This window comes from Mesocricetus auratus, unplaced genomic scaffold (genome assembly GCF_017639785.1).
Source record: "Mesocricetus auratus isolate SY011 unplaced genomic scaffold, BCM_Maur_2.0 Super-Scaffold_100015, whole genome shotgun sequence".
Classification (NCBI taxonomy): Eukaryota; Metazoa; Chordata; class Mammalia; order Rodentia; family Cricetidae; genus Mesocricetus; species Mesocricetus auratus.
The window spans coordinates 64,129,437-64,199,593 of record NW_024429198.1 but is presented as its reverse complement, the minus strand read 5'-3'; the positions used below and the strand labels follow the sequence as shown (position 1 = coordinate 64,199,593).

General features: G+C 44.9%; 3 protein-coding genes, 1 long non-coding RNA gene and 2 other non-coding genes across 7 annotated transcripts; 4 read left to right on the top strand and 2 right to left on the bottom strand.

The window, feature by feature from the left end:
• Positions 1–17,114: 17,114 nt before the first annotated feature.
• On the bottom strand, positions 17,115–17,553 carry LOC121144269 (40S ribosomal protein S26-like). Its single transcript, XM_040757648.1, has one exon. It carries the CDS (start codon positions 17,515–17,517, stop codon positions 17,170–17,172), a length of 348 nt encoding a protein of 115 aa, XP_040613582.1. The 5' UTR covers positions 17,518–17,553; the 3' UTR covers positions 17,115–17,169.
• A 3,664-nt stretch (positions 17,554–21,217) lies between these two features.
• Hspa9 (heat shock protein family A (Hsp70) member 9) lies at positions 21,218–38,619 on the top strand. Its single transcript, XM_040758091.1, has 17 exons — positions 21,218–21,420; positions 22,771–22,829; positions 23,039–23,126; positions 24,072–24,253; positions 26,427–26,551; positions 27,004–27,077; positions 27,164–27,270; positions 28,391–28,553; positions 29,372–29,464; positions 32,478–32,687; positions 34,106–34,333; positions 34,927–35,031; positions 35,722–35,839; positions 36,795–36,889; positions 37,281–37,373; positions 37,545–37,685; positions 37,883–38,619. The coding sequence occupies exons 1-17, from the start codon at positions 21,340–21,342 to the stop codon at positions 37,958–37,960; spliced, it is 2,040 nt and encodes a 679-aa protein (XP_040614025.1). The 5' UTR covers positions 21,218–21,339; the 3' UTR covers positions 37,961–38,619.
• Positions 33,290–33,362, top strand: LOC121144437. Its single transcript, XR_005881789.1, has one exon. It is a non-coding gene; the product is annotated as a small nucleolar RNA SNORD63 (small nucleolar RNA).
• On the top strand, positions 34,415–34,483 carry LOC121144438. Its single transcript, XR_005881790.1, has one exon. It is a non-coding gene; the product is annotated as a small nucleolar RNA SNORD63 (small nucleolar RNA).
• A 4,284-nt stretch (positions 38,620–42,903) lies between the features above and the next one.
• Etf1 (eukaryotic translation termination factor 1) lies at positions 42,904–68,790 on the top strand. Of its 2 annotated transcripts, NM_001281670.1 has the most exon segments (11): positions 42,904–43,028; positions 43,223–43,326; positions 58,517–58,692; positions 58,947–59,086; positions 61,768–61,906; positions 62,083–62,273; positions 62,743–62,872; positions 63,940–64,095; positions 64,452–64,516; positions 65,572–65,719; positions 66,510–67,428. In NM_001281670.1, coding segments are annotated over 10 exon segments (1,314 nt in total). In that variant the 5' UTR covers positions 42,904–43,028; positions 43,223–43,240; the 3' UTR covers positions 66,593–67,428.
• On the bottom strand, positions 52,604–55,602 carry LOC121144391. The gene is made up of 2 exons (XR_005881749.1): positions 55,378–55,602; positions 52,604–52,973 (listed from the first exon to the last, which is right to left on the bottom strand). It is a non-coding gene; the product is annotated as an uncharacterized LOC121144391 (long non-coding RNA).
• Positions 68,791–70,157: the final 1,367 nt, after the last annotated feature.

Genomic DNA, 70,157 nt, shown 5'->3' with positions numbered 1-70,157 from the left:
GACGAGGGAAAACCAGCAGGCAGAGAGATTAGTCGGGAGGCTGTTTTGACAGCCCAGATGTGATGTGTAAAGGGTCTAGACGAGAGCGGTGGCAGAGGAAATGCAGGAAAAGAAATAAACCACCCAATTTGGTTGGATGGCTTCTTCCTGCAGCCTAGAAACATCAGCTGCTGCCTAGCCCAGGTTAATTAGTACTCTGTGGCTGTCAGCTGAGCTGACTGGTCACCCAGTTCTGTGCTCTACAGAAATCCTCACTGCCAGCTAAGCTGTTGCCGCTGCTTATAGGGACTGGGTGGGGCTGGTGGGGTGTCTGGAGAGCCCGGGGAAGCATTTCCCACAGTCCTAAGGTTCACTGTTTTATGAGTAGATGTGTTCAGATAACTTTGGGAAATTCCACATTGAAACTAAGAAAAAACAGCGTCTTTACTAGAATATGACAAGGAGGGGAGGGGGCATGTGTTTGTCAACTTTCGATGGAAGCTGGAGTCTTTTCATGCCACACCCTAAAAGAGCACTCACAAAACAGCTGGAGGATCCCGGAATCAGGTCTGTTTGCCTTCCTTCCTGCAGGATGCATCTGGACGGCATATGCTGAGCTCACTGCCTGCACACCCTCTATCCCTTCTTAGAGCAGCAGCATCACCCACAGCTCTGCCTCAGCAGCAGCAGAGACGCTCCTTACAGGCTCTGGCTCGGGAGCATCTGCCTACAATAGAATCCTGCGTCTACCAACTCATAGCTGCCTTTCAGTTCATGTCTGTACATGGCAGAGCCCACTTTTGGAGGGGGGGGGTGGATAGTTACACTAGGGAATTAAGCCATCGAAAACGCTTTGTACTGTGCCTGGCACGTAGGGATCCCTCAGCAGTTGTCAGCTGTCTGTTGTTGTTTGCTTGTTTTGCTTGTTTTGTCTCTTGGTCATGTACTCTATGATAAGAGCCCAATCCCCTGCAACTATAGCTCTGAACCGGGCAGCCTGGTGAGGTGTGGACATCAGAGAAGAATTAGATTCTCTTTGAAGACTTGGGGATGTATTCTGGGGCCAGATGGCTAGTGGCGGGGGTGACGCTGAAGGCGTGGAGAATCACAGCCAGCAACCTGAGCTAAAATCTTCTCCTTGCTCTTCATGCCCAGAGTTTTGGCTATCCCTGTGCCTTAGTCCTTCTTTTTTTTTTTTTTATTGCTATGAAAGCATGTTTAAAGGTCTGAAGAGATGTTAAAAGCACACGCTGTCCTCGCAGAAGATCTGAGTTCAGTTCCCAGGCACCCATGTTAGGTAGCCCATGGCTGCCTGTAACTCCAGATCCAGGGGGATCTGGGATCTGACACCTCTGGCTTCCACAGGCACCGGCACTCGACATAGCTACACAAACACATAGCTAAAAAAAAATCATTCTCTAAAGCATCCTCGAGAATAATATATATTTCAAAAATTATTATTTTGGGCCAGGAATGGTGGTCTACACCTCTACGTGGGAGGCAGAGGCAGGTATATTTCTGTGGATTTGAGGTTAGCCAGGGCTATATAGTAAGACTCTGTCTCAAAAACAAAACAAAACAAGGAACCTCCAGAGATTTAGTTTTATAATTCCGAGACTCAGAAGTCTAAGATTAGGGGTCTGACATCTACTGAAAGCCTCCCGGTCCTTCCTCTCCTCGCCCTCCTCTTCCTCTGCTTCCATCCACACATCTACTGTTGCTGTTGTGTTTGTTGAACGTGGTCTCATCCTGCACCCCAGGCTAAGCCCTGAACTCTTTGTTCTTGTTTCTGTGTTTTTGTTTTTCAAGACAGGGTTTCTCTGTGTAGCCCTGGCTGTCCTGGAACTCACTCTGTAGACCAGGCTGGCTTCTCGAACTCACAGAGATCCACCTGCCCTGCCTCCCGAGTGCTGGGATTAAAGGCGTGCGCCACCAACGCCCTGCCACCCGACCTCTTAGTAACTATCGGTATTGGAGAGATGAAATACCCTAAAGTGTTGAGAACTCAGCAATAGCTCAAGTTCACGTGGCTGCAGGGGACACAATCAGAACCTGAACTCAATACTTTTCTTCTCTCAGTCAAGGGTCTGCCCAGTATACTGTGTGCTGTGGTCTCTCTCAAACCCAGACTTCGCAGACTTCTAGGAACTCGTATCTGAGTAGCCTATATCAGTTTTGTGGCTTTGTGGGTAGGCAGCACCCCCAAACAACTAGCATAGATTTTGAAAGTGACTTTCGAGAGTAGGAACTGGTAGAGGCGTTCGGGTATGCCAAGAGCAAAGCCTTGGATCAGAGCTTTTGTTTTTGCCTGCTTCGTCTCTGGGGAAATCCCCAGCCGCTGGGATATGGTAGGGTTCAATATTCTGCCCTAATGTGGTTTGACAGCAGCTAAAAGGCTGGAATGGGGAGATGCTGAAGCTGGAAAATCCCCTGGTGGAGATGTGGTTTTTTTTGTTACTACCTTGCACAGTGTTCTTTATGTGCCAGGGAATGGCCACGTCTCCCACCCCACGGTGATCTGATACCTTGAGTGTCAGGCATTAGCCACTGTAGAGAGGCGACTCTGTCTCTTTCTTTTCCTTCCCGCTCTCCAGAGGGGGCCTGAACCTAAGTACTCCCTGGCAGACAAGGTGCCTGCCTGGTTTGTCCCCATCTCTCTCCTCTACCTCACACCCCTGCGCCAGCGTCCTGGACTGCCCTTCTCTCCTCTGCCCCTCCTCCCTGACAGAGTCTCTCTGAAGAATCCCAAGGGTCCTGTTTTTTTTTTTTTCTTTGCCATGCTGGGTTTTGAACCCAGGACCTCACAGCTGCTGGGCGAGCACCTGTCACTGAGCTATTCTCCGCTACTCCACCCCCCCATGTTTACTTTACATTACAGAACTAACAATTTCTCCTCAGTTGCCGAAGCCAGTGATGGCATGCAGTGTGAGGAACCTGTAAAATTTCCTCTGGAAATCAAAACAACAACAACAACAAAAGGTGAATCTACAGATTTAGAATTGTAAAATAGAGACTCCAAGGAAACGCAAAGGGATGCTCCTATTTTTATTTCCTTGCTTATGTTTCTTTGAGACAGGGTCTCATATAACCCAGCTTGCTTCAGACTGTCAGCTTAGCCAATGACAAGCAGACCCTTCTGCCTTCACCTCCAGAGTGCTGGGGTTATAGTCACGTGCCCCACAAGTGGCGAGGTGACCCATTTCAGTCCCCCCACCCACTCCGCCATGCACTCACCCACTCCAACCCTCTCAAGGGAATCTATGAGAGAGGACAGTGGAATCTCATGTTTAGACCTAAAAGTAAAAAAGAAAAAGAATTTGGGACTGCTCTTAACCATTTTCATAACACTTCTGGCACTATATTCTATGGAAAGAATAAAACAGCAGTAGCTCAACATAAATTATAAATAGCACTTTCTAGACTCAGATCAAGATTGTGAATAGCATAAAAAGCACTAATCACACCAGCTATTCAGAGAACCCTGACAATCATAGTGTCCAGAGGAAGTAGCTGGGAGTGTTGGAAAAACGTGAGATCCCAGATCTCTTGGGAACAAAGGTCAGGAGCGAGTCTTATTGCAGAAACGTGAGTAAATTTAAGCACGCGCAAGAAAGAGTAGGGATATTTGAGAAGGACCCTAAACCTTTAAGAAGCACGCTGATAAACCGGGCGTTGGTGGCGCACGCCTTTAATCCCAGCACTCGGGAGGCAGAGGCAGGCGGATCTCTGTGAGTTCGAGACCAGCCTGGACTACCAAGCGAGTTCCAGGACAGCCTCCAAAGCCACAGAGAAACCCTGTCTCGAAAAACCAAAAAAAAAAAAAAAAAAAAAAAAAAAGAAGCACGCTGATGATCACCCGCTGTCCCCTTTCATAGGTTCCCGAGGGCCACTGTCCTCACCGCTTTAGTGAAGAGTGCCTTCCTGCATATTAGTGCGCTGAAGTTAAGCTGTCAGAGACGACCAGAAGCAATAAGGATTAGTGTGTAGGGGGTTTTATAGAATAAAAATCCACTTTTAACTCACCCACACACAAGAAAACTTCGGTCTACAATCTGATCTGCCTGCAAAATATTCTAGGGCAACGGTGAGAAGGCCCACTGCAGAAGATGGAACCCATACCTAACCCCACTTGGGTGACCAAGAATCAGAAACTAGACAGCCCAGAGACCTTGGGTAAAACAAAATACTACCAATGTAAAAAAGATACAAAGTGGCTCCTAATGATACTCTGCTGTACTCATAGATCGGTGCCCCATTCAGCCTTCCTGCAGCAGATGGGAACAAATACAGAGACCCACAGCCAGTCAGTATCCACGGAGAGACTTTGGAACACATAGTTCCAAGTGGGATGTCTCCATCAAATCCCTCCCCTCGGGGAACCCTGCAGAAGAGGATGAGGAAGAAGGAGTGGGGGGAGACGGAGGACATGGAGGACGCCAGGAGAAGGACAAGGTCCTCTGACGCAACTGAGCAAAGCTCGCATGAACTCACAGAGACTGAAGCAACAATCACGGGGCCTGCACAGGTCTGCACCAGATCCTACGCATTCAGTTTAGTGCCGTTACGGGACTCCCGAATATGCAAATGAGTACGCATCTTCTCTTGGTGCTCTTTTAGTTTTCTGTTGGTTTGGCTTGTCCAACTTGACATAATAGTTTTTGTCTTATATTTTATTTTGTTGTTTGTTTGGTTTTTTTTTGTTTTCTTTGTTGTGTTCTTTAAAAAGATTATGTATACAGTATTCTGCCTGCATGTATACCTGTGGGCCAGAAGAGGGCACCAGATCTCATTACAGATGGTTGTGAGCCGCCATGTGGGTGCTGGGAATTGAACTCAGGACCTCTGGAAGAGCAGCCAGTGCTCTTAACCACTGAGCCATCCCTCCAGTCCTATTTCGTAATGTTTTGTTGTTATTGCTTAGAAGCCTGCTTTTGCATTTGTTTTTCTTATTGAGAGACAGAAAGGGAGTGGGTCCAGATGGGAGAGGAGGTGGGAAGAAACTCGAAGAAGAGGGAGGGAAAACTGTATTTCAGATTATATTGCATGAGAAAGTATTCTATCTTTAATAATAGGAGGGTAAAATAATTCACTCATTCATCCCAGATGGAGTCAGACCCAGATCTCACAGAGATTAATAATGATACCAGAGAAGAAAGAAGGGAATTTTTTACATTTTGTTTTTGTTTTTTCACGACAGGGTTTCTCTGTTTTGTTTTGGAGGCTGTCCTGGAACTCCATCTGTAGACCAGGCTGGCCTTGAACTCACAGAGATCCTCCTGCCTCTGCCTCTCAAGTGCTGGGACTAAAGGCGTGCACCACCAATGCCAGGCACATTTTTTTATTTAAAAATATTTAAGATTATTTTGGTAGCTAGAGACATGGCTCAGAGGTCCTGAGTTCAATTCCCAGCATCATCAAGGCATCCCACAGACATTTATACCTCTAGTTTTATGGGACCTGGCACCTTGTCTGGGCTCTGCATGCACCAGGAATGCACATATGAAATAAAAATGAAAAAAAGTCTACTTAAAATTTTTTATGTACCCGGGTGTTGCCTACATGTATGTCTGTGTGAGGCCAGAAGAGGGCATGGGACCCTCTGGACCAGGAACTACTGTGCAGGTAGTGGGGGGGTGGGGTGAGTGCAGAGCGTCAGCCTGAAACTCTGGCTGTAGTGGAACTCATTCTTCGGACCAGCATGGCCTTGAACTCAAAGAGACACTCCTGCTCTTGCTTCTGCCTTCTGAGTGTTATGACTGAAGGCATTCATCACTACACCTAGCAGGCCCTACTTCTTGATCCAGGAAAATCAGGATGCGATTATTTGCAAGCTTAGTCTTTGTCAAGTGCGCTGTGGGTGACAGCTGATGTGAGTATGTGTGCTCCTACCCAGCTCAAGTTTTGAAGCGTGGGAGCAGAGCCATTCTTTCCTTGCTCAGACAGCTCCCTTCAACCCTTGCTGTTCTCATTTTCTTTCCTTCTGACTTCTTCATCAAGAGCAGCAGCTTTCGTGTTCCCAGAACCTTTCTTCTCGGCAAAGAGCTCCAGGCCTGTAGCAAGAGACTTGCCAGACGACTCTGGATTCCCAATGAAGAGACTGCACCAGCTGCTGTGCAGCTGAGATTCCAAGCCCTCACCGTGCCCTACAGACTAAAGTGCAGGCTGAGCAAGGACCAGCCAAGGTGCCTGAGAGGTGACCTTCTTTCTGGCTTGCAGGACAGTCTACCATGGTTAGGCCTTGGGTTGTGGGAGTGCTTCTGTTGAGTCCCACAGCTTACCCCTACTTCTGGGTTTAGGGTTTTTTGTTTCATTTGGTTTTGTTTTCCAGACAGGGTTTCTTTGTGTAACAGACCTGGCTATCCTGGAACCTACTTTGTGAACCAGGCTGGCCTCGAACTCACAGAGATTCTGAGTGCTGGGATTAAAGACATGTCCCACCACTGCCTGGCAATTCTTGTTTTATTTTGTTTTGTTTCCTAAGGTCAGTTTTCTTAAGCAGTCTGTAGATTTTAATAATGTCTGTAATTCAGGGAGGTGCAACTTTGGTAAATGCAAACTCAGCTTTACTGTCCAAACTTTTCCCTTTGATATGTAGTGACGGGGATGTCCTTCTGTATGTATGTTTCTCTGATTTGTTGATGAATAAAATACTGATTGGCCAATAGTCAGGCAGGAAGATAGGTGAGACTAGGAGACAAGGACAGCCTTTAAAACAATACAGAGAAACCCTGTCTCAAAAAACAAAAAAGAAAAAGAAAGAGCTAGCCAGTAAGAAGCCCTAGCCATTGGCTAACAGTTTAATAAATAATATGTCTCTGTGTGCTTGTTTGGGGCTGAAGGATGGTGGGACCTTGTAGAACAGGAACCTCCATCAGTGTAGCAGTTTCCTCCAAGGTTAAAAGCTTTCATCGTGGAGGAAGTTTCATGAAGATATAGGATGCGAAACAGGAAATGAAACAACAGAACATTTTAGGACTCGATATTCACAAGGCGTGAGATAATAGGATATTCTAAGAGGGGTGATACACTCCATCAGTCGGGGAAGCAGGTTAAGACAGGAAATAAACAACTCCACAGCTCAGGAAGTTCATGAAACTGATCAAGTTTCATTAGGTTTCTCCACCCCACTCCCAAGAGTATATTAACTATAGAGATTGCTGAGAGTCATGCTCAGACGAGCTGAACTGTTTAGTAGAGGCATAAACCAAACAGCTTGGAAGAAGTGGAGAGAAGCTGAGCTGCCTGTAAAAAGCTCAGAACGACTGAGGCACCTGGAAAGGACACTCTCCAACCTGTGGAGCTACCTGCGGGCTGTGCAGTGAGCTCCAGGTTTCCTGCTTTTGTGGGCTGTCACCCATGCTGGGGTGGATTTTGGTGGTGCAGCTGTCTCTGCTCCTGTAAGTAATCCCTCATCCATATTATGGTAAGGAACCCTAATAAAATTCCTTAGTTCAGGCTGGAGAGATGGCTCAGGTGTTAAGAGCACTTGTTGCTCTTGCAGAGGACCTGGGTTACATTTCCAGCACCTACATGTTGGCTCACAGGCTTCCATAATTTCAGGAGATCCAATAGGCTTGCATGTGATACAAAATCATCTATGCAGACAAAGCATTTATATGAACAAAGCAAAAATAAATGTAAAAACAAAACAAAAACCTCAGTGTTAACCAAGTTAGATTCCCTATCTGGTGTGGGTAGATACTTGTTCACATGCCCCCAGGAATAGTGTCACACAAAACCCCTCTCATACTAAAAGTCACTAGATTTATATCTGAGTACTCCTCAGTTTTTCCAGGTATGAAAGGGTCAGGCCAAGTCCTCTGCTGCCCAGGTCTCAGTTCTTTCATTTCTACACTTTCCCCTCTCTTGTGGCTACAGTCACTTCAGGCAAACAAGCACTCGCTTCTTACAACTGCTTCTGTAGTAACTCCAGAGAGCCACATGAAGACAGCTTCCCCAGGATCGTATATTAGCAAAGTCCCCTGAAAACAGGACAACAGTCAATGGCAATGTGATGCAATCATTTTTTATTCATTGCCTTGTTCCCTCTGGCCAGAGCAGGACCTTACATCACCAATAATACCAGCCCAAGTGGGCCAAAGACATACAAAGAGCTGCTGCTCCATCTGCTGGCTTGGACAGCAGCTCTAGGTGAGAGTATTAATTCCTTGTAAGGCAGCCTCCGGCTCTGAACCTAGAGACCAAACTGTCCGTGTATGATGATAAAGACATCAACTCATTTCATCAAAGGTGATGATATCTACGCCTCCCACCTCAAACTTACAGAGACCCAAGTACAACTATATCTCTAAGAATATCTGGGTAATGAACCATTCAGGCAAGGATTGCTTTGTGACTATAATACAGATTTGCCTAAATTCTATAGACAGTAACTCTGACCATGGTAAGGAAGAGAATGGTTAAGAGTGACATTTAGAATGCTACTGACAAAATTAGCTTTTCCTTCTTTTCATCAAGCCTTTCATAACTACCTGTCACTTTTATTCGTGAGAGGCCTCCTGTGCTGGTTAATTATTGCCTAGGGTCTGTGGCTCATCCAGAGTCATATTAGTTCTCACAATTGCTATTTATCTGCTCTGACTAAGGTAAATAGAGGATACAGGTGCATTTTTCAGATAAAGACAATTATAATTCTTCAACAGAAAGGAGAACAATGTTATTGCCTATTATTCTTACTCAGAAATTATGTGCTTCCTTCAATCCGGCTACAGTAACTACCCTGTAGTTACTTTGTTTCAGTAAAACCAACCAACCTTGTTGTTTGGAGATGTCATTCTGTAAAAATGTGTCTGATTGGTTTGAATAAAGCACTGTTGGCCAATAGGGAAGCAAGATAGGTGGGACTAGGAGTCGAGGAGGATTCTGGGAAAGAGAGACACAGAGAGACACGATGTAGCTGCCATAGGAGTAAGAGGTTTGGACCTTTTTCTCCTGTAAGAGAAATACTTAGATTAACAATTATAGGTTAAATACTTAAGTCAGAGCTGGCCAGTAAGAAGCCAACAGCTTCATAATTAATATAGCGTCCTGTGTGTTATTTGGGGACTGCAACTGTGGCAGAGCCCAGGTAGATGGCGGGAAAGGCTACACTCTACACCCTGTAGTTACTTTGTTTCAGTATTATTTGTTTTAGCCGAGATTCCAATTTATAGTATGTAGGTCTAACAAAGTGAAGTACAAGCAAAAAAGGAAATTTATTGTTGTTATTGTTTAGACAGGATCTCATACAGTCAACCAGCCTTTAACTATGTATGCTATGTACACTATGTAGTCAAAAATGACCTTGAACTCCTGATCCTCTAAGTATAATCCAGTGCCTTCTCCTGTCCTCCAGAGGCATATGCACCCCCATTCCATAGACACATAATTAAAGATAAAATCTTTTTTTTTTCTTTTTCTTTTTGGTTTTTCAAACAGGGTTTCTCTGTGGCTTTGGAGACTGTCCTGGAACTCGCTTTGTGGACAAGGCTGGTCTCAAACTCACAGAGATCCAACTGCCTCTGCTTCCCAAGTGCTGGGATTAAAGGTGTGTGCCTGGTTTAGATAAATCTTAAAACAGTAACAACAAACAAAAAACAAAACAGGGCTAGAGGCATGGGTTCAGTGGTTAAGAGCACATACTACCTTAATCCCAGCACTTGGGAGGCAGAGACAGGCGGATCTCTGTGAGTTCGAGGCCAGCCTGGTCTACAAGAGCTAGCTCCAGGACAGCCTCCAAAGCCACAGAGAAACCCTGTCTCGAAAAACCAAAAAAAAAAAAAAATACTAATCAGAGCCGGGAGTTGGTGGCACACACCTTTGATCCCAGCACTTGGGAGGCAGAAACAGGTGGATCTCTATGAGTTCAAGACCAGCCTGATCTACAGAGAGAGAGTGCCAGGATAGGCTCCAAAGCTACACAGAGAAACCCTATCTCAAAAAAACAAAACAAACAAACAAAACATACTAATCAGATGGAATCTGACCATATGATTAGAGTTTGTTTTTATTTGGGAATATAGCAGAAGGGTGTGGTGGCCCACCCTTTAATTCTAGTATTCAGGAGGAAGAGGCAGGCAGATCTCTGAGAGTTTGAGGCCAGCCTGATCTACAGAGCAAGTTCCAGGACAGCCAGGACTACACAGTGAAACCCTGTCTCGAAAAACATATATACGTCCTACACAAATGAATGTAAAAGCTGAACCAGACCTACTATAATTACTATAGTGCAAGTGTGAAAAAAATGAGTTTGACTGAATGCAATGAGAATGTAGGTCATAAAAACTCTAGTGATATATGCAGAAATAAAGATCAAGACTCCACCTTGTTCAGAATCTACAGAAAGCTCCCAGGACACCTTGAGGATGCAGAAAGTTTCTTCTTGTCTGTTGCTTTCTACCCATAGGCATGCCTACAGGGTATTCTAGTAAATGCTATGAGTCAGTCTTAGCATGTATAAGTTAGGATGAAATACAAGTTTAAAAATTCTTGTCCTCTCCCAGGGCAATATGCTAGTGCTCACGTGGGCAGGCTCATATTAATAAAACAGATTTGGGGCTAAGTTTTTACTTGTGTTATATATATTGAGTACTAATAATATTGGGGTTACTAAAACTGTTTTTACCTTTGAGGTATTGGAAGGGATGATATGTTAACAGATAGCTACATCCTCTGTGGTATGTCAGGACAAAATGTGTAAATGCTCTAGAAACACTAAGATTCAAGTGACAAACTTTGTCTCAGGAAGCCAGAAAAGGTCTTCCAGAGAAGGTGAGATTTAAGTTTTATAGGATGAGAAGAAGGTTGACATTCGGATAAGAAAGGCAAAGTTCTAGAAAATGGAAAAAGGGTACATAAAGAAGAGACATAAATAAATTAATTTTCATATTTATTTTTTACTCATGTGTTTACATGTGAGTATATGCTGCAGGTGTGATGTACCCATGGAGGTCATCAGAACCCTTCTAAGGTCAGCGCCCCTTTGGCCCAATCACCTCCTGCTAGGCTAACCGTTTAATACTACCACCACATTGAGGACCAAGCTTCCAACACATGAAACTTTGGAAGGACAAACCACATCTAAACCATAGCCCAAAGCCCAGGTGAAAACTTGATTGCACTCAGTGAAAAATGTTGTTCTGACTAGAACTGGCCCCTATAATAGTCAACGATGTAATGAACATGGTCACCTCCAAAGGACTCCTGAGGAAGACCAGAGAGAAGTCACACATCATAGGTTCTATGGCCCTGTGCTGGCAGCCAAACCTTGAAAAACTTAATCATCTCTGCCAAAACCATTTTTCTGTTTCCTCATTAAGAGCTTTCCACCAAAAGCACTAGCAGTTTTTCTACCTCGATTAGTGAAACAAAGCTTTCTTCATCTACCAAAGGAGGAACGTTTAGAAGATAACAAAACAATCACTTTAGTTCTTGGGTAGTCTGGAACTTAGAGGGGCAATGCTACACACTTTTACTATGCTGTCCTGAAGACAGCTTCTCTTTAGGCCTGTCCCCTTCCATGCCGTATGCTATGGAAGAGGGCTATACTTGCCTAAGTACAGTAACTTTAATTCAAGGCAACTTCATGGAAAGCATAGAAGAAAGTAACCCCCAACTCCAAAGAGGTTTTTTTTTTTCTTCCCCTAAAAGTGAGCAAGATTTATTGACAAGTCTAAATCTCATCTTCAGCACATTAAAGATCTGGATTGCAAATGTATAGGTGATGTATTTGTGATATATTTTTGGTAGAATTCAGGGATGGGGAAGAAAAGGTACCGTTACTGATAGATACTTTGACAGTGAGAGCAGAGTCTCAGAAAACTAACTTTAGCTTTAAAAAGATCATTTGGTCTCAATTTTGAAACAGAAAGGGTATTTGAGTTTGAAAAACAATCATAGGGACCCACATATTTTGTGTTTAACAGCTACCTTGAATTTGGTCGGCCTCAGATGACAGCAAGATTCTGAGCTACCTCAGCATGAATGATTTATGATATTCATGAACTTGGAAACCACATCAGCTTTTCTAAACCTGGCAGCTAACACCACCTGCATGGTAATTGAGGATTTATGACTTATAAAACTCATCTCATTATGCAGAGGTACACGAATTGTCTTCTATGTATAGTCTATAATTCCCAAGACAGATAAGACAGCCATGTCATAGAATTTATAGCTCCTTTCTTCTGAAGCTGAAGTTTTAGAGAAAAACTAAGGAAATAACTGGCCTTTTGCAGAAAAACAGCTTTAACCATTACCTTCAAATGGTGAAATGACTGTAGCCCATTACTATATCTCATGAACAAGCAGGCCAACCGCAAACGTCATTTCAGTCACAGCCCTGAACTGTATGTTCTGAACAACGCAATAGCAGACAAACCCCAGTGACTCCTTGGAAATATCAAATACTCTGTCAGTTTACTTTTTTTCCCCCTTGGTGTAGTCTGAGGCTTCTTGCTGGGATTTCTCAAGTGGCCCAGCCAGATCCCCTTGACTTTAGAGAAGACAATTCAGTGCCATGTATCCAGTGGCTTCCTGTGCACACCCTCAAAAGGAAGAAACTGAAATGGAACCTGTTTCCAGAAATATTTTAGGAATACAGCATCTCTTTCCCTGTATCCATGCAAAAAGAAAAAAAAATTGTGGTAACATAGGGGACTCAGTAAAATAAAAAGTACCTCAAGAAATAATATAACTATACAGATAATCATTAAAAATGACAAGTATATAGGACCAGGTTGACATACAGAAAACTTTCGATTATGCCAAGCAGGAAAAAGGAGAACACAAAGTGATAAAAAAAAATGTTTCTGGCTTAGGCATTCAACAATAAACACAATGAGCTGTTGGGGGAAGTCCTGTGCATTTGTCAATAAAGTACTGTTGAGCCTATAGGGAACCAAGATAGGAGGGACTAGGAGTCCAGGAGAACTCTGGGAAGGAGAAACACAGAGAGTTCGAGATGTAACGCCATGGGGTAGGATCCCGGAACTATTCTCCGGTAAGAGACATACTTAGATTAACAATTATGGGGTAATTACTTAAGTCAGAGCTAGCCAGTAAGAAACAAGCAAGGCCAACAGCTTCATAATTAATATAGCCTCCTGTGTGTTTATTTGGGACTGATGTGGATCTGGAACCAGGCGGGCGGGAAGGCTCCTCTCAAGGAAAGTTTCTCTTAACAATGAGCAGGGGGGAAAAACAAGTGAAAAAAAGGAACTCCATGTCATTTAGTATTTTTAATCCCAATCAATCAGGAAATAAGTGACATAGACATGACTGCTAACTGTCTTGAATTCAAGTTCCCTGTTCCTCCTTGTACTGCAAAGCTCTGCAAACAGTGATCTTTCCTTGAGGCCTTCAAGAATATACAGGCTGAGACTGAGTGCTGTGACAGACGCCTTTGATCCCAGCACTCGGGAGGCAGAGGCAGGCGGACCTCTGTGAGCTCGAGGCCAGCCTGGTCTACAGAGCGAGTTCCAGGACAGCCAGGGCTACAGAGAGAGACCCTGTCTCAAAACCAAAACAAACAGCAGCAAAGACTACATTGGATGGAGCGATGGCACAGTGGTAAGCAGCACTCGCTGCCCTTGCAGAGGACCTGGGGTTTGATTCTTAGCACCAACATGGTGACTCACAATCATCTGTGTGTAACTCCAGTTCTAGAGGAGCTGGCATCTACTTTTGACCTCCCCAGGCACCAGGCACCTATGTGGTACACAGCTATACACGCAGGCAAAATACTCACACATGAAAAAAGAAAAGAATATACACACCCACTAGCATTCAAAGGACACAGAAAAACTAAAGCTGAAAATTAAGAGGCCTTCAACTAGGGGTCGGAAAATTACTTGAACAAGATGATGGTAGTGCCTGAGGTTGTGACTCAATACTAGATTATTTTTTTTGCTCAGAATGTATAAGGCCTTAGCTTCAATTCCTAGTACATGCACACACATATGCACACACAATCCACCTCCAAATTTATTAACAAAAATCTACATTTTAGGAAGATTGTTCCATTGGTATTAACTTTTTTTTTTTTCAAGATAGGGTTTCTCTGTGGCTTTGGAGGCTGTCCTGGAACTCACTTTGTAGACCAGGCTGGCCTGGAACTCACAGAGATCCACCTGCCTCTGCCTCCCGAGTGCTGGGATTAAAGGCGTGCGCCACCAACACCCGGCCCATTGGTATTTACTTAATCACAAACATATCTACACAACCATAACCAGGGTAAATCAGAGTTCCTTTTTGCAATCGACGCTAAGTTGCAGTTTACAGGCAGGGTAGCCGTACCTACAACCTCTATGGACCTGTGCACTTTAGCAAGCATAGAAATATTTCATTAGCTGGGCTCAGTGGCAAATGCTACATCTCATGTAGCCTAGGACAGTATCAAACTCATTAGATGGCCTCCAACTCTTAATCTGCTGTCTCCACCTCCAAAATGCTGAGACCGCAGGTATGAACCACCTATAGGGATCTTAAGAGCAAATCTCTGGTTTGGTCAACCCTACCATTCCCAGAATTAGTCCTCCTGTGAGTCCTTCTTCTGTTTTATAACTGTTCCACATCTGAAGGAAAATCCACAGCAGGACTGCCTTCTACCTGTGCGGTGCTACAGTGTAACAGCATTATCCCTGGAATGTAGCTGTCAAAGCCAATCAAAGGAACATTTTGTTTTGGTGTTTTGGAGTTCTTTTTGTCTTATCAGAAGACAGCCAAGGGCTGGAGAGATGGCTCAGAGGTTAAGAGCACTGACTGCTCTTCCAGAGGTCCTGAGTTCAATTCCCAGCAACCACATGGTGGCTCACAACCATCTGTAATGAGATCTGGTGCCCTTGTCTGATGTGTAGACGTACATGGAGGCAGGGTGTTATTGTGTTCATAATAAATAAATAAATCTTAAAAAAAAAAAGACAGCCAAGCCGGAGGGTTAGTAGGCATATCATAGAACAAAACCTCCTAGTTTAATACTTCCTGTGTCTCAGCAGAAGGCATGGGCTGTGGATAATACCAAAAGACAAGCGTTCAAACTGACTCCTGAAATCTGTTACAGGGACATAAAAAACTGCAAGAACAACCAAGGTGACGAATTCCCACAGTACACCACATTTTTTATTTCCTGAAGATGGAAGATGCCACCACATGACATTTATCTTTGAGGGAACTGAATAAAACACCATCTCAGCCACTAAAGAGACATTGCCCTAGAATCGTAAAAGTAGTCATGGACGGTGGTGAACATTTGTAGTACAAGCACCTGGGAGGCTGAGGCAAGATGATTTCCAGTTTAGGGCCAGCTTGGGCTGCATAACATGACCCTGTTTCAAGAAAATTTTTACAGTTCTTACAGTCCACAAGTTGTAGTATAAATCCTATGGATTATATCACAGGTTAAATTTTCTTTCAACCTTTTTTAAATGTTCTGCAGGGCTGGTGGGTAAGCCCAAAGGTCTCCGAGTTACCTACATATCAAGCCCTGAATTTCAGTGTGGTTATCTTACAATATTTAGACATTTTTGACTACTTCATCCATATCCCCCACCCTGTTTGGAGATGTCATTCTGTAAAAATGTTTGGACCCTTTCTCCCTTAAGAGAAATACTTAGATTAACAATTATGGGTTAAATACTTAAGTCAGAGCTAGCCAGTAAGAAACAAGCAAACGGTCAACAGCTTCATAACTAACATAGCGTCCGTCCTGTGTGTTATTTGGGGACTACAACTGTGGCAGAGCCCAGGTGGCTGGCAAGAAAGGCTGCACTCTACACCCTGCCCCCTGAAGTTACTGCTGCTAACAGTGGAGCAGGCCAGTGTATGTGAACACAGAGGTAAAGGTCAGATTGGGTTCTGGTATGTGACGCGGGTTCGGAAACCACGTAAAAAGCATACTACTGGAGAGCATAAAGAATTCCTGGGGCACTTAATATTTAATAGCTATTATTACTATTCTAATGACAATTCCTATTAGTAGATGGCAGCTAAGTACTTAAGTTGGAACTACTTGCCAATGCCAAAGTGTCAATCACGGGGCCAGTGAGATGGTATTTGCCATCAAGCCCGGGACACACATGGTAGGAGGAGCCAACTCCCGCAAGTTGTCCTCTGACCTCCACGTGTGTGCCGTAAAGCTCCTCCCCTACACAGATGAGTAAATGGCGTTTACAAAATCTTAACGCCATACCTACTAGAATACGATTTATTTATTTTATAGGTTAATGGGATTCAGTCCAGGGTTTTGTGTGCATTAAGTACACACTTCACCATTAAGATACATCCCCCAGATCCCTGAATATTAAAAATATAAGTTAGGATATTACTTCCTAGGGATCACTCCCACTCCCGGGAGTTTTTATTCACTTTTCCTTAGACTGCAGGTTGGTAAATATATAGTCACTTTGCTAAATGCGTTCATGTGCTAAACACACCAGATAAAGTAAATCCAAGGTCAGACTGCACAGCATAGATCCTGTCCAAAAAACTAAAAAGGTGTGTGGTGGTGCACACCTTTAATGCCGACACTAGCCAGGCAGATCTGTTCCTTTGAGTCTAGCCTGATCTATGCAGCAAATTAGAGGTCAGCCAGGGGGACATAGTGGGACCCTGTACTAAACAAACAAGAAAGCAGATAAATAAATGCCACCCATCTGTATTGCACACAGGCACTATACTGTCACTTGTTTTGTTTGGTAAACATTTATCCTCATGCAAATTAGGCACCAGTTCTTTCCATTTCGGTCGATACTGAAACGCCGACAGAGAAATCAAATACACTACGTAATGATCAGTGCCACTGGGCTATGGGTCCCACTGTCTAGTTACTTGAACCCTTTCTTCTTAGATTTAATTTATTCCTTCCAGCCTTCAGGCTGTGAATGTTTATTTGCAAGGCAGTTTAGAAGGCTGTCCTTCATACTGGTAAATATTAAAAGCTCCTATTATTAGGTTCATGCTTTGAACATTTAGCTGCCACATCCCCCTTGTGGTCATAAAGAATATTTCTGAGGGGCCCGAAGAAACCATAAGAAAATTCAGTCATATGTATATGCCCATAAAACTGTGGTTACCTTTCAGGTAAAACCATCTGGGCTAAGGGTATAGCTCAGTTGGCAGTTTTTATTTTTTATTTATTTTACATAAAGCACTGTTTTATTTTTCCAAGGTGTTTGTCTTCATGAAGCCATCTCTTTACATGGGCTTTGGTGGAGGTCGTGGTGCAGCACCAGCGGGTCTAAACCGTGGTGGGGGTGTTCGGTCCTTCCGGGCTTCACGAGATCGATTCCTGACTACTTTGCTGTGAATGGCACAGCTCACACTGTAGTGCAGCTTGACATAGAGCTTGGGAAGCACATAAGCGTCGAAGACGCTCGCTTCGGATATGTCCCTGACAGCAGCGGCCTCCACTATGTTCCGAATGACGAACTTCTTAATGGCCTTGTCCTTGGGCACGCACCGGGCGCAGTTCGTACAGCGAATGGGCTGCACGTGGCCGCGGCCCTTTTTGGCGCGCCCGTTGTTTCGTCTTTTTTTGGTCATCTTGGAGCCAAGACCCAAAAGAGCTGGCAGTTTTTATTTAGCATGCATAAAACCTTGGGTTGGGGCCGGGCGTTGGTGGCGCACGCCTTTAATCCCAGCACTCGGGAGGCAGAGGCAGGCGGATCTCTGTGAGTTCGAGGCCAGCCTGGTCTACAAGAGCTAGATCCAGGACAGCCTCCAAAGCCACAGAGAAACCCTGTCTCGAAAAACCAAAAAAAATAAAAAATAAAAAAAAAAAATAAAACCTTGGGTTGGAATACCTCAAATAAATTTGTTGAATTTGAGGCCAGCCGGGGATATGAAATGGATAAAATACATAACATTTGATTCCAGGACTCACTCTTTTAGATGTGTGGAACAAGAAGAAAAGCAAACATTTAACTCTGTTGTTGATTCTGGACTTTTTGAGACAAGGTCTTGCTATATAGACCTGCTCATTCTAGAACTCACTGTACAGACCTGGCTGGTCTCAAACTATTGGCACTGCTAGGCAAACTTGATTAAAAATGTTTATTTAATTATGTATATAGGTGCTTTTGTCTGAATGTATATCTGCACACCAGAAGATAGCACTGGAATTCATGAAACTACAGGTGCTCTTAAGGACTGAGCCATCTCTCTAACCCACAACTTTATTTTTTAATACAGGGTCTTGCCATGTAGCCCTGGCTGTCCTTGAACTCCTGCTTCAGTCTCAAAGACAGATGACATCATACCAATTTTCAGAGAATACAATGACTTCAATTATTTTCACTTGGCTTACTCAATGCTTGTCATATTCAATGTAAGATGTAATGGTTTCAACTTTTGTTTGGCATTTGCCATTCCTATGTTTGTGTGTGTGTGTGTGTGCGTGCGCTCGCGCACAGTTTTGTTTCTCTGTGTAGCTCTGGTTGTCCTGGAACTCACTCTGTAGATCAGGCTGACCTCAAACTCACAGATTCACCTGCTTCTGCCTCCTGAGTGCCGGGATTAAAGACACACCACCACCCCTTCCTGTTTTTTTTTTTTTTGATTTTTCGAGACAGGGTTTCTCTGTGGCTTTGGAGGCTGTCCTGGAACTCACTTGGTAGTCCAGGCTGGTCTTGAACTCACAGAGATCCGCCTGCCTCTGCCTCCCAAGTGCTGGGATTAAAGGCGTGCACCACCAACGCCCGGCTCCTATCTGTTCTTATATCAGGAAATCATTGCAGATTTCTCAGGGGTTAACATATAACATGGATGGAGTTGGCAAAAGTAACTTTTGAGGGCATTTGTAATGACAGTGTAATTCAATGAAGGGTGTGAAGCTCCTTTTGATTTGAGGCAGTTTTCTGTCTAGTCTGGTACTGGCAATATAGCCCCCGGCTAGTCTTGAATCTACAATGCTGGTCCTGCTTCCGTCTCCTGAGTGCTGGGATGAAGTCACACCACACTTGACTAGGGGGTTGATGAGGACTGAACCACTACTTCAGCACATTTCTAGACCAGCACTCCACCAAACAGTCCTTTTACTTGAAACAGGGTCTTACTATGTAGCTGTGTTGAACTCAGATCGGACTTTAGCCTCCATACTGCTGGGATAGACTACGAGCGTGCGTCAGTCACCACACCAGGCCTTTACAGTCCTCAACCTGGCTTCCGATCATTTACACAGCCAAGAATGACCTTGACACTCAAGCGGCTGCCTCCCTCCACTCAAGCGCTGGAGGATAAAGCGCCAGGCCCAGCGATTCTCACCTCCACTTCCATCCTTTTCTGTACCTCCTAATTTACCCACACTTTCTTCACAATTTGTCACATTGATGACTGAAAGGAAAAGTATTGGCTCAGGACTTCCAAGACCCCCCAAGTTCTCTGCACAAAGATTTTCCCCGCAGGAACAGAGGGCAGGGAATGAGAGACAAACACAGCAGATGAGAGCATGAGGGAGAAGGGGAAGGGAACACGGGGAAGGGGTCCCAGAGGGACAAAGGAATGCCTCTGGACAGAGAGACAGATGTGGCACACAGGAAAATGGCAGTTTACAAAGGTACAAGGGGAAGCCTCATGTTAGGTCGAGGTGTTTAATTTGAATTGGTCGTGTTAATTAGGTGACCCAAGGGGTGGGGGTCGATTGCTGGACTTCAGTGCTTTGACAGGTGGACCTTGGTAGTCAGCTTTGCAGGAGAGGACGGGAGGATTGGCCAAAAACGGGGATGGCCATTGGTGGCTAGATTCAGAAGTGTAATCTGACACCTTTTAGCAAGGTAGAGGGAATTGGGGAGAAGGGCAAGGGCTGCCAGAACCATGCCCACCACGCTCGAGCTGGCTAGAGTCCCTCCATTGACCACTTTCATTTCTTTTTCTCTGAGAGTCTAATGTAGCTCTTGCTGGCCTGGAACTGGCGAAGTCAAGGATGACCGTCTTACCCTACCTACTTTTCATTTCCCAAATGCTGGAATCACAGGTCACTTTCCACCCAACTGTTCTCTATCGACCTCCAAAACCAAGTTCAGCCTCGCTGTCTTTAGGTCATTTACCACCACTGAGAAAACCCGAGACAAGATGTATGCGGTTATCCCCCCCCAAAAAAAAGTCTGGCCAGAAACACCTCACGTCTGTGTAATCCAGGCATTTGGGAAGAGTCACGCAGCACAGCCTTGAGTTTGGGGGACAGCGGAGGGTACAAAGCCACTACCTAGCTTAGGCTTAGTTTAAGACGCTGGGGTTGGGTGTGGGGAGGCCCAAGTCTTTTAGTTCCAGCAGCACCGCAGGCAGAGACCGGGGGATCTCTGCAAGTTCAAGGCCACCGAGTCCACGCAGCGAGCGACGGGACATCGGGGGCCACACGGACCCGATCCTTCCCTCGCCCCCTCTGCTGTCGACCCCGTCTCAAAGACACACGGTCGTTAAACTGACACCCGGGCAGCCAGCGCAGGGTTGACAAGGTACAGGAGGCCCCCTCCGGCCCCGCACACCCGGCGGGAAGCGCAGCAGCTCCCGCGGTTTTTCTCCTCGTTCGAAGCTGCCCTGGAGCCTGGGAACCAAGCGCCGGCTCTAGCGATTGCGCTGCACGCGTCTTGCTTAAGAAAGCCCACGTCCGGGGAGGAGGAGTGGTGGTGGTGGTGCGCACTTCCGGTTACGAGCAAGATGGCGCCGGCGCCAGACGAGGCCTGAGGACAGACCCTGCGGGCGCGCGGGCTCGCGCCCCGCCCGACCCCGAGGACTCCCGGGCAAACTGGCGTGCCTTGCGGGCAGCCAATGGAGGCTACGGTTAAGCCCCGCACCCGTCTCCTCCACGCCCCTCGCGCATGCGCCGCCGGGCCTCCGTCAGGCGCCAAGGGTTACCCGGGCGCAGGCGCGGGCGCGGGCGCGGGAGGCTCCTCCTCCCCCTCCTGCGCAACTGACGCAAGGAGACCGTAATCTTTCCCTCACTTATCCCGTGTGACCTTGAGTCTTTCCTGCCGCCGAGGACCGGGGCTGTCTGAGCCATTGCCTGTGCGTGCCCCTCCTCCTCCTCCCCGTCTCCTGGCTTCCACAGCGGCGGGAGCCGTGACGAGAGTTCAGGGACTCGTCGTCGGTCCTGCCGAAGGGCGTGCTGGAGGCGGGCGGCGGTCCCGGGAGCTGTGAAGTCGTGCGGCCTCCGCTCAGGCACCACGCGGGGCGCCTCCGCGGAAGAGGGGGGCCTCGGAGCGGGCGGCGGCCAGTCCCCGCCCCCTAGCCCACGTGGTCCGAGGGTTCCCGAAGCGCAGCCGCCGCCGCTGCCGTGCCGTGCCGTGCGCGTAGCTGCTCCGGGCCCCGTGCGCCGCGTCTTCTCTGCCCTCGTCCTCCTCCTCTTCCTCCTCCTCCGGCCCCGACGCCATGATTAGCGCCAGCAGAGCCGCGGCCGCGCGTCTCGTGGGCACCGCGGCCTCCCGGAGCCCCGCGGCCGCCCGCCCCCAGGTGAGGAAGGGGCTCCGGGCGGGCCCCGGCTTGAGTGAAGTGGGGCAGGCCTTGCCCTTCGGGGGTCAGACTCGAGGAGAGAGACCCGGCGCGGAGGAAGAGGACGGGCCTTCACCCCGAGCTTTGCTGAGTCACAATCCCTGGCGTTCCGGAGGCTCGCCCCGCCGATTCCCGGGGTGGCGGCCCTGACCTCACGTGGCTCGTCCGATGTGCTCGGTCTCAGGCCGTGGGTGTCCTCTATGGGGGAGGGGGCAGGACTAGACGTTAGCTTCTGTTTCCCTGAGAGCCATTATTTTATTTTTTTATTTCGGTGGCAGGGTCTCTGTAGACCTGCTCGCCGGGGAACTGAAGAGAGCCAGTCTCCCGTCTCTGCCTCCCCCTTCACCCCCGGTGCTGATGGCATCGAAAAGTGTGCACTACCACGCCTGACTCTAACCTTAGGGACCTTTTTTTCAACGCCTTTGACTTACTCCTGGGTTAAATAGAGCAGGAAAGAAAGAGGTGGTGGATACGAAGTAACGTCTCTGGAGGACGAGACCTGTAGCTCTCCCAAGTAGTTACGGGCTGGGCAACTAAGTGTCCCGCTGTACACACGGCCGTGGGTTTTGTGTGCTTTGAGACGGGGTCTTCCTACGTAGCCTTTTGCTGTCCTGGGAGTTACCGAGACCAGGCCTGCCTCTGGCTTTCAAAGGTTGAGATGAAAGGGGGTTGCCGCCAGATCTGGCAACTGTGAAATAATTTATTGAGTAATGACTCCTTCATCACATCTCCAGCAGGAGTTGTTCCCCCACCCAGGGAGAGTTTTGGCGGGGGGGAGCACGTAGGCCTGCTTCCAGGTTGTCGTGACTGTCAGGGACACCTAACTTACAGGCATCTTGTTAAAGGTCAGGGTTGCTCCTAAGCATTCCACACTTAGCTTGTCGCAGCAAATATTGGTGTAAGATCAATATTGTCAAAGTGGGAAATCTAGTGCAATGTAGTCTTTTTTAATTCTAGCTTATTTGGTTTGCTTGAGACAAGGTTTCTCTGTGTAGCTCTGGCTGTCCTGGAATCTATTGTGTATGTGTATGTAAATCAGGCTGGCCTTGAACTCAGAGATCTGCCCACCGTGACTTCCTGGCTGTTTTTGTTTGTTTTCATAATTTAAGACGATTTTGCTTTATTTTTTTTGTAATTTAAGACAATTTGCTTATTTTTATTCGACAGTCTGGAAGCCTGTAGGTATGTGGTAGATATTTAGAAACATATCCCCGTATGTCTTACATACTGAGGACTTTCCATTGTGTTCTTTATATAGGTGCAAGTTTGCTTGTGTAGTTCCTGGCTGATGCAATTTTTTTCCCCCCTCAGGATGGCTGGAATGGCCTTAGTCATGAGGCTTTTAGATTCGTTTCAAGAAGGGATTATGCGTAAGTATAACTTAAGTTTCTTTGAGAGAAAACAAATTAATCGAATCATGTGGCTGTGATCTGTATGTTTGGTAAATAACTTCCCTCTATAACTATGTATTTGTAGTTTATGAAACATGCCACTGTTGATGTTAAAATAAAACACAGTTCTTCCTTTTGTGTTGGAGACTGCCGTTAAAGATAACCATGGTATTTTACATTTCCTACAGATCAGAGGCAATTAAGGGCGCAGTTGTTGGTATTGATTTGGGTACTACCAACTCGTGTGTGGCAGTTATGGAGGGCAAACAAGCAAAGGTGAGAATGCTTGGAAGCCTGGGTCTCTTAGCTGTCCAGTCTGGTTAGGTGCTTAGGAGTGCTGAATCTGAGCTGAATGCCTCTAGGAAGGGGATCTCATAGCCAGCCTAGGCTATAAAGAGAACCCCTGTCTCAAAAAAAAATCTGAATCCATTTTGGTTCTGGTTTTTCTTTAGAGACACTGTAATTCTAGGCTATCCTTAAATGTGGGTTATTCAGTGCTAACATAACAGGCATTAGCTACTATTCAGGTTCCTAATTTGCATTTTGAAGCTGCATTTATTTATTGGCTTAGGGATTAGCCTTTGGATATTGATAATTGAATCAACACAACTTTCCAGGATAGGATTTAAATGTGTTCTCTAGAGGTAAAGGTGACAATGCCAGTAGAGGACTTGAAGTGGCTTCTCTAGAGTCCAGCAGACATTGTCCACAGACCTTTTCCTTTGTCAAGACTTAGAGCACCTGGGATTCTACACTTGTGTCTGTTGGTTTTTGTTTTTTAATGAGCATTGGTTGGTGTTTTGCCTGCATGCATGTCGTTGTGGGGTGTCAGGTTCCCTGGAGTTCCAGAGGGTTGTGAGTTGCTGTGCGGGTGTTGGGAACTGACCCCTGGTCCACTGAAAGAGCGTCCAACGCTGTTGACCAGTGGAGAGAAGCCCTTCCTTAGTCCTGATTAATCCTTCCCCTATTTTCTTCTGAAGCATGAGCTGCCGCACACACTCCTCGAGGGAGGTCAGTCATATTCGTGGTGGTGTGGCCATAGACTTCTGCATATTTGAAGTGGTATTGTGTAGGATTCCCAGCACTTAAACAAGGCAGTTTACTGTGTTATCCTTTCACATTTGTTTTATGGTGTAAGCTGTGGTTGTGTCTTAAATCGATGCTATGAAGACGCCGGTAATGAATAGTATCTTAATCATTCATTATTTTGGGGAATTTTAGGTCCTGGAGAATGCTGAAGGTGCCAGAACTACCCCTTCTGTTGTTGCCTTTACAGCAGATGGAGAACGACTTGTTGGCATGCCCGCAAAGCGACAGGCTGTCACCAACCCAAACAATACATTCTATGCTACAAAGCGTCTAATTGGACGTCGCTATGATGACCCTGAAGTACAGAAAGACACGTGAGTTAATAGGGAAAACACCAGAGAGTGCTTTGAATGAGATCCTTGGAACATCTTAATCACTTTTCATTATTCTGGGAGAAATTCACATCTCCATCAAAAAAGTAAACAGTTTTTAAAAGCCCCTTTGTGCTTTCACAAAGTTTTAGTTTGATTCATGTAACGGGTGATACATGTTCAGATACATTAAGGTTTGAGGCATTATCATTAGTTGTGTAAGGCTGTAATAGCATATGTTATATCCTGTGTCCTTATGTTATATACATGTGGATATGCACTGTCCTTTGCTTATTACTATTACCATTATTTAAGACAGGGTTTCTCTGTGTAGCCCTGACTGTCCTGGAACTCAGATTTGCCTGCCTCTGCCTCCTCAGTGGTGCTGGGATTAAAGGTGCGCGCCACCATGCCTGGCTAAGCTTTTATTTATTAACATTTTGTTTGTGGATGTGTTCATCCTCCCTTACATGAGTGGGGGTCAGAGTACACCTTGCAGGATTCTGTTCTGTTCTTCTACCATGTGAGTCCTGGGCATGGAAGACAAGGGCGATATGACCCTTCACTTGCTAAGCCATCTCTCTGGTCCAGGTTGTTTGTTTTTTTATCTATTTGTTTATTTTGGATTTTTGAGACAGGGTTTCTCTTTGTGATCTGACTGTTCTGGAACTTGCTCTGTCGACCAGGCTGGCCACAAACTCACAGAGATCCACCTGCCTCTGTCTCCTGAGTGCTAGGATCAAAGGCCTGTGCCACCCCTGCCCAGATAGTTTTTCTTTTTTTTTTTCTTTTCTTTTTTTTTTTTGAGGTTTAAAAAAAAAGAATAGAGGGCTCGAGAGATGGCTCAGGTTACGAGCACTTCCAGGGGTCCTGAGTTCAATTCCCAGCAACCACATGGTGGCTCACAACCATCTGCAATTCAATCTGTCTAGTGTCCTCTTCTGGTATGTAGGCAGAACACTGTATATGTAATAAATAAATCTTAAAAAAAAATAGAGGCTGGGGATGCTAAGCAGTACAGAGCACTGACTTCTTCCAGAGGATCTGGGTTTGATTCCTAGCACCCATATGGTGGCTTACAAGCATCTGTAACTCCCAGTTCCAGAGGGTATGACCCCTTCTGGCCAAGCGTGTACAAACTAAACATTCACATACATAAAATACCTTTTTAAAAATGTAGGAACTTACCTACGGTTTGCTATTATGTAAATTTTTCTTGGGAACCTTCTTTGTTAAGCTCTGGATGGAATATGAATCTTATGGAGTTAGGTGTAGACGTGGTTGGCTTCTTCAAGTTACTGTGTAATTCAGTGTTCATCCATCTTGTGTCTTACATCAGTACTTTTTGTGGCCAAGCAATATTTTATCTGCTCATTAAATGGGCATTTGGGCTACTTTCACTTTGTTGGATTGAGTAATACTATCCTAATTTTTGTTTTATTTGAGGCAGGATCTCACTGTGGGGCCCTGGCTGCCCTGGAACTCATTATGTAGACCAGGCTGGCCTCAAACTCTGCTTCTGCCTTTTGAGTGCTGGGATTAAAGGTGTGCACTACCAAGTCTGACTATGTTTAGGTTTTTATGTGAACATGCCTTCCTTTTTGTATGTCTGCCTTTTTTTTGTTTTGTTTTTGAGACAGGGTTTCTCTGTAGCTTTGGAGCCTGTCCTGGAGCCCACTCTGTAGACCAGGCTGGCTTCGAACTCATGGAGATCCTGCCTGCCTCTGCCTCCCGAGTGCTGGGATTAAAGGCTTGCACCACCAACACCTGGCTTCCTTTTGTATGTCATGTGAATACTTTGTATCATTGTATTGTAACTACTAAAGACAATTTTTGAAACAATAAGAAAAGTCATCAGGTTAATAGTTTTACATCATAGTAATTATTATAGATTTTTAATGAAAGGGTCTTCAGAAACTATCATTTGTTGGCCATTGGTCTATTTTTATGATTTGAAATGGATGGATATGTGATGACCTTGCCAATCTTGTCTTCCCTCCCCAACTTATACAGGGTTTCTCTGTTTAACAGCCCTGGCTGTCCTGAAACTCATTCTGTTAGACCAGGCTGACCTCAGGCTCAGAAACTGCCTGCTTCTGTCCCCAGAACGATGGGAGAGCAAAGGCATATGCCACCACCGTCCAGCCAATTTTCTTACATAATTCTTGTCTTTCAGTAAGAATGTTCCCTTTAAAATTGTCCGTGCCTCTAATGGTGATGCCTGGGTTGAAGCTCATGGGAAACTGTATTCGCCAAGTCAGATAGGAGCATTTGTGTTGATGAAGATGAAAGAGACTGCAGGTGAGTAGATTTAGTTCATTCTGGGAAAATTAGAAGAACCGGTGGCTCCTTCTGAGTTTATAGATTCATGATCTGTAAATTATGGGGTTGGAACCTCTTTGCACAGAAAATTTAGAAATGCCAAACTTTGGGACTCTTCATACTTAATCTGCAGTTTAATTTTCCTAGTGGTACCTGCTGTTGCTTTTTCAGTAGGGGGCAGTGTAGTGTTTGTGCTAAAACCCAGAAAGCTACACATTAAACTTCAGTGTAAATAAAGGTCATTCGATGTTGCTAAGTCTCAACTGAAATGCTAAAGGTAATTTGGAATTTCCAGCCAATACCACCTCTGCTGCTGTTTTGCCACTAGAGGGTGAGAGGTGGAATATTAGTAATTCATTAGTAGTTTTCATGGTTTTCTTTTCTTCCAACATAGTACTACAGTTGAATTTTATTCTCTAATTCTTTTCCAGAAAATTACTTGGGTCACACAGCAAAAAATGCTGTGATCACAGTCCCTGCTTATTTCAATGACTCACAGCGACAGGTAAAGTTTATTACATCTCTTATTTGCCTGGGGGGTAATGTGCCAGATTTAAAGGATGGGAAGATACTTATTTCTATTTTCTCTAGGCTACTAAGGATGCTGGGCAGATATCTGGGCTAAATGTGCTTCGAGTGATTAATGAACCTACAGCTGCTGCCCTGGCCTATGGTCTGGACAAATCTGAAGATAAAGTGTAAGTTGATAAATAAATATTCTCGCCTGAATTAGGTTTGATGTATCTATTACATTTTTAAACTTTGTGCGTGCATGTGTTGAGGGTATATTTATGCCCATGTGGAGATTAGAAGGCAAAATGTGTGAGCTAGCTTTCTTTTTCACCCAAAATGGGTCTTGGGTCAGGTTGTCTGTCTTGGCAGCAGGTACCCTCATCCTTAAGGCCCTTACTTTCAACTACAAATACATTTGTGTAAGGGGTATATATGTGTTACTACAGATATCTTCAGAGATTCCAGATTCCCATGGAGCTTAACTTAAAGGTGGTTGTGAGTCACCTGGCATCCATACTGAAAATTAAACTGGTCCTCTGCAAGAGCAGTCTGTACTGCTGAACTCCCTCCATCCAACCTGTAGCCTCCTTAACATTGACTATGGGGGTGGGCATGTTCACAACATGTGTACATGTGGAGGTCAGAGGACAACTTCTAGGAGTTAGTTCTCTCCTTTCACGTAGGTTCCTGGCATTGAATCAGGCTTGGAGCCAAGGATCGTTTCCTGCTAAAAACCGTCTTGCCAGCCTTTGTGCTGTATATTGTGGTGTTTGTTTTTGTTTTTCAAGACAGGATTTAGCTGTATAGCCCTGGCTGTCCTAGTACTAACTAAGGTCTTCCTGCCTCTGCCTCCTGACTGCTGGATTCAAGGGTGTGTCCTACCACTCCTAAGCTTGTGCTATAAATTTAACCTGAACTGTGAACCAAGTTATAAGATGTATCCTATATTTTCCATTTCATAGGCTTGAAAGCATTGTTTTCAGACCAAAAATGTACTTCCTTTATTCTCTCCAAATTTGGGTGTATGGTCTGTTTTTATTCTTTGAATCATTTTACTGTTTACTTGGGATCCTTGACTTATTTTTTTTTTTTTTTTGGTTTGCATGTTGATCAATACTTTGGAACCATGGTTTGTGTGGGTGTGCATTTTACTGGTTTCTTTATTGTATTTTAACAGTAGATTTAAAAATTATTAAATATCTCAGGGAAATAGCTAAGTTAATCTTTCTTCAGTGAGTCCATTCCTTTGTAATAGGTTTTGTTTAAGGCTTTAAAATTGTTTTTTGTTTTGTTTTTCCTTTCTAGCATTGCTGTGTATGATTTAGGTGGTGGAACCTTTGATATTTCTATCCTGGAAATTCAGAAAGGAGTGTTTGAGGTGAAATCCACCAATGGGGACACTTTCTTAGGAGGTGAAGACTTTGACCAAGCTTTGTTACGGCACATTGTCAAGGAGTTCAAGAGGGAGGTTAGTTACGATTGTGGTTAATGTAGGCTTTTGTGTAGGACGTTAAGAAAATTTTGTTCAGATTGCTCTTTTGCTTTCTAAATACTTTTTTTTGCACTAAGGTGATTAATTGCATTTCAGGTTTGTGGGTAAACTGAACCATTTGAGTTACATATAGCACATTAGATTGGAAACAAAATACTTAAAGTATATTGGTTACAGTATTAGAGAAGGGATTTTACAAACTGAATTAAGAGACCATGAGCTTAGAAGAGTTTATGGAAATTCTGTTTACTGACAATAGATCTGATAACTTTCTTTTTTTTTTTTTTGGTTTTTTTTTTTTTTTTTTTTTCGAGACAGGGTTTCTCTGTGGCTTTGGAGGCTGTCCTGGAACTCACTTTGTAGACCAGGCTGGCCTCGAACTCACAGAGATCCTCCTCCTGCCTCTGCCTCCCGAGTGCTGGGATTAAAGGCGTGCGCCACCAACGCCTGGCTAGATCTGATAACTTTCTTACTGAGTTATTTTTAAGGTGGTAATTTGTGGTGCATGTGCACGTGTGTGCAGACGTGCACTTTTGGTTTTTCTGTGTAGTTGTAGCTCTCCTGAAACTCAACCTATAGACCAGGCTGGCCTAGAATTCACAGAGGTGCTGCCTCTGCCTCGAGAGTGCTGGGATTAAAGGTGTGCACCACCTCACACAGTCCTATCCCCTGGCCCATAAATCCTCATAATGTGTTCTTTTATAAAGGGACAGCCCCTTCAGAGCAAACAAAGTAGCTTCTACATTGCCACTGCAGTTTCTCTGTTAAATTGTTTCATGAAACCTATTTTGTAGACGGGGGTGGATTTGACCAAAGATAACATGGCACTTCAGAGGGTTCGAGAAGCTGCTGAGAAGGCCAAGTGTGAACTCTCCTCCTCTGTGCAGGTGAGACATGGACAGATCCCAGCAGTTCTGGTGGATACTTTTAGCCTAAGCTTATTTGGATAGCATATTCTAATTCACCTCATGTCAGTGTCGCTTCTTTACAGTTTTCTACTTGCTAAAAACCTTGAGCAAAGGAACAATGTGATGATCCGTTCTTTTAAATGAGTGAAGGTTGTGTTTTTTTTCTTTCCTGTTTTCTTTTTGGTTTTTCTTCTCTTCCCCCTTCCCCCCAGACAGGGTGTTTCTATGTAGCTTTGAAGCCTGCCCTGGAACTCGCTCTGTAGACCAGTCTGGCCTGGAACTCATGGATCCCCTTGCCTCTGCCTCCCGAGTGCTGGGATTAAAGGCGTACACCAGCCACTACAACAAGATGGGGATTGTAGAGCGGGAGATAGAGGGGTAGAGGACTTGGCTAACATAGGTAAAGTCTTTTGAGTTACATCCCAGCACTGAAAAAGGAGGAAAGACTGGTGTGGTTGAGGCTAGAGTGTAAGCAGAGCAAGCATGGGTGCCCAGGGGGCTCCAGTCAGCTTGTGCTGCATGGCATGATTCTTACAGGAAACAGTGGCTTTCATTTCTTTGGGGCCAGTGATTGAACCCAGGGTCTCAACACCTGCTAGGCCCATGCTCTATGTCCCCCACCCACCCCCAAACATTGATTTAACAATCCCTGGTGGTGCCCATAATCCCAGGACAATATAGATCTCATTGTTCTCCAAAAAAGGCAAGGCATTAATAAAAGCAGTGTGAAGAGTTACTAATCTGGAAAAATTAATGTATACTTTGTGGATTATACGAATTGCTAGTTCTCTGTCTAATACATTGAATTACCATCCTAGGAACTGAGCTATGAAAAGAAATCTACCTTTGGTATCTACCGTTGGGTATTGATGTCATTTTGTCTGCTGACTGACAGAACTTACGTGACTTATGTTTAGGGTTGTGGTTTAGGGTATGTGGAATTGCCAGTAGAGAGCTAAGTATACAAGTCTCAGAATTTGATACGGGGAAAGGAAGAGGTAGGTTATATATATGTGACTATCTTACTCTGGTCTTCTGCAAAAGCAGCCAGTATTTATTGTTTTGTTTTCTTTGTGTAGCACTGGCTGGTAGCCTCAGAGATCAGCCTACCTCTGCCTCCTGAGTGCTGTCACCACACCCGCCTTAAAGCAACTTGTGTTCTTAACCACTGAAGCATCTCTCTAGCTCTACTCAAGGTTCTTAGCTGTGTGATTTTAGATGAATTATTTCACTTAAAAAAAAAAAAGCTGAGTGGTAGCTTCCTCTTAGACTTGTGAGGTTTACATACTACTGAATAGTGAGGACTGTACATTAAATAGAAACTTCGAGGCAAAGGTGGTAACATGCAGCATATTAAGGATAGGATATTTTGAGGTGCTTGGAAGGAGATTGTTCATTGAGAGCAGGTATTTTTGTTGTTTTTCTCCTTGGGTCCCAGCACCTACACAAAGCAGCACTTGGCTGTGTCTCCAGTTGACGTCCTCATCTGGTTTCTGTGCGCCTGCACTTGTGCAGTAAACGCACATACATTAGGTAATACACACACTTGTTTGTCCTTGCTTTTGTCTTTTGAGACAGGGTTTTCTTAGCTGAAGATGACAGAATGTGTGATTTTCTGACTGTGGTTCCTGGGGGCTCAGGTTACAGACAACACCACCACATCCAGTGTGCATTGGTTCTGCTTTTTTTTTTTTTTTTTTTTTAAGATTTATTTACTGCCGGGCGTTGGTGGCGCACGCCTTTAATCCCAGCACTTGGGAGGCAGAGGCAGGCGGATCTCTGTGAGTTCGAGACCAGCCTGGTCTACAGAGCGAGTTCCAGGACAGCCAGGACTACTGCACAGAGAAACCCTGTCTCGAAAAACCAAAAAAAGATTTATTTATTATACAGTGTTCTCCCCGTATGTATAACTGCAGGCCAGAGGGGCATCAGATCTTACACATGGTTATGAGCCACCATGTAGTTGCTGGGAATTGAACTGAGGACCTCTGGAAGAACAGTTAGTGTTCGTAACCTCGGAGCCATCTCTCCAGCCCCTCTGCTTCCTTCTTCTTCTTCTTCTTTTTTTTTTTTTTTTTTTTTTTTTTTTTTGAGACAGGGTTTCTCTGTATTGTTTTGGAGGCTGCACTGGAACTTGCTCTGTAGACCAGGCTGGCCTCGAACTCACAGGGATCTACCTGCCTCTGCTTCCCCAGTGCTGGGATTAAAGGCATGAGCCACCAACACCCAGCCCCTCTGCTTTTTTTCTAGTAAGAACATTTGTAACGCTCTCTAATTCCCTGGACGTTAGACTTGATATGTTAAGATGTTGATGGAGAACATTCTTTTTGTTTCTGGTTACACATGTATGTGCACGAACACACTCTCTCCTCCCTCTCCCCTTTCTCTCTCTTCCCTCTCCTCTTCTCTCTTTGAAGACCAGGGTGGACTCTTGGAAATCTACCTGCCTCTGACTTCCAAGTGCTGGGATTAGAGGTGTATGTAGCCACCATCTGATGATTGAGAGCGTTTTCATTTATGCACATGGGATTTCTTTATGATCTTATTTTATGTATGTGATGAGGATGGAAGAAGGCGAGTGCCAGCACCAATGGAAGCTAGAATAATACCAGCTTCCCCAAACTAGAAGTATGTAGGGGCTGGAATTTAGCTCAAGTCCTCCACCAAAACAGCAAGCACTACTGAGCAGACACGGGATGTTTTTTAAAGCCAGTGTGAAACACAACCCCACAGGCTGTATGGTTCTTAATGATCTTTTTTCCCACTACACATCTGTCACATGATAATTTGTTTTTTAGCTTGTCTGCACCTGTCTTCATTGTTAATATGAATAGACCCCATTACAATAGATTCCAGTGTATTTCCACTGCATTTTAGGAATTTAGTAAAACTGTGGTTCCTAAGTCCTTTCCTAGGTTATTGACTTATAACCTTGATTGGAATATTAAAGATTGGACTCTACTGACGTGTGTGTATAATATTTTCTGTGTAGACTGACATCAATTTGCCATATCTGACAATGGATGCTTCTGGACCCAAGCATTTGAATATGAAGCTGACTCGAGCTCAGTTTGAAGGCATTGTCACAGACCTGATCAAGAGGACTATTGCTCCATGCCAGAAAGCTATGCAAGATGCGGAAGTCAGCAAGAGTGACATAGGAGAAGTGATTCTGGTGGGCGGCATGACGAGGATGCCCAAGGTATGGACTCGTGGTATTCAACCCTTAATGGGGAAAGAGGAGTCAATACATAATGCTTTCTTGGGACAGGTGGGTTTTTGTTTGTTTTTCCAAACAGGGTTTCTCTGTATTGTTTTGAAGGCTGTACTGGAACTCGCTCTGTAGACCAGGTGGCCTCGAATGCACAGAGATCTGCCTGCCTCTGCCTCTTGAGTGCTGGGGTTAAAGGCGTGCGCCACCAACGCCCGGCTGGGACAGGTAGATTATGTGTGTGGACATGAATATGATCCATTCTACCAAGTTACTTGAAAGGAGGATGAGACTGGCCTCACAAAAAGTGCTCTTAGTTGGATGTAGTGGCTCACTTCTGTAATGTCAGCACTGGAAAGGCTAAGGCAGGAAGACTTGGCAAGCTACAGAGTGACAACCTGTCATCATCCCCCACCCCAGAAAACCTTTGTTATTTTAATTAAAAGATGGTGGAACAGGAAGCAGGGAGAGTCTTAAACCCAGTCTCATAAGAGAGTGCTGTAAAGCCTTGATCGTAGTCATTCCCTGGGTGGTGTTTTGGGCACATCTTCCCAGCATAGTACTTGGGACTACTTGCACTTCAACAAAGATTTGTGCAGTGATGCATTTTATTAATCAACACATCATTCTGAAAACAGATGTGTAGAGAAGTAATAACTGAGCACAGACTGTTGAAGATGCAGTTGTTCTTAGTGGCTGGATACAATTATTGTGTACCTAGTTAATGATGTCATTACTACTTTTGGTGGTTGTTTGTATTGTTTGTGGATGATTTTGTTTCTCTGCTGAAACACCAGGATATTAGGAAATGGGCCTAGCATAAATTTAGACCTAGGACTCTGATTCTGGAGGACACATTGATATTAACAGATTATCCCAAGATGCTATGTATTTTGTTAACTCACCTGAATGGTGGTGGCACACACCTTTAATCTCAACATCTAGGAGGCAAGGCAGGCGGATCTCTGAGTTCAAAGCCAGCCTGGTCTACAGAGTGCCAGGACAGCCTCCTAAGCCACAGAGAAACCCTGTCTCAACACACAAACACACACCATCCCTCATTTCAGTCACAGAATTGATAACTTTTTCCTTCAAATTGGTCTTTGATTATGTAGAATATCTAGACTGTATTTATAAACCCTTGCCTTGTGCCTTGTTTCAAGTGATTAATGTAGTCTGGAAAGCCAGATAATTGAAGCAAATGCTTTTGTAAGTGGACAGTGAATGCCATGCTCTGTAAAACATATTCATGTTTCACATATAAAGCTTGCTCATGTCAAACCTGAACAAGAAGTCCGCATTCTTGGATCTGAGTCCATCTAACTTTCGACCTCACAGCATCTTGGTGTTTATGTCACTCCAGTGGTGCTCTGCGTGCTGACTAACATGTTCTTTTTCTTGGTGCATAGGTTCAGCAGACTGTGCAAGATCTTTTTGGCAGAGCCCCAAGTAAAGCTGTTAACCCTGATGAAGCTGTAGCCATTGGAGCCGCCATTCAGGGAGGTGTGCTGGCGGGTGATGTCACAGATGTGCTACTCCTGGATGTCACTCCCCTCTCTCTGGGCATTGAGACTCTGGGAGGTGTCTTCACCAAACTCATTAACAGGAACACCACTATTCCCACCAAAAAGAGCCAGGTAAGACCCATTTTCCCTAACTGACATTTTAAGTGTGAGTATAGCCACTCCATTTTTATTTATTTTGAGTTTTTGTGTTTTGTGCAGTGATGTATTTGTCAACACATCATTCTGAAACATGTATGTGATGACTTCTTATGACTGAGCACATGGTACATCCCTGAACTGGCAAACCAGTATTTTAAATCCTCATTTTGATGCCTTAAACTTTTTTGTTTATTTGTTTTTTTGTTTTTCAAGACAGGGTTTCTCTGTATTGTTTTGGAGACTGTCCTGGAACTCACTCTGTAGACCAGGCTGGCCTCGAACTCACAGAGATCTGCCTGCCTCTGCCTCCCGAGTGCTGGGATTAAAGGCGTGCGCCACCAATGCCGGCGATGCCTTAAACTTTAAAGCCTAAAGCTTCATCTTGTACAACATACTTGTTTAGCTGAAACAATAGCCGTTGTGTGCCCTTTTATACACCCCTTTGTTCTGAGTAATGTACAATAGGCACCATTCGGTATTAGAATGTAAATTTCTGTCGTTAGCCTTTTTTCTGTATAATGGGTGTAGTTCAATCGGATTACCAACTAAGGAAGTTTTCTTCCTAGGTATTTTCTACCGCTGCTGATGGACAAACGCAAGTAGAGATTAAGGTGTGTCAGGGAGAGCGAGAGATGGCTGGAGACAACAAACTTCTAGGACAGTTTACTTTGGTGGGTATTTTGAATCTGAACATGCTTATTGGTCCTATAGCTTGCACAGTTAACAGTATTCTAAAGTCTCCAAACTGCACATATACGCATACTGTTATTTTCTTAGCACTTCGTCTTTTGAGGTTTTTTTTTTTTTATTGTATGGGTGTTTTTGTTTGCCTGTATGTCTATGCACCAAGCACACACAGTACCTTTTAAGGTCAGAAGAGGGTGACAGATCCCCTGGAATTGGACTTACACTTAGCTGCCATGTGGGTGCTGGGAATTGAACCTGGGTTCATCTACCCAGTCTATACTGTTTGCATAGGTGAGTTAAACCCTGCAAGTTCAGTTTTTACTTGAAAGTACTTTATGCTTTTAGAACTTTGAGGTTATGAAAGCCAGGGAGATGTTCAGATTCACAAGTAATGCTGAGAGATTGTGTCATGATTACTCATTTGGAAAACACGTGAGAGCTATTGTTTTGGGTCAGCATTGCTACAGTCGAGAAGTTCCCTCATGGTTATTTACTCCTTGAAGCCCAATTGACTTCAGAAAGCACTAAAACTATTACCACCATCTAAAGTTTCAAGTTTTTGCACATTAAGGGAAGATACCACTTGTTTTAGGAAGCAGGTAGTTGACTGGCCTGTTTTGGAATGGGAACACAGGGCCTATGAAAGGAACTTAACTCTGGATATTTTTTTTTAGATTGGAATTCCCCCAGCTCCTCGTGGAGTTCCTCAAATTGAAGTTACATTTGACATTGATGCCAATGGGATCGTACACGTTTCTGCTAAAGATAAAGGAACAGGGCGTGAGCAACAGAGTAGGTATTCACTTTCTGTGGGAATCAGGTATGGGGCTGAGGACTTAGTCTAGTAGTAGAGTACCTTCTCGCATCTATGATGCCCTGGATTTGGTTACCTGGATTTGTATGCCTCTTCTCCCCTAGGAAGGTTGCTACCACACTGCCCTTTTTCTAGGTATCAGAGGTAGCTGGCTCTGGTTAGAATTATGTGTGGGCTGTTTTGCTTGCATGTATTCCTCATGTCTGATGCCCTGAAACTGGAACAGTTGTGATTTGCCATGTGGATGCTGTGAATTTGAACTCAGGTCCTCTGCAAAAACAAGTGCTTTTAAGCACTGAACATCTATATTTTAAGGATAACTGCCACTTTTATTGTTACAGAAGTGAATTTCTGGGTTTTTGTTTTGAGACAGATCTCACTTGGCACCACTAATTGGCCTAGAACTTACTTCGTAGACCAGGCTGACCTCAAAAAATGAGATCTCTATGCTTCTTTCCAAATGCTGGGACAAATCTAATTTTTATAAGTTAACATTAGGAGTGGGTAACCAGGCAAGCTTGACCTTATGGATTGTTGAAGTTTCAGTAAGAGGAAGACTACTTGGTCGGTTTATACAATTTACTTTAAGACCATGATTAATGTTCATACAATTTTTTTCTTCGAGGCAGGGTTTCTCTTTGGCTTTGGAGGCTGTCCTGGAACTAGCTCTCGTAGACTAGGTCTTGTAGATCAAGTGCTGGGATTAAAGGCGTGGGCCACTACTGCCTGGCTTAATGTTCATAATTTGAATCATTCAGAATAGTTGGGGAGGGGCTCAGCTGGTTCTTTCTTACCTTGTAGCTGTGACTGGCTTTAAAGTCAGAGTTGTCTGCTTCCTGAGTCAACAAGGACTGAAGATGTGCACAATGTCTAGTATGTTATTTTTCAGAGCAGTAAAGGGAGAGAACTAACAATTATTTTAATTAACTCCAGTTGTAATCCAGTCTTCTGGTGGATTAAGCAAAGATGACATTGAAAACATGGTTAAGAATGCAGAGAAGTATGCAGAGGAAGACCGGAGAAAGAAGGTGATTGCCTCTGCTGGACTTGTTAAAGCTGACGGTAGACTTTGGGCAGGTCACTGAACTTAAGTTTCTCATTTTATGTCATCCCTTTACCTTAGTTTATAATTTGTTAATGTGAGATTACACAGTCAGGATGACTCCACAACCCTGGCATTTCTTAGCCTCCTTAGTACCTGGTGGGATTACGGGCATATGCTGGATTTAGAATGTTTGATAGTCTTCCACAATCAAAATTGCCACAAAAGCCAGTTCAACTCTTTCTCAGGGCACCTCAAGTACTTCTGATTAGTCATTCTAGTTTTACTGTTAACTTAAGTGTCTCACTTGCTTTACAAGTTAATGAAACTTTTGTTGATTGGAAAGTCCTTTACGTTAAACTTACAATTTTTCTAAGGAACGCGTTGAAGCAGTTAATATGGCTGAAGGAATTATTCATGACACAGAAACCAAGATGGAAGAATTCAAGGATCAGTTACCTGCTGATGAGGTAAGTTATTTGAAACAATCCAATAGACTATTCACCAATTCATTGAATTTTGTTTTTTAAGAATATGAATAAAGGGTAGAGGTAGGTAGGCATAAGTTTTAAAAGTTGAATGGTGAACTACGTGTAATGAGACAGAAGACCTAGAAAAAGTTTTGTTTTTGCCTTTTACAGTGCAACAAGCTAAAGGAAGAGATTTCTAAAATGAGAGAACTCCTTGCTCGAAAGGACAGTGAAACAGGAGAAAACATTAGACAGGCAGCATCTTCACTTCAGCAGGCGTCTTTGAAACTCTTTGAAATGGCATATAAAAAGGTACTGGTGTTCCCTCCATAATAACCATTTGTGGAATTGGGAGTATCGAGAATAGAATGTTACAGGGCAAGGTGTGGGAATACCAAGGGTGTACAAGGCTGGGGAGGGAACGATAAATACAAGATGAGGTGTGTTGAACAGAAAAACTATTAGGCGTAATGTGAAATCTTAGTGATTCTCAAATATTTTCTCAACAGATGGCATCCGAACGGGAAGGTTCTGGGGGTTCTAGTACTGGGGAGCAGAAGGAAGATCAGAAGGAGGAGAAACAGTAACCATGACAGTGCGTTGTTGAGCCAGAAGAGGACAACACACATGAAGCTTGGGAGTAAAGGGGCTTCCTGAGCAGAAAAGGGGCAAACTTCAGTCTTTTTACTGTGTTTTTGCAGTATTCTATGTATAATTTCCTTAATATATGTTTAGTGACAATTAGCTCATTTAATGGGTAATAAATTCAGCAGTGGCAGGTTCATACTGTTCTGTCACTAGCCTGTTATTTTCAGCCGCATGTAAAGGGGTGGGATGGGGCTGTACACCAATCATTATTAAGGTATATCCAGGTTGTGCTGAAACGGCCGTGTTTCTAGGTATGAAACCCATTTCACATGCAGTGAAATGCAGTAAGACCACCTGTAGATCCTTTTTGGCCAAGAGTACTACTATAAAGAATGTGTATATGGGGTGGTCCTTCAACTGAGGCCTTACACGACTGAGCTGCCTGTGCCATGGTTTGTAGGTGCAGACGCTAGGTCAGTGGATAGCAGCTGTGTTAGCTATAGCTTAAAGAGACAGGAGAGGGATGAAGTCTCTCTTGGTCCTAAGGCGTATTTTTCTAGCTACCCTCTTGGTTGGCCTGTGTCTGGCAACTGTATCCTTGATGATTGTTCTTTTCATCCATTCTGGATTTTTTAAAAAAAATAAAATTCCAACAGCATCTTGATCTCTCTCCCTTGAATGGCAGTAGCTTCGGAAACATGACTACACTGTCAGGTTTACAGGGACAAATGGAAATAACTTTCTGATGCTGTCTTTTTAGCTTGGACACATTGAAGACATGAGGGAACTATATAAAATACTGGCATGTGTGCAAGGTGTACAAACACACCCAGGAAGCAGGGAAGTGAGCCAGACGCACAAGTGAGATCCTGTCACACACCCAGTTATCTAGGAGAAAACAAGTGCTGTTTTCAGTTTTTTACAAAAATGCCAATGTCTGGTTTCTCACACTCTGAATGGGTGCTCAAAAGTTTTTTTGGGGGGAGGGTTCGAGACAGGGATTCTCTGTATTGTTTTGGAGGCTGTCCTGGAACTCACTCTTGTAGACCAGGCTGGCCTCGAACTCAGGGATCTGCCTGCCTCTGCCTCCCAGGGTGCTCAAAGTTTTTATTTAATGACTTCCTATCCTTGGTGTGTGAGCACAACTGACTTTCAGAGAAAGATCATTTTGTATGCTTTTATTTTTCAGTTTTTGTCTGTGGTTAAGTACACAAATACTGATCCCTCAGAATTGCAGTTTACAGGCAGCCAAGCCCCAATAGTCATGCTGCAACTCTCTCTTGTAGACAAGATAACCAGTGGTGTTTCAGTTCAAGAGTGAAAGACTAATGTCTCTGCTGAAGCAAGGAATTCCAGTTTCTATGCTCTGCTTGAATCCCTTATTTTGATGGGAAGCAAATTCTTTCATTGTAAGGTCTCCCAGGTCTAATTTTCTTCCTCCAGTATTTCTAGGCCTGATTTTGCAGACTTTTGTAAGCTACCATTGCTGATGAGTATTTTTTGTTTTGCATTTGTGTATTCTGTGTGTGCGTGCTTAGCACACCTTATGGAAGCTAATCCTCTCCACCATGTGGATTTCCAGGGGCTGGTGTGTGCTTGGACAACTGCAGTGAAAGGTGACTTTAAATTTCTGGTCTTCACCACCATACCTGGTTTTTTATGGGGAGCTGAAGGTTGAGCCCAGCCGCATGTACATTAACAAGCAATTTACCAACACAACTACATTCTCAGCCTTTTTCTTTGAGAAGACAGGCAAGAGGGAATATAAATAGAAATTACAGCCAAAAGCATAGGTGGGGTTTGCTGGGCAACATTTGAATGGCCAGAATAAGCAATCCTGTGGGATGTCTTGGTACTGTTCTAACGGTGTGTCTGGTGGCTAGAAAAGTCCAAGATAGAGGGTCTGATATCTATCAGATTTCCTGCTGTATCATCTCAAATAGAATGGCAGAGTGGGGAAGAGTTGCGCTTGCAGCCTCAACCTCTTTTATATTAATTAGCATCAGTTCATTCACAAGTATAAAAACCCTCAACCCCCTTTAGATTCTACCTCAAAGACTGAACAGGTTGGAGATCTATTCAAGCCACAGTGTGCACTCTTACACTTCCTAGGCAGGAAAGGAATTTTTGTATACTTACTATGTTATTTAAATGAATGGGTTAATAGTCCCTTTAAAACCCTCAAAACTCTTGAAGCTGTAATATAACAAAATATAGTGGACACTTTCATACAGACTTGATGCCTTGCACATCACACACCTGCATGCATTTTACATGATTCCCGAGATTAGCACTGATAACATTTTATATAATCCATCCTTAAACTTGTTTTGGAGTGATGATGGTACACGCACTCGGGAGGCAGAGGCAGGTCGATCGAGGCCAGCCTGGTCTACAGAGTGAGTTCCAGGACTATTAAACAGAAACATTGTCTGGAGGAAAAAAAGAAAGTGTCAAGCACATGGCTCACACCTAGGAGGCTGAGTTTGGAGCCAGCAAGGATCACAGAACCCGGACCACATCAGTCGTAAGTAAACTCCATCCACAGTTCTTGAAGATTTTGACTCAGAAGGTAGAGATCAGAAACAATGGTAGTGGTTTATAAGTATAAAAAAAAGCAACTCCTGAGCTTCAGCCAGTTCTGGGACACTGAATGGTTTTGAATGTAGCCCTGGCTGTTCTGGAACTTGCTTTGTAGAACAGGCTAGCCACGAATTTATATTGAGATCCACCTGCCTCTGCTCCTGAGTGCTGGGATTAAAGGCATGTGTGGACACCACCTGGCTCCCACTGGACCTTTAAAAATTATTTATTCATTTGAGCGGTCTTATATAATCTAGGCTGTCTCAACTCTGCAGCTTGGGCAGACCTTGAACTCTAGATCTTTCTGCCTCGTTCTTTTAAGAACAGGTACTTTAGGCATTTATCATTATCCTTCCCTTTCCACCCGGGTACAGTTTTTTGGTTTGCTTGTCCCCACCCTAGACTCAAATTCCTGAACTCAACTGACCACCATAGTACCAGAGCAGCTGTGACTGGCTACAGAATAGCTAGAAGTACAGGCATGCAGCACCCACCCACACTTTTGGTGCCCCCTCCCCACCCCCTGTCCCCAGTGATAGTTCAAATCCATTGTTTTGCTCATGCCAGATAAGTATCCTACCTCTGCTTAGCTCTAAGCAAAATCTATTATGGGACTCGGGGATGGGGACGTGGGGGGGGTGACCCCAGGAAGGGCTGCAGATACAGCATCCTCAAGGCCAAGGTAATAGGCTTCCATTGTATTAACATACTTAATGACATTCAACATATGTAACCAAATGCCTGCTTTTCCCGTACTAGGCACCTGCTGGGTTTTCAATTCTGACACTACCTCGAGTTAAGACTAGATCTCACAAGTTAATCTTGCTGGGTTTGATAACTTGCTAGAGTGGTTCGTAGAACTCAAAGAAACACTTTATCCACTCCAAAGGATATTATAAAAGATACAGAATAACACTGATGAGGGATACATGGGACAGTCTAGGAGGTTCCTGAACCCTGGACGTATGTGTGTGTGTCTCTTGTTCCTGCTGCTACTACGTATGAACGGCCGGCCTTTCAAAGGCTACACTTGGCTTGAAAGGTCCTTCAGCTCCCTTTTCCTTGGCTGCTGCAACACATCGTCCTTTTTGCAGCCACTCGGACACATTAGGCCCCGCTACAGATAAATTTACTCATCCTCCCTGCCTCCATTCAGAATTACAGACTCCATGTCATACCCTCTCATGTGTACGAAGGCTGGGTTTAGCGGTTAGCACCTGTAACCCCATCATTCCGAAGGCGGAGGCATGAGTACTGCCCGGATCTTGAGGTCAACACCAAGATCAAACGAAACTTTAAAAACTATGAACGGCTGCTAGGTGGCGGTGGCGCCAGCAATCGGTAGGTAGAGGCAAGCAGCCTGCTGTACAGACCAAGTTCCAGGACAGCCAGGGTTATAGAGAAACCCTGTCTCCGGGGAAAATAAAAAATAAAAAAAAATTCACGAACGGTCCTCAACTCAACTGGATTGTGAGCTCCATTCGGGTTACATAACGTGCTCGGCTCACCTCTATTTCCAAAGAAACGTCACCTAGCACTTGCTCCGGGCTCAAACTTTTGAAGGCACACAGGGGGGGGGGGGAGACAGCTGGAAAGCCCAGCTCGTAACCGTTCTAACGTTTCCGACATTCTCCCCACCTCCACGCGGGCAGTTCACGAAGCACGCGAGCTCCCCCAGACGCTCTGGGTCCCCCACCTCAGGCCACCCCTTCAATCCTTCAGCCCCCGAAACTCCCAAAGCCACAGAGAACCCGCAGCAGCCGGCCCTGAGACGACAGGAAAGCCCTCCTTCACCCCTGCGCGGCCGATCGGGCTCCCATCCTGGAGGCCAGAACTGTGAACTTTTGTTCCCGAAGCCACGATGCTCGCGGGCCGGCCGGCGCAGCCGCCTCCGGTCAACGCCGCCGCCCAACGGGGCGGAAGAGGGGTCCTCCGAGCTCTCCCAGCATCCAGGGCCGCTCCGAGGAGCCAGACTCTTGCGGGGCAGAGCTCCAGGCGGAAGACAACGACCACCCTCCCGCGCCCTTTAAGAGCCACCCCGGCTGCAGCCCGCAGAAACTGGGAAAAGGCTCGCGAGAGCCACGCGAGGGACTGGGAGGGGGGAGGTCCACCCCGCTTTCTCCTCCGGGCGAGCCGGGCCGGAAGGAAGGCGGCACCTCCTGCTTCCCCGGCCTCTACCTCACAAGGCCGCCGGGCCGCGGAGGCAGCCAATCAGCGCGCCGCTTGTAAGCGCGGAGAGCCAATGGGAAGTCGCGGCGCGCGCCCCGGCTCCTCCGGGCCGCCCCGGCCCCCTCCCTTCCGCCCGCCGCTTTCCCACTCCGCCCCTGGCGGAGGAAGTGAGATCAGAGGCCCCATGTGAGCGGATTGCAACACATGCCGCGGCCTGGAGAGAGGGAGCCGGTGTCCTACGTCAGAGCCGCCGCCGCCGCCGCGGAGCCGCCGCCGGGGAGGAGCCGCCGCTGCCGCCCAGCACTGGGCCCTTAGGTACGGCGGGCGGCGGGGAGGCCGGCGCCCCGAGCGGCGGGGCTGTCGGGGGCGGGGAGGAGAGGGCAGCCCGGGGGAGGTGGCGGTGGCGAGGAGGAGGAAGAAGGAGGAGGAGGAGAAGGGGGCCGCTCTGCCCCGGCGGCGGCGCTAACTCTGTGGTCTTGGTGTCTCCGGGCCCCGCCGGGCCGCTCTAGGGAGGAGGAGGCGAGAAGATGGCGGACGACCCCAGCGCTGCCGACAGGAACGTGGAGATCTGGAAGATCAAGAAGCTCATCAAGAGCTTGGAGGCGGCCCGCGGGTGAGCGCCTCGTCCGGACCACCCCTCGGCCCCCACCCCCACCCCGGGGCCCTCTCGGATCCCGGACCCCACGGCGTGGCCGCCCCCGCGCCGCATGGCCCGAGGAGGAGAAGCCGGCACTCGCCAACTCCCGCCTTCAGGACGGCCCGGGGAGGAGGAGTAGCCTCCGCCCGGAGGGAGGGCGGGCGGGCGAGCGAGGCTCGGCGCGGCTGGCCGGCCGGCCGGGGAGAGAAGTCCTTCTCCCCCACCCCGGCCCCCGGGGGGGGGCTCGGATCGCCCGGCCCGGCCCCCTCTCTCTCTGGAGAAGAAGCCCCTGCTGCTCGGCCCCCCGCGCCCGCCTCACTTTGGGGGGCTCTGGGTGCTGTTGGGGGGGCGGGGGTGAAGCGCTTGGCGTTCCTTTCCGAACGCCCTGCCCTGCCTTTCTCTCTTCCTCCCTGGCTCCGCGTTCCTCGGGCAGGGCCTCTTTAAAATGGCCTCCCCCACTTGGGCGTCCGAGTCCGCCGTGGGTTGGTTGGAGTCTCGACGGGTGTGCGGGAAGCCGGGTTAGGCCGGGGCCGAGCTTCCTGGCTCGACCGTATTTCTCTGGGTCTCGGGTCTCTCCGAAGGTGACTTCTCCCCCCCCCCGAGTTTTCTAATTACCCCGAAGTTTGCTGGGTTTAGCTGTTCCGGGACTCGGCTGGCCACCGAAAATAGCAGCGTTAAGCGGGGTAGGGTGACGGGGGTTTTTTGTTTTGTTTTGCTTCGTTTTTGTTAACAAATCTGTCGTGCATCGTCCAGAGAATTCCAGGTAATGGGACTGTTTGATAGGACCCATAGTAATAGAGTCCTTGTTGGCTTGCCCGTGGAACTTCTTGGGAGTGCCACTGTCGAAGTGCCAGATGGACTGTTAATGGCTGTGGACACTCAAGACAGACTTAAACCTGGCTTTCAGCCTCTTGCAAGTTTTTGTAAGTGTTTGTTCGTGTGTCCGTTCCGGGCCATGTAGCAAGTTTAATGTCATCACACAAATGAGACATTCCGTTTTTCCGCTCGAGTTTGTCACTGATGGGTAGCTTGGTGGTGATAGGGTCCACCCAGCTCATTCCATTTTGGAATGGATTTGGCTTGATTCTAATAGTGCATGGTTTTAAAGCAGGATGCTTATGCTTTGGTGTTTCATTGTTAATAAGTGGGCAGGACTAATTTCTGTTTGGGATTAGACTTATGGAAAGTTTGGCCCTATTTGGTGTTTTGTTCATCCCTTTGGTGTACTGTAAAAACTTTAAGGTAGATGCTTTTATTGTTATTATTTCTTAGGTTGTGGTTTTTCTTTTAAATTTATTGTGATTCAAAGATTTACTCATAGGAACGTCTATGGTGTGGCAGAGTGAAAATAAATAATCCCAAATGTAAAAACACTGTATAGGAATGTTAATAGAGGTCATGATTCATTATGATGCCAAGAATTAGCCGGGTACCATTGTTTCAGTAGGCTACCTTCTGTTGTTACTTAAACTTTCTGTGGGGTACTGACATTTGTGTATGTTACTGCTGTTACAGTGTTTCAAGTTGGACTTGAACCTGTAGGTTGTCTCAGGCGTTCATTTAGGCAGATTCTTAGCTGGGCAGACGTGGTACACGCCTTAAGTCCCAGCACTGGGGGGCAGAGGCAGGCAGATCTCTGTGAGTTCAAGGCCAGCCTGGTCTACAGAGGGAGTGCCAGGACAGCCTCCAAAGCTACACACAGAAACCCAGTGCCGAAAAAAACAAAAAAAGAATTTGGATATAGTGCATTCTCTGAAGCAGTTAAAACATGATTTTATTAATTTGCTTGTTTGAGTGAAGTTAACACTGAAGACAACACTGCTTATTAAGCTGCTTTTCTTCTAGTTGATGAACAAACTCTTCTTAGATTTGCTCCTAACCACAGTTCCTAACTACTTGAAAGTTTTAAGGCTCTCTTAAAAGTCTTTGGAAACTTTACTTTCTAGTTTAGAAAAGTTCAGTAAAGTTTGAAGCATGCTGAACAGGAGGACTCTGTCCATAATAGCTAGGAACTCTTCCTCTAAACAAATTTGGTTTATAATCTTGTCCTACTTTGCTTCATAAGTTAGACAGGATTTGGTTGCACCTTGAGCCCATGGAAATATTAAGATCCTGAGGTTAGTCAGGGAATCCAAAATTTATTGTATGTGCCTCAGAACTGTCTTAGTAATCAGTTTCTTTTGGGAAATGACAAGATTTAATCTTCATTGCTGAGTTGTTAGTAGACTTTAAATTCTCATAGTGTTTTTATGGTTTTGGAAGCCAAGCTGTTCTCCAACTCATGTGACTGGCTAAAGCTGGTTTGACCTCCTAATGAGCTTCCGGGTGCTAGGGTTATAGGACGAGCTACTATCCTGGCAATACTAAAATATTCTTAGGATAATTGTGATGAACCTTACAGATAAATTAAATAGCAAAATGGTTCCATGTGAGCCGGGCATTGGTGGCGCATGCCTTTAATCCCAGAACACGGGAGGCAGAGGCAGGCGGATCTCTGTGAGTTTGAGGCCAGGTTGGACCGACAGCCTCCAAAACAATACAGAGAGACTCTGTCTCGTAAAAAACAAAACAAAAAAAAAGATTCCATGTGTACCAGTATTTGAGAGCCCCAGTCGAATCCCTGTAGAAGCTAAGGTTTGTGGTGAGGTGTAGCTAGCACAGCACTGAGGGTGGTGGTGGACAGCTAGAAATGAAGAGGAGGAACTTGTGGGCAGCCTTGGGATGTGGTCTGCGTCTGTCTGTCTGTCTGTCTAGGGCAACTTCGGCATTAGTTGATTTTCTATGTTAATTTCTGAGGCTGGGACTTGGGTTAACAGGGCCCAAGATTGGTAGTGGGTTTTTGTTTTGCTTGGTTGTTTGTTGTTGTTGTAGTCAGGTTCTCTTCTGTGTTGCCCTGGAATTCAATATGTACCTAAGGACCACCTCCAGCTCACAGAGATCTGTGTGTGTCTGCCATACTCAGCATAAACACTACTTTTTAAAGTTTGCCGGAAAAAGTAACTTTGAAGTTTTACTCATTCGTTATGTGGTTATCTTTTGATATATAACCAAAGGTAATATAGCTTTAAAAAAACTACCCACAAAATGGACTCGGTAGTTAAATACCTTGACAGGATGAAATAACCGCAACCATTTATTGAGCATTTTGTCATAGATGCTTTGGAGTGATACATTGTCATTTAATATTCACAACAATAAATGTCGATATTTGATACACAAAGCCACTGAGGCTGAGGGTTTAGATAACCTGTTGTCTTGAGTGTGGCAGTGTAAAACAAACTGCAGGGGCCTGGTTGACCCATGATGCATTACTCTAAGCTTTGATTTCCAAGTGTGTAATGGTGCATAGTAATGTAAATATCCAAATTCTAGTTTATGAGCCAGTGGCTATATTTTGTGTTTTCCAAAATCTTGAAGACTTAAAAATTACTCTGAAGTCCAGCAGGCTGTATTGTTTGTGGAGTTGTATCTACAAAGGTCAAGTACTAAAGGAGAAACAAACACCTGTTTGTTTTGTTTTGTTTTTAACACATGGTTTTTAAGCTGATTGGAGTGTGCCTATTTTGATTTCATTTAAGTGAGGTTGAGTATTAAGTTTATGTGTGCTAATAAGATAGGCAGCTAGTTGCTTTCTTACATATAAGCCTCCCTTAATATTTGGCTGTGTATGTTTTACCTCTATGATTATTCTTGGTAAACTCCTCAAAGTTGGCTCATAAGGAAAAGCATGTACATGGCCAAAACTGGATCTAGTGCCGTGTGAGTTGAACCACAGTTGATTTCAAATAAGGAACTTAAAGCAAGTTTCTAGGCCTTTTGTTTTTCATTTTTGAGAGAAGGTCTTGTGTGTTCTGACTGGGCTTGAACTCTTTCTTGATCTTTCTGCCTCAGTCTCCCAGATGCTGGGATTATAGCAATGAGACAGTAGGGCCAGTTGGTTCTCACTCCAGCTCTGGGGAAGGAATGGTCTCGAGTTCAAGGTCAGCAGGCTACAGGAGGCCATTCTATATACATCTTTGTCCCCTTAATAAAAGGGACATTTTCTTTTTTTATTTTGGTTTTTGGAGACAAGGTTTCCTCCATGTAGTCCTGGCTGTCTTGGAACTCTTGAGTAGACCAGGTTGGCCTTGAACACAAAGATTCACCTGCCCCTGCTTCTGCCTCTGGGACTTACCCAACAGAACATTTTCAAAATAGTGAATTTCATTCTTCAATATTCTTTTTTTAAAATGAAGCTAAATTTGGGTTTTAAAGATTTTAACAGGTTTAAGCATAAGAATTAAGAGATCGTGTCACTCAGAAGAAAGTAAGACACACCCAGAAAGTACAGAGACTTGCTTGACATGACAGGTTATGTTATATGTATTTAACTAAGCATAGAAATCTTGGATTGTTCTGGGCAGTGGTGGCATACCCCTTTAATCCCAGAACTTGGGGGACAAAGGCAGGCAGGCAAGCACAGTTTGAGGACAGCCTGGTCTACAGAGTGAGTACTAGGACAGCCAGGGCTGTTATATAGAAACCCTGTCTCAAAAAACTGGAAAAAAAAGAAATTTTGAATTGTTAGCGGTGATGTTTGGCACAATATGTTAAAATATCTAGCACTGTGTATTTCTCATAAAGTTTTGCCATGTGGCCTAAGTTCACCTCCACTGGCTATCCGCTTGCCTCGGCCTTTGAAATACTGGGATTTTAAGCATGTGCCACTGTTCCTGAATGCATGATGCTTTTCCTATTAGATACACAAACATTGATCATGCAGAAATATCTAGAGCTAGCTCTAGTGGCACAGGACTAACTTTTAGCTACCTGTGAAGCTGAGGTAGGAGGTTGCATTTTCAAAGTCTGCCTGGGTAACTAAATGACATCTGACTCAAAATAAAAATTAAAAAGCGGTATTGTGATATCATTCGGTGGTAGGGTAACTTGCCTAGCATATTTAGGGTGAGACTGCCTCAGAAAATTGAGAAAGACCATTGTTAGCCTCTGTCCTGCACCTGCACACAGAAAAAAGAGGGCAGACAGAGGAAGGTGGGGGATGAGCACATCCACAATAGGATGTGGTGGTCTTCCTCAGATACCTCTCCAAGTGTCTTAGTGCAGAACTAGTCCTAACAGCTGTAGTGTTCTGCACAAGAGTCCTATGTACTGTGGATCTAATGAATAATCACTCTTTGAGTTTCACGTCTTGACACACACATTGTGGTAGAGGATATACTTATCCTTCCAGGCAAGGGAGATTCTCTAGACACACTCTCCAGTAAGCAAGTATACATTGTTAGAATGTATTTATGGCAGCATGTAGTAAGATTTTTTTTTGCTGTCCTTCTTGCCAGACCACATAGACCAACTGGACCCTTTTACAGGAGGGCTCTTTTTCTTTGAATTTAGGGATTAAGAGAGTACTTGTTTGCCAGTACTGTCTGGTAAGATACTTACTTATGAGAAAACCAAAGTGTATTAGCTTTGTAGCAGCATTTCTATTGGTCTTAGAGTCTGCTTGAAGAGTGGGAAGGAAATGTTTGCCTGCCCATTATCAGGTCTGTCTGTCCAGTTGATTGTCTCCAGCAGTTTTCTGAGTCCGGCCTATTCTCCAGGAATCTCAGAATAGAATCTTCTCCTAGGATACATTCTGTAGGTGTCTCTTCATTCTTCAGCAGCCTGCTGTCTTAAGAGGGAGTAAGGATAGGGGTTTGGAAGGTTTGAAGCTCTATTCCATCAGGTTAGAAATTATATGACTTCTCCCTCTCAGGCACTGAGAGCTCTGTGAGACTGCTCCTGATAGCAGGCTTTATCATTGCCTTCTGACATACTTTGGACCCTTAGCCACTATCTGTACTCTTGTTGCAGCCCTTCCTACTAGGTTCAACTGACAATTCATTCTAGTCATGCTGATAATCTGGGCCATTGGCCTATTCTTGGTGTCTTGAGATGGGGTTTTGCTATGTTATCCAGACTAGTCTTGAACTCACAACCTAGTTTTACCCTCCCAAGTGTCTAACATTGATCCTTTAATGCTTCCTTAATGGGGTTTGGATTAAAGAGGTGTGTCATTACCACCAGCATAAAAGTTTCTTTTTAAAAAATAAGAACATGATCTGCTAGTTGTCCCTGTCAGCCTGTGTGAAGTACAGACTAGCATAGTTTGAGGAGTTAGTAGAGACAATAATTGGAATTTGCTTTGCTGTAGCTCAGGCTCGTCCAGAGTTCACAAGAATCCTTGTGCCTTAACTCCCCAAGTTCTGTGATTTCAGGCAGTAGTCACCAAGCCCAATTATAATCTTAGATGGCTTATTGGATACTATCCAAAAAAGAAGAATTAGGTTACTGCTTGGACAAAAATTAGAAAGTATCTTATCAAGGCAGGTGTTTTTAAAAACTGTTACTTTGAGAGGCCGGAGAGATGGCTCATTATTTAAAAGCTGGGTTTTTCTTTTTGTTTTGTAAGAATTGTTACTTTGTAAGCCAAGTTATAAAGTAGCCAAACCCCATACTTATAATCTCAATAAAGGGGAGCAATGAGACCCATTCTCAAAGGAGAAAAGAAAAGATTACTTTGTTTGCCTAGTGTGCACTAGGCACCGCAGAAAAGTTGGTTAGGGCATTAGTGTTGTGTTATGTGGCTAGAGTATCTTTGCCATGGTAGAAAAAAGCTATGACTGCAGTTTTACAATTGTCATGGTGATGTTTCATTGTTTTAAAACTGGCCCTCCTGTCTACTTCCCAGTGTACCCTGTAGTGGTTCATTCTTGTACTGGAGACTGAACTGGCTAAAATCTTTTTGGTTTTTCGAGACAGGGTTTCTTTGTGGCTTTGGAGGCTGTCCTGGAACTCACTCTGTAGACCAGGCTGGCCTCGAACTCACAGAGGCCTGCCTCTGCCTCCCGAGTGCTGGGATTAAAGGCGTGTGCCACCAACGCCTGGCCCCTGGCTAAAATCTTTTGTGGTATTGGAAATTGAACCCATGACCTCTTGAATGCTAGGCAAGTGCTCTTCCACTGAGCTACATATTCTTGGGTCCCAAAATTTTATTTATTGTTGTTTAGATTTAATTTATTTTAATTAATTAGTGTGTGTGTGCAGGTGCCTGGAGAGGCCAGATAAATCAGATTACCCTGGAGCTACAGGCAGTTGTGACCTGCCTGATGTGGGCTTGGGGTGTTGAACCCAGATCCTCTGAAGAGCAGCGAGTGCAGCCTCAGCATGTTTGGTCTTAGTGAGCACTGATGGTGAGGGAAATAAATGTGTACTAAAAAGACGATTAATGGGAGAGTTGTGGCTTTTGCTTTATTTCAAAGTACTTCAATTGGTCAAGAAAAGGAATTTTTTTACTATATAGTTTCCTGGCTAGAGCACTAATAGTGAGATCTTAACGCTGGTTGAGATTGCTATCTCCTTATAGTGCATTGTTTTGACAAAACTTAGAGAAATTTTCCAGCTTCTGCTGCTTCCTGATGGAATATTCCAGTAGGTAGTGTTGGGATGTTCTTTTAGTACGGGTGACAACACACATGCCTGCCTGTCAGGATTACTTGTGGTAGTCAGTTCTTTCGTTCTACCAAGTGGGCTCCAGGGATTGATCTCAGGTCATTAGACGTGACAGCAAATGACTGACCCAGGCCGTCTTGCAGTCTTCCCTCTCCTCTCTTTCGTAGACAAGATCTCAAAGTAGACCCTAAGCACCTGGCTTTTCTACTACCACACCTTGTTTATGTGATGCTAGAGATCAAACCCAGGGCCTCGTGTGTGCTGCTGGTCAAGCATGCCACCAACTGAATAACATTGCCAGCCCTTTGGCTAATTTCTAGTTCCAATTTTGTGTCCTAACCAAGTTCTGTCCACCTCCTGACCTGCATCATAGAGAGTGGCATTAGTGAGAGTCATCAAAAAATGGGATTTACTATGGTAAGATAACATCCTTGCTTGAGCTTTTTTTGTTTTTATTTTATGATTTGTTTATTTTTATGTTACGTGAATTGGTATTTTTTTTTTCCTGAATGTAGTCTGTATGAGAGTATTGGATTCCCTGGAGCTGGAGTTGTAGACAGTTGAGTAACCATGTGACTGTTGGGACTTGAACCTGGGTCCTCTGTAAGAGCAGTCACTTAACCACTGAGCCAACTCTCCAGCCTTGTTTTTGTTTTTCAAGATAAGATTTCTCAGTCCTCCTTTAATCCTAGCCCTTGGGAGGCAGAGGCAGATAGATGGATCTCTGAGTTTGAACATGCTGGCCTCAAATTCAAGAGATCCACCACATGGCAGGTTGAGCTTTTTAGTGGGATGAAAACAGAGGCAATTTATTATTTTCAGATGGCTTGTGTCCCTCTCTAAGGAGGATTTTATGAAGACTGGATCTCACTATGTTGCCCAGACAGGCCTCCCAATCATTATTCATTCTCCTGCTTCAGTGTTCAAGACAATACAGCTGTAGATCATCATATCCAGCTTGGACTAGAAATGTTGAGTTGATATTTACTTTAGCTGCTTACAGTAAATATCTGATGTCTACTTATAAGAAAGTATACTGACCTCAACTTTAATCCCAGCAGTCTTAAGGCAAAGGCAGGCAGATATCCAAGCTCAAGACCAGCCCGGTGAAAGTGCTTCCTGTACAAGCTTGGTTATCTGAGTTGGATCTTGAGCACCTATGTTAAAGTAAAAGAGAACTGACTCCCAGAAGTTTTTTGATGTATGCTGTGGCACAACAATAAATACATGAACTGGCAAGATGACTCCACCTCTGAGCTCCCAACTGTACTCACACACAGATAAATACGTGTACTTAGGATATTGTGTACTGAAGACTGATTCCTCAAGTATTTGACACCACTGTGTGCCAAAATGATTTCTTCAGAGCACCAACCTGTGGCAAGAGAGCAAGACTCTTTAGAGGGACTTTACCCCAGTGGAACGTGTGCTCCAAATGTAGGATATGGGCATTTCCTCTTATATGGTACGGCTGTTTAATGTTTTAGATGTTGCTGAGTTTCTTGTGCCACCATCCTAGAAAAGTGGTTACCACCTACCAAAGTCCAACTCCGCCTCTGTGTGGACATAGCCAAGTTCAAGTAATACTTCCATGGTGCTTCAAGTGTTGGCCTTCTGTGTCTGTGGGGAGGGGCGGTCAGGTGACAGAGAGCTAGAACTCCATCTAGTTGGCATTTAGTGGTTGGTTACTCTCTGCTGTTCAGACTGTGTACTTAACATTATTCTACAGAATCACCAAGACCTTGTCGAGTAAATAGGAACCATGTTTCACAAGAATTCATGTAATTTGTTTTGGGTCAGATAGCCTAATAACAGACTAGAGCCTGTACTCAAAGTCATAAGATCACCCGTTTATCTTCTCTTGGGGAGAGGAGGGCCTGGGTATGCCATTCCATTCATTCACTTTGGGTGTTGGTCTTGGACCTCTTCTACTTTGCCTGTGCGCCAGGCTACCAGACCCATAAGCTTTGGGTCCTCCTTTCTCTGCCCCCCCCTTGCTGTAGGAGTGCTGAGATTGGAGATAGCTCCGTATCCATCTTGTAGGAATCGAACTTGCTTTTACTTGCATGGCATGTACTTTAACCACAGAGATCTCTCTCCAGTCCACTTAAAAGTTGAGGTTTCGTTTTGTACATCTAGGAAAAGAAGGAAAAATTGAAGTCCTATAGTGAGCCCAATAAGGGCAGTTTTGAAAAATAGTGTAGAAATTGGAGAGGAATTAACTAATTTCTCAGGTTGTAATCCATATTATGGTGTTAGTTTAGCATCTTTGCCAGAAACGACCTAGGTCTAAATTGAACTTTCTGAGGTGCAGTAGATAATGATGATCTTAGAAGAGGGCATGATGACTTGGTCATCCACACTCTGGGTAGCACCCAAGCATTGAACATGGCGCTGTAAGAGGCTGTGCTCAACCTCAGCTTGGATCTTTAGGAAGCTGTTTCTTGGGTGTTCTATCTGGTCAAACCTGGGTTGTTTGGTGTGGTTGTGTAAGTAGGATAGCTTACTGCTGTGCAGAATACTGCAGATACTACTGTCTGGTAAGCACTCCCGGGATTTATGTGACTGCTACATCCTTCAGAAGGAGCACCGATTTTTATGTCAGAAAGGCCATACACACAAACATGTCTGCATCGTTTTGTTTTTCTTTTTGAGATCTTCTTTGTGTATACATTTGATATCTGTGTCTCCTTGTGTGTGTGCCCGTATATATCTGTGTGCATTTGTGTGCCCTGTGTGTGTGGAGGTCACTTTGTGGAGTGTCCTATGCGTGGGTTTCTTCAGAGAGGCCCTGCTGCCCCTGGGCAGACTGAGATTGTGTTTTGAGACAGAGTATCAATGACCCTGACTGTCCTCAAACTCCCTGTGCAGATAAGGTTGAATCTCCAACACATGTTGGCACAGCACAGTGTAAACGAGGCATGTGGGCTCTTTGGATTTCTCTTCTCAAGTTCTTAAGGTTCGCCTTGTGGATGTGCTTTGCCTTCAGCTGAGCAAAAAAGATGGTCCTGCTTGGAATACACAAGGTGGACAGGTGATTGTTTTGTGTTAGAGGTGAGGTCTGGAGCTTGCGGTGTAAACCAAGCCTTAGCAAGACTTTTACAGGTCAAAGGACACTTGTGTATTGTTTGCCTAAAGCTGACCAAACGTGAGCATTCATTGCAAGCCAGGGTTCAATGATTGTCTTCAGTTTTCTTGTTATACCCCAGGGTAAAGTTACCGCATAAATGCTTTCCTGCCACAGTGCTGGGGACTGAGTCCTCAGGTGAGTGATGCTGCTCCTGTCCTGTCCTGTCCTGGTGACCTAGCTGGAGGGACCTCCCTGTCCCTGTCAACAGTGAATGAGAAAAGGGAACTTCTGACCGTCCAGGTCTTTCCTTCCTGTGTTGTTCACTTTAATTGGCCTAGTTGTGTTTGCTCTGTGTATTTACTCTGTTTATAAGTATTTCTTCCCTGTGACTCTGGGTAAATCATTAAAGAAAATTTGATAATGGAAAGTACCCTGGTGAGCATGAGGACAGACGGCCTTGGGAGCTTTTTATGCCTTTGGGTTTTTAAGGCCTGTTTATGAGTCATTGCTGTATAGTATGATTCACTGGCTTCCCCCCCCCCCTTAAATTACACTCATTTTTGTGGTGGAGGTAGGGGTCAGAGCAGTCTCTTCTCTCCTATCATGTGGTTTCCAGGGGGACAGTGTCATACTTTGTTCCAGGCTGGCCTCAAACTTAAGGCCATACTGGCTCTGCTTCCTGGCTCTGCCTCCTAAAATCTGGGTTTAGCAACCCAGATAGTGACTTCTTTTTGTCTGTCTTTCTCCCCTGGTGGGTGTGGTGTGGAGGGGGTGGGGAGGTGTTAGGTCAGGGGGCATCTTCGGGTGTTTTGATAACACTTTGTTGTAGCTGGCCATTGAGCTTGTAGGAATTCTCCAGTCTCTGCTTTCCTTGTTGCTGGGAGTGTCGTTGTTGTTGTTGTCGTTGTTGTTGTGTTGATGTCTTCCCCACGTACTGGCTAACCACGAAGCCCTGGGGATCTCCCTGGCTCTGCCTCCTTAGTTCTGGGTGCTTCAGGCCTGCATTGCCACACCCACCTCACTTAGGTGAGCACTGGGCACTGGATGCAGACTACATGCTCTTTTCCGACAGGAACGTCCCCTGGCCCTTAGGCTGGCTCTTTCCTGCTTCCTTCTTCATCTCTCTATGGGCCACCTTCTTGCCATGTGGCCACGGCTGTCCTGGGCTCTTTCTGTGCCTCCCTTCCAAGTGCTGGGATTACAAATGTGCATTCGTCGGCTTTTTAAAAATGTGTGTAGATGTTTGTCTGAGCACCATGTGAGTGCCTGTTGCCCTCCGTACAGAGAGACATTAGATCCCTAGAACTGGCCACTGTGAGCCACCATGTAGACAGTTGAAATCAAACCCTGGGTCTTCTGGAAGAGCAGCTAAATTACCCTTAACTGCCAAGTCCTGTCTCCAGTACATCAGAGAAGGTGAAAAAAGCTACTAGAATTAGAGGAGGCAGACAGAAGGTAGTGGCACTTACCTTTAATTCCCGTGCTGTGGAGGCTGGGGCAGGCCGGTCTATATAGTAAGCTGCAGGCCTGCCTCAGAGATGAGACGAGGAGGCAGTGAGAATGGCCTTTCTAGCCAGCAGCTTCTTTTCCTAGTGTCTGGGGTCTGACTCGGCCGGGCCGTGCACATGCCAGGCCAGTACTGTCATCACTGAGCTGCATCCCCAGCTGCAAGAGTTTTACTTCTCATTCTCCTTTTAAAGGGTATTTGCAGTATGTGAACATGAAATTCTCAGCTTCCTTGAGATTTTATTCTTGTGTTTACATAAACTGGTCTAACAGCTTTGGCTTGCCTGTGGGGTGAACTTTCCTGGCAGAGGCCCTTCATCTGCCAATATTAGAGCTAGCATAAAAATTACCAGGCACCTTTAGCAGCCTGGACTATCCCTTCCTCAGCCTTGGAGTACTGGGGCACAGGCATGCAGCCCCATGTACTACCCCACAAGTTACGCTTTTAAAATCTAGATTTCAGCCCTTTCTAGTCAAGTGTCTTGAAAAGGTGAGTTCAGAAATGTTTCCCCCTACTTTCTGTAGGGGAAGCTATACATGGAAGCCAGTGAAAGGCAGTTTTGTCCCTAAAATTTAGGGGGGGGTGGGAGGTGGACCCTGTGTGTCTTGGGGTTAGAGCACCAGAGAGGAGCTTCAGGCACCCTGCTCTGTCAGTCTCGCCCTTATTCCCTGAACCTGCGGCTGGCTGCACTCAGATCCACCTGTCTGCTGCCTCCTGTGTGCTGGGATAAATGGAGTGCACCACCACACCCTGCTCTACTTCTGATAAAACCGTGGATTCCAGGAACGAGATCACGTGCTATCACTAAATGTGTTCACTGCCTTATCTTCTCTAAAATGTTACATAGGTGGAAATGCAAGGTTACCTACTATTCTTAAAGCTTACTGAATGTTTATCATCTTAACCTATCTTCAAGGAAAGTAAATAGCAACTGATCTCAAGGTCATTACTCTGACGAGTTATTTTGGGTGTACTCGGTTTTATTTAGCTTCAAATTTTACAGCCCTTCCTTTTGGTTTGGGTTCCTATGCCTTCACCTCTGCTCCTCTTAGAATCAGCCCCTTCTCATTCTTCTCCTTTGTCAATCCCTTCTCAGGAAACCGCTCTGTAAACCGGTGTTTGCTTAGAACTGGGCCTTTAAGAGAATGCCTCTGGTCCCTAAAGACCCTGGGAACCTCTAAAGTGAAGGTGTATGCTTCTTTGAAAATTGTTCATGAGGGAGGGAGAACCCTCAGAAAATAGTTTGTATTTAAACTGGCTTGTCTTGGTATGGAACAGCCCAGCAGTTAAGAGCCCTGATTTCTCTTGGAGAGAACCTAGGTTCTAGGGGATTCACTGCCCTCTTCTGACCTCTGAGGGCACCAGGCATGCAGTAGTGCAGACAAGACAGGCTTTTATGTATAGGTAACACTTAAAAAATAATTTGTGCCGGGTGTTGGTGGCGCACGCCTTTAATCCCAGCACTCGGGAGGCAGAGGCAGGTGGATCTCTGTGAGTTCGAGGCCAGGCTGGACTACCAAGCGAGTTCCAGGACAGCCTCCAAAGCCACAGAGAAACCCTGTCTCGAAAAACAAAAAAAAAAACGAAAAAAATATAATAATTTGTTTTGTTTGGCAGATGGTTCTAGATGGGTTTTCTCTGTGTATCCTGGGCCGGCCTCTGCCTCCACAGTGCTGGGATTAAAGGCATGCACTACCACGCCCTGCCCTTCTCTCCCTTCCTCCCTCCCTCTCTTTTTGGTTAGCTTTACCTGACTTCCCACATGACTTTCACACATTGTATTCTATCTTATGTGTTATCTTTGTGTATGCTGCACACATGGATGTTCGTGTGTGGAAACTGGCACAGGTATTTCTCCACTTATGGTTGGAGATGGTCTCCACTTGAACCTGTGAGCTCCAGGGATCCTCCTATTTCTGCTTCCCTAATGCTAAGATAACAAGCATACGGCAGATGCCTTTACCTATTGAAGCTTCTCTCTCTAGTGTTAGTCATCTTAACCAACTTTATGCGTATAGTCATTATAGATGAGTATGTTCACACCAGTCTTCAGAACTCTTTTCAACTTACAAAACTGGTTTGTATTGCTGCTGACATGCCCTGCCCTACTCCTTGGTGTTAGAGTTTGAACCTGTGACCGTGTGCATGCAAGACAAAAACTAGAAATTTTGAGACCAGGTGCTTAACTGCTTGCTGCTGATGTGTTTTGAAAATATAGGTTAAAGAGATGGTCTTCTCCTGGGTTGATTCTACATATTTAAATTTGCCTGGATACTTAATCAGGCTCAGTGCATTACTCTTTTAAAAATATATTTAATTTGTGTGATAGGCTTTATTGTCTTACCCCCTTGGAGCTGATGTTACTGGGCATGTGCAGAACACCTGACTTGTTGCAAGGGTTCTGGGACCTCAACTCCAGGCTCTTTTGTATGAATTTGAAACAGGTGCTCTCAATTACCCAGCCATCTCTACTCCCTGCTTGATTCCTGCAAAAAAAAAAAAAAAAAAAAAAAAAAACTAGTCAAATCAGTGTAATCAAAACACATTCTTGGTTGCATGCTCCTTTAATCCCAGCAGAGACAGGAGGATCTCTACAGTTTTGTGACTGGGGTATTTGTGAGAGAGTGATGCATATGCTGGGTTAGTGTTTGAGGGCTTGTGGCAAGCCCAGAGTTTAAGGAGAAAGGGGTGGTGTTAAGTGAAACATTTTTCTGGACTTTGGAAGACTTGTTGCATTGTTCTGGCATAGCTTCTCCCACCAAAGAGCCACCAGAATCTTACCCTCCACTGTTGACAGGCTGCATTCATGGCCAAATTCCAGCTTGTTGGTCCTCCATAGCAACCTTCTTCTCTCTTTCTTCACCCTTGAGAATGAGGTATTTCCCTTTGAGTGCGTTCATTACCTGACTAATCTCCATATTGAAGTAATTGAGCGCTTACTGTTTACTGACTCTTGTTTGGAAAATGCACTGGTGTAGTTACTGCTTTTCTGGTGCCGACCAGACTGTGTGTTTTTGTCATCTGGGCTGTCTCACCATAGCTCATTTTCCTGATGGTAAGCATGAATTTAAAGTGATGTGATTTTCTCTCTCTCTCTCTAGCAATGGCACGAGCATGATATCGCTGATCATTCCTCCCAAAGACCAGATTTCACGAGTGGCAAAAATGTTAGCAGATGAGTTTGGAACTGCGTCTAACATTAAGTCACGAGTAAACCGCCTTTCAGTCCTGGGAGCCATCACATCTGTACAACAGAGACTCAAACTTTATAACAAAGGTACCGGTTCCCTCTGCTTTGTCTGCTCTGCGGTCCTCAGGCAGCTGTTGCCATTGTTCTCTAGATTTATTGTTTGTTTAACCCATTGGGCACTAAGTAGTATTTGCTATACTTAAGGAATAACTCCTACTGAAACAGCTCAGAGGAAGTTTTGCAATAGGGGTGAGATTTTTCCTATACGTCTTATGGGTTTTTCTATTTAAATGTGACTCTAGGAACAGCTAAAGTAGAGAAATTGTTTATGTTCTTTGCAGTACCTCCAAATGGTCTGGTTGTTTACTGCGGAACAATTGTAACAGAAGAAGGAAAGGAAAAGAAAGTCAACATTGACTTTGAACCTTTCAAACCAATTAATACATCATTATATTTGTGCGACAACAAGTTTCATACCGAGGTAAGCGTGAACGCAGAGCCCACAAGTGACTTCAGCTTCCCCTCCAGTCCACTGCCAATATACTTTCTCGCCATAGGCTGGCTTCACACTCACATAGCGGAGCCCTGCAGCCGCCTCTCCGCCCGTTTTCAGGGGTGTTCGTGTAGTAGCACACCTCGTAGTATTGGATACGCCTCAGTATTTATGTTTATAAATTGATGTCTTTGGGGTGTTTTCACTGTCTGACTTTCATGAACAATGTCACTGTAGACATTTCTTTCTTTCTTTTTTAATTTATTTATTACATATGCAGTGTTCTGCCTACATGCCAGAAGAGGGCACCAGATTTAATTGTAGATGGTTGTGAGCCACCATGTGGGTGCTGGGAATTGAACTCGGGACCTCTGGAAGAACAGCCAGTGTTCTTAACCTCTGAGCCATCATCTCTCGAGCCTCTGCTGTAGACATTTCTTGCACAGGGATTTGTTTTATTTTTGTAGATTGTATATGTAGAAATAGAATTGGTGGCTCAGTAGTAACCATAGCTAATCTTTTGAGAAGTCACTTTTCTAATCTGCAGGCAACTGTGACCTTTTACATGGTTTGGGGTTTTTTTTTTTTTTTTCTGTTTTTTGGTTTTTTTCTTTTTCCCTGTGTGTGTGGGTGCTGGTACTGGAAGAAGACAGGTTCCATGTTGCTGAGGCTGGATTTGAATTCCTGATCCTCCTGCCTCCACCTCTGAAGTGCTGGACACTTCACTGGGATGTCTGAGGAAAATGCTGAGCCGGGTTTGGATAACTAATTAGAAGCAGGTGATTGACTGCTGATAGCTTACCTCTTGCTATTTACCATTGATACTTCTGTATATTCTTACACATTAGTGCTATGCTCCCTAATTGTTGAAAAGTAAGCAAATAAAATGCATTTAGTGACAGTTTTTCTTTCTCATTTCTTGTTCTTATGAAACCTGAGTGACAGAACTAGCTATGATGAACATTAATAGTGGAAAAGAAACCTCATTAGACTGACCTAAATCAGTCAACAGTGAGCAGTCAGGGATTCACAGCTGGCTCCCACTTCAGTCTCCTGCCTTCTGTCAACCTAGAGAGAAGCCTGCAGTAGAATTAGAAGTGACATTTGTCCACAGTTTACAGGGGGCAATTTTTGCTAACTTGACAGGAAGTCCAATCCCAGTTGAATCTTGGTTGACTGTATGGTGATGTAGCTTAGCTTCCTCTTAGCGTCTAGTATCCCGGCAAAGGCCTCTTGGGACTGTTAGCCACTCTGTCCAACCAGTTTGCTAGATTTGGGGGTCTTTCTGGTTTAAAAAGTACCCAATAGCTGTATTATCTGGTTTTAGCTTTTTTCCTGGAACTTGCTCTTGTAGACCAGGCTGGCCTCGAACTCACAGAGATCCGCCTGCCTCTGCCTCCCAAGTGCTGGGACTAAAGGCGTGCGCCACCAACGCCCGGCTGGTTTTAGCTTATTATTAAATTACATAATTGATTTTTATTTTTCTTCCGGTAGTCATTAAAATGACTACTTGAGCTAAGAGTAGAAATTCTAGTACCCCAGCACCTAGAATTCCCCATACCTAGTTTTTCACGTGATCCACACTAAGTCCTTGTGCACAGAAATCACCTCATCTACCAAGCCACTTCCTTGGCCCCTTTTGGAGGTTATTTTGTTGAGACAGGCTGATCTTGAGATTGTTAACCATGGATGACCTTGAACTTCTGATTTGGGATTGCAAGTGACTTCCACAACTCCTGATTTTCTTTTTTGTTTTGTTTTTAAGACAGGTCTTTCTTTCTGGACTAGACTAGACTCAGTTCTCATGCCTCTGCTTCCCAAGTGCTGGTATTACAGGCATGTCACCACATCAAACTTGCAATATGCATGTCTTACTGCTAAATTTCATTTGTCTAAAGATAGATTGCTAATTTAGTAGCCTGCATTCTAGGCATTTCTATAAAGAAGGTTTCTTATCCTTTAATTAAAATACAATAATTTCTCAGTTCTAAAGAGATCAAAATCTGGCAATTATTGATATTCCAGGCCTTAAGTCTGAATTCATCGCAGAAAATGTGATGTGGTCCCAGGGCTGTTGATATACCTCTCAGGAGAGGCAGAGATAGGAAATACTATGTAACTCAATAGTTCTCCTATCAACTCTAACCCCGATGCAAGAGAGATGGCTCAGTGATTAAGAGCACTGGCTGCTCTTCCAGAGGATCCAGGTTCAATTCCTGTGGAGGTCGGGACAACTTTGGGGAGTGATTGTGTCCTTCTGCATTGACTTTGGGGACCAGGTGTGGGCATCAAGTACCCTTACTTGCTGAGCCATCTTGCCTGCCCAGGTTTAGGTTTTGAGATGTTTTGTTTCTTCCTGTTCTTATTGTGCTAAAATCCAAATAAACCACCGTTGTGCCGTTAAGTGGGTCCCATCACCATCTTATCTCCAAGAGCTAACGCTCAGCTGTAACTGGAGCGGTGGTGAGCGTTTTCTCCTCTTCCCTGCAGAGTGGGAACCACCACTGTACATAAGCACTACAGCGTATCCATAGCGTAAGTTACTCCGCTCCCTCCACAGTGCTCCTACCGCGTTGAGTGGGATAAAGGGGTTTGAGTGTCACTTTGAATTTCTCTCAGCCTTGGCAGAGCACTGGAGTTCATTGTGCAGTGTTGTGTTTGTTTTTTAGGCTCTTACGGCATTACTTTCAGATGACAGCAAGTTTGGTTTTATTGTAATAGACGGAAGTGGTGCTCTTTTTGGCACGCTCCAAGGAAACACCAGAGAAGTCCTGCACAAATTCACTGTGGATCTCCCAAAGAAACACGGTATATAGAAGGACGGCTTGAGTCCTTTTACTTTTGTCTAAGCGTCAGTTTGTGCTAAACAGTTAGGAGGTGGTGTTTTCTCTCTGTCTGTAGCTTGACTGGTTATTTTGTTTTTACTTCATGGCATGCTGTACTCTTTAATAACCCCTGTCTTCCCCACCACTTTTGTGTCAAAGGCAGAGGAGGTCAGTCAGCCTTGCGTTTTGCCCGTTTAAGAATGGAAAAGCGACATAACTACGTTCGGAAAGTAGCAGAGACTGCTGTGCAGCTCTTTATTTCTGGAGACAAAGTGAATGTGGCTGGCCTGGTATTAGCTGGGTCAGCTGACTTTAAAACTGAACTAAGTCAGTCTGACATGTTTGATCAGGTAAGAGATAAGGAAGTGCTGTTTCGGGAATCTCTAGTGTGGGGTACAAATATCCTCCGAGTATTAGGCACATGTTTGCATTCCTAGCCATAAATTCTCCAGCTTAAAAACAATCTCTGGGGCTGGAGAGACGGCTCAGAAGTTAAGAGTACTGACTGCTCTTCCAGAGGCCCTGAGTTCAGTTCCCAGCATCCACAGAGATACAGGCAGGGATACAGACAGGCGGAACACCACCTTATACATAATAAATAAGTCTTTAAAAAAAAATCTCTGGGTAGAGAGATGTCTCAGTGGTTAAAGGTGCACACAGCTTATGCAGAAGCCCTGAATTTGGACCCAGCACTCACAGATACCTATAACTCCAGCTCCCGGGGTCCAATAGCAAGGTTTTCTCTTTTTTAAGATAAGGAGAGTGGGGTTTTAGTAAAGGTATTTGAGGTCCTAATGTTTGTGTTTCTACTTGTGTCAGAGGTTGCAATCAAAAGTTTTAAAATTAGTTGATATATCCTATGGTGGTGAAAATGGATTCAACCAAGCCATTGAATTATCTACTGAAGTTCTCTCCAACGTGAAGTTCATCCAAGAGAAGAAATTAATAGGTACCATTGTGTGCTGCTATTTTGCTTATTCTGTGAAATGTTTTTGGTGTATATGTATGAAGTAAGACACTGAAAAGATATAAAAGAAGGGGCTAGGTGTAGTAGTTCCTACTAGTAACCCCCACACTAGGGTGACTGAGGTTAGATCAAGAGTTCAAGGTCATCCTTTGCTACAAGAATTTTTAGGCCAACCTGGGTTATATTTGGGACTCTGTCCCAAATAAAACTAAAGTAAAAAAAAAAAAAAGAGTAAAAGAAAGGAAAACCAAGCATTTTCACTGGGGCGGGGTGTATCGGGTGGACATGGTGGCACATGCCCATGTAACCCAGCACTCGGAAGCTGAGGTGGAGTGGTGTTGCCACGGTTCCCAGCCAGCCTGATTTCCAGGGTGGGCCTGGGGTGTAGGAGTGGCTCAGTAGATAGAGTGCTCGCCTGGCGTCACAAGACTCTCGAGTCAGTGCGCAGCTCCAGGGTAATGAACTGCTGGGGAGCCTCTAACCCCAGCACTCTGCGGGTATGGGCAGGAAGGTCACAAGTTCAAGGTCGTCCTCGACTGTACAGAAGTCAGCTTGGGCTCTGCAAGACCCTGACTCAAAACAAAAACCTGTTTGAATCTTTTTTTTTTCCTGGCCCCAGCCATGACTCTAGACAGGATCCAAAGAGGAGACTTGCAGTGTCCTCCATGGGTGGATGTTATGGAAAGTTCAGCACCCTCCTTACAAGGGTGACTCTGGAAGACCTGGAGCTCAACAGAGATGTCCAGGAACCCCTGGGCCTGGGGCAGACTGGAGCTGGGCGCTGGCAACGGGCTCTTGTGCTCACCTGGCAAGCCTGGGACGAGAGTGGGATCTCTTTATAGTGATCGCAACTGGTGGGATTGATTTCATAGTCTTGTGCGTAACAGAAGCACAGCTGTGCAAGCCCTTAGAGAAATTGTGTTTGCATACAACACACACAACCACCCAGGCCTAGCTCTGTGGTGACATTGCCGTGCTGTGCTTACTGTTTCAATCCATACTGACCAAATACCACCACATATTTCATGGCTATATTTCCTAATCCACAGGGCGATACTTTGATGAGATTAGCCAGGACACAGGCAAGTACTGTTTTGGAGTTGAAGATACACTGAAGGCTTTGGAAATGGGAGCTGTAGAGATTCTAATAGTCTATGAAAATCTGGATATAATGAGATATGTTCTTCATTGCCAAGGCACAGAAGGTAAAGTTGGAGAAGAAAATATTGTTGCTGTCTGTTACATTTCTCTGTGTTCAGGCATAGTTGAAAGGAACATAGAATGCATGGGTCATGTGTTGTGTTTGGTCTGTGTTCTTTGTGTGCGGTCCCCCTCCACCCACCTATTTGATGCCTGTTCACAGTTAAACTTGTCAAGGAACTCGGCTATACTGTGAGTTCCTTTGATATTTCCCTACAGGAGCAGGGTACCAGGGTGTATGTTTATGGGAAGGTTTGATAATTCCGTTCTTTCTTATCTAATCTCTTAGAGAGTTGATTATATCTGTTAGCATTGTCAGAGCCAAGTTAACACTTTTCTTTTTTAACTTTTAATGCTGCAGAGGAGAAAATTCTCTATTTAACTCCAGAACAAGAGAAGGATAAATCTCACTTCACAGACAAAGAGGTATGTATATTTTTTTTTATGATAACATAGAAAAAGCATGAGTGTTAGAGCATTGGTAACACAGAGTGTCAGCCTTGGAAAACAAAAGCCTTATTCTAGTTAGACAGCAGGGGAGGGAGCAGTATCTAATTGCCACTCATTCACTGATCCATGGTTATTATAGACTGTTTTAAAGTAGTCAAGAAAGCTGGGTGTGGTGGTGCATCCCTTTAACCCTAGTACTCAGAAGGCTGAAGCAGGCACTCTGTAGGTTCAAGGCCTGCTAGAACTACATAGACCCGATCTCCAAAACAAGGTTAAGAAGTGATTGCCATGATTTGTGATAGCACTGCCGCCCTAAACAAGACAGCTGTCATGGCAGCTGCCTCCAATTCTGAGTTGGGCTGGTGAGGGAAAGGCGTGTGCTGCCTAGGAACTGGTGCCAGCAGTTGTCTCCTGGCCCCCATGATGCCTTATGGCAGTGCACGCCATGTACACACAGCACTGAGGCTTCTGAAAACACGACTGCCAGTGGGGCTGGAGGGGCGGCTCAGCAGCTAGGAGAGCTTGTTCTTGCAGAGGACCCTGTTTGGTTCCCGGCGTCTACACGGCGGCTCACAACTGTCTGACTCCAGGCCATGGGCACCGTGTATATGTGTAGTGTAGTTGTGGGAGCGGGGTTTGTTTCGTTTTTTTTTTGTTTGTTTGTTTGTTTGTTTGTTTTTGTTTTGTGGGAGGGTGTTGCTTTTGTTCTTTTAAAATCAACCCTTTGGTAACTCTCCTGGGCTGTTGAATGAAGAGAAGCTACAACAGTCTGGTTTCTGGAATCAGCAATAGGAATCATAAGTTAATGACCAAGTATGTTTTGACATTTTGTTGCTGAGGCTACAGCCTGAGGGGAAATACTAAAATAATCAGTTGTCTACCATTTCAATTATGTTCCCAAGAACCAGGATAGGATATATTATTACATATTATACATTAGAGAACTCCAAATGGGCAGGACGATGAGGGATGGTGGGCAGGGGCATTCATTTTCTAATGCCATTGTTTCTGTGTCGTGACTGCCCCTGTAGACTGGACAGGAACATGAACTGATTGAGAGCATGCCCCTCTTGGAATGGTTTGCTAACAACTACAAAAAATTTGGAGCTACACTAGAAATTGTTACTGATAAATCACAAGAAGGATCACAGTTTGTAAAAGGGTTTGGTGGAATTGGAGGTGAGTAGCAAACTCCAGTGGGTTCTTACAGGGCCTCCTGTGCCCAGCCTGGGATAGTGGCCTGCGCTCTCCACCTGAAAGCGGGTTAGAGCAGCAGCAGTGCGATCCTTAGTGTGGCCCACCTTTTGGTTACCTTTAATGGTTTTTTCTTCGAGGCCGAGTTTCTTTAGTGGTTTTTATTAGCGTATATTTATTTATAATAATGGATCTCCTGGGATGTTTGTGTGGGTGGGTTTGGTTTGGTTTGGTTTTTCAACACGGGGTTTCTACGTGTAGCCCTGGCTGTCCTGGGACTTGCTTTGTAGACCTGGCTGGCTCTGGACTCCTGAGTGCTGGGTCTAACGGGACTAAAAGTGTGCTCCATCACACTCAGCATGTTTTTAAATACATGTACATGGTGTATTTTAGTCATTTTTTTATGTGGTGCATGTGGAGTTGGGAGTCTGTTTTGGGGAGTATAGCGTCTGCAAACATTCGGGTATCGGGTACGTGAGGATAACCGGCAGTCTTTTCCTCCATGTGGGTTCCAGGCTTAGCGCAAGCACTGTTATTCTCTCCCCCCTGCCATTGTGCTTTGTTTTGAGGGGGGAGGGGTAGTCTGGGACTCACTGTGCCGCCCAAATTGGCCTCCAACTGGACAATCCTTGTGCCTGACGTTTATATCTGTGAACCACCGTGCCTGTGACTAGTCATTTCCATTTTGTAATTCTGGAAGAGGATGGACTTCTCTTGGAAGACCAACCCCTTCCCACTTCAAAAGCCGGTTACTCACTCTGCTTTACTTCTCCAGGTATCTTGCGGTACCGAGTAGATTTCCAGGGAATGGAATACCAAGGAGGAGACGATGAATTTTTTGACCTTGATGACTACTAGGTAGTCGACATGGGTCCGGCAAAATGTGCCTCACCCTCCAGCATTCAACCCAAGGAGCATACCCGTGGTGGAATCCAAACAGATCCCTGCCTTACAATTGGAACATTTCCAGAACTTAATCCGTGAGCATTGGATACTGAAAAGGAAAGCGAAACAAAACCAGACCCAACCCTACACTTTGGTTTGTCATGGAGTCAGCACAGCAGCCTACAACTAAGTTCCTAAATGCCACTTCGGACTAATTTAACAAAGAATCCCAGTTTTTACTTTTACTTGATGGTAAAATTGGTTGCTCTTGTATTTTATGAAAAAAAAAATGATTTTTTTAACCTTCATACATAGAAGCAAAAATACTTTAACTGCTGTAAACCTTCAAAAATTAGTAGAAGTGAGATCATACTGGTTTGTTTCTTATTTTGATGGGAGAATAAGTAAATTGCTGCATTTCGCAGTGACCCATTTACATGGCATTCTCAGCTTAGACTGCACAAGAAGAAATATATGTGGTGAAATATTGGAACTGTTTCTCTCTTGGTCTCTGTTTAATGTTGAAAGGTGAGCTAATAGGCGATGTCAGCTTCACTCCCTCACACCCCCACTCCCAGACTGTTTCAAAGGTGCAGGGTGCATGGTAAAGTCAGGTGAGTGCTGTTAACACTGGGGCCAGCGCCCTCTGGCTTCCATCTATTCGAACCAAGCATTGGGGGCCTTTGTGTCGCTAACACAAAGCTCCCTGTAATCTCAACCTCCTAGAAACCAGTTTGGGGTGGACATGATGGGGCTTCTGTGCTATTGCTGGGATTGGGAGGAATAAAACATGCAATTTAAGTGGAACCAAAAAAAAAGAAAGCTCAGAGGTGATTTTGATTTCGCTTGGATCTGTTCTTGGTAACAAAGGGAGGTGGTCGTGTTTCCTTGTGTGGATGGCATGAGATTATGTGAATGTTTTGATTTTTGTTTTTTGTTTTTGTTTTTTTCAAATGAACTGCAAAAATTTTCGCAGGAACAACAGAACAACATGTATGACTGTGCATGTTTCTCAAACCCCTGATGGGGCTGGAGCATCTGTTTTGAAAGTGGGACTTAGAAGCACCTCTCAGATGAGAAAGTATGGGAGGAGGGTGGGGAGGGCCGGGGTGGGGAGGGATGGGACACAGCTTCTGGCACCATGGATTAAACCATGTTAGATCCAGACGTTGGCCAAAATCCTGAAGCAACGCTTCACAGCTGGGCTGTGAGTTGGATTTGAACCCAGTTAAGTACAAGGTCATGGTGTGCTCGAGGTGGTGACAGTGAGCAAAGCGTAGGATGTGCCCGGTGTCGGCTGCGGAGGAGAGGTGCCAGGTGGACTTTGAAGGACCAAAGGCTTTTGAAGTCAGTTGGTGCCCACTCTCACCCAGGGTGGTGGGGTGCATTGGGTTTCAATTGGGTACTTTTAACACTTCGGTGCCTGACTGCCGTGCTTCACGGGCTCGACTCAGTCACTTGTAGCTTTATTGGTCTGAACCAGCTCTCTGTTCCCAGGTTACAGACCTGCCTATCGTTCCAATAATCCTGTTTCACTTGAATGAAGGGAGTGTGTCTTACATGTAAAGCTTTGGTTCTCACACTGTACTCTGAGGTCCAAATGACTGTCTGTCGTGTAACCTGATGTCTCAACCCCCAGGGAGAAGAAGAGTCAATTCTTTGGTGTTCACCAACATGGGAAGCTTCACCAGAACAGGCTTTTGCTTTGGGCTCTGCTGTTGGTTTGCAGATCACCCAAGAGCAAGCAACATGCGCTTCCCAGCAGTACCTTAGGGTTTTGCCATTGTAAATGGGTCTAATGTGATATGACAAGACCAGAGAAATTGGATGTAAATTGACATTTTTGGAAATGCTTGTTGTTTCACATGATACATTTAGGGTATGCAGCTCCTTTTGTAGTTTTTATTTTTACTATTTAAGTTTGGAAATGATGCCAAATTTTTGTATTTCTTTAATCAATGTGTTCTCCTTGGTGATATATATTGCATTATATATTGATGTGTGTATCAATATATACTGATATGTGTTACACTTACGCATACAAACACACATAAGTGAGGGGTGGAACCGTAGCCTGCACTCCCTAGCCTCTGCAGAGAGACCCTAAGAGCAGAATCTCGGTGTTGTGATGTACAGAAATGGAGAAGAGTATTAAACCATATTTAAGAATATGTTTTGTGTGCTTGAGATTTTTTAGGAATGTTCCTAGAAAAGTATGGAACTACAGAGACTGAATTTTCCCACTTCTCAGATTAGGCGTGGCTAATAAATGCTCAGCCTTAGAGTTCTATTCACTGTATCTGTCTATGTGATGGCAGCTGAGGTTGGGATCCCAGGGTCATGCTATAGGGTCTGTCACCTTCGCGTATATGCCAGAAGGAAATTGGCATGTATTTTGCTTTAAGATATTTCAAATCTACCTATACTCATAGAGACAGATGGTGTCCCCTTCCAACAGGTAAGGAAGGGTTTCATTAGAAGCTCTTTGGAATAAAATCAAAACTTGATCCCAGTCCCAATTCTTGTTAGTGTCCACTTGCCTTTGAGTCCTATAAAAGGGGTCATAGTCCAGAGTGGTGATACATGAGCTGGAGGCGAAGGTAGGAAGATCTTGACTTTGTAGCAAGATTCTGTCTGAAAAAAAATGAATGAAAGAGCTGAACTGCGGTAGCACATTCCTTTAATCCCAGTACTGCAGAGGCAGGGGGATCTCTGTGAGCTTGAGGCCAGCCTGGTCTACAGAGTGAGTTCCAGGACAGCTAAGACTACACAGAAAAACTACGTGTGCTTGTGCACACACACAAACACTGGATGAATGGATAACTAGGGGCAAATAGTTGGCTCAATTACGGGAACTGGCTGCAAGCCAGGCCAAGCGGGGCACGCCTTGAATCCCAGCGCTGGGGGGGGGCAGCCAGGGCTACGCAGGGAAGCCCTGTCTTGAAACATTGGAGGGGCAGGTTTCGAGTGCTCGGGTTCAGCTGCCAGCACCCAGGTGGTGGCTCACGATGGGCTGTGACTCCGGTCCTAGGGGTTCCAGTGCCTTCTCACTGGCACCAAGTGGACAAATTACTCCCACTTACATCAGGGCAGAAAGGAGCGTGTCACAACACAGGAGAGCCAGGCAGACTGGACACGCTCTGAAGATAACACGGAGAAACCCTGACTGGTGTGGTGTGGAGTGCCTGTGTTTCCAACAGGTGATCTCTGAGTTCTAGGTCAAATCTTGGCTGAACAATTAGTATTTTTTTTTTTCTCTGGGTTAGGAACCCAGAGGTTTGAGAGCCTAAGCCTAGGTTGTACTTGGCTTGCTATTTCCGGTGGAAGTGCAGATGTGGGTGCTACAGTGCTTGCCTGTGTGGGCCTGCCCCGCTGGCCATCATTATTGTTCTGTTCCTATCCCACAACACTCCCAAGGCAGGCCCAGTAGGTGGAGGGCTGAAGGCCAAGATTATAGATACTCATGCCAGTTTCTTCCTGTAGCCAACTTGAGTGAGTGCCTGCTGGGATTCACATCTGCAAAGCCACACCCTGATGG

Coding starts and splice junctions, on each gene's coding strand:
- Etf1 (XM_040757549.1), top strand. CDS start 58,530: ATGATATCGCTGATCATTCCTCCCAAAGACCAGATTTCACGAGTGGCA. Junction 62,274..62,742: donor AGTCTGACATGTTTGATCAG/GTAAGAGATAAG, acceptor TACTTGTGTCAG/AGGTTGCAATCAAAAGTTTT. Junction 64,096..64,451: donor TCATTGCCAAGGCACAGAAG/GTAAAGTTGGAG, acceptor TTAATGCTGCAG/AGGAGAAAATTCTCTATTTA.
- Hspa9 (XM_040758091.1), top strand. CDS start 21,340: ATGATTAGCGCCAGCAGAGCCGCGGCCGCGCGTCTCGTGGGCACCGCG. Junction 34,334..34,926: donor TTCCCACCAAAAAGAGCCAG/GTAAGACCCATT, acceptor TTTTCTTCCTAG/GTATTTTCTACCGCTGCTGA. Junction 36,890..37,280: donor AGGAAGACCGGAGAAAGAAG/GTGATTGCCTCT, acceptor AATTTTTCTAAG/GAACGCGTTGAAGCAGTTAA.
- LOC121144269 (XM_040757648.1), bottom strand. CDS start 17,517: ATGACCAAAAAAAGACGAAACAACGGGCGCGCCAAAAAGGGCCGCGGC.